Source organism: Macaca mulatta, chromosome 17, assembly GCF_049350105.2.
Source record: "Macaca mulatta isolate MMU2019108-1 chromosome 17, T2T-MMU8v2.0, whole genome shotgun sequence".
Taxonomy (NCBI): domain Eukaryota; kingdom Metazoa; phylum Chordata; class Mammalia; order Primates; family Cercopithecidae; genus Macaca; species Macaca mulatta.
This window is the reverse complement of record NC_133422.1, coordinates 17880128-17952216: the sequence shown is the minus strand read 5'-3', so window position 1 is coordinate 17952216 and position 72089 is coordinate 17880128. Positions and strand designations below refer to the sequence as shown.

Here is a 72089-nt window from a genome sequence, read left to right as displayed (position 1 = left end):
AAGCTCTCAGTAGTCAATAAAAAAGCTCATAAACGCTTATGGTGTTCATCAGAGAAATTAATTTTGATTTAATTGTAATCTAACACCAAAAAATTGGTCCCAGTAATTGAATATGTGAAACACTTGGCATTCATGTCCTGTGATTTACATCGCTGTGTTCAGTTAGATCACGAGGACATAATGTACTTGTTTGGAAAGAGGAAGAAGACTTTCAATGAGTTATGATCTAAGATTATACTCTATTTTTTATGAAGAAAGCTTTTATTTGATAATTGTGCATTTTGTTTTGACTGTATCATTTTTGAAGATACATGTATTGTTTTGTAGAGGATTTATAAGAGAATTTTGTTGAATTAAATGCTATAAAAAGTTTTTCTCAAGATGAGGATGCATATGTATTCAAGTGTATTTTATATCAAATATTATTCATATAAATTTTATTTTAAAAGGAATTTAGTTATTCAAGTTTCTTCTTTATTTTTAGCTGCCAGGAAACTCAGAATTTAGTTTTAATTCTAAACTGATAATTCATTTCAGGTTTCTAATAATATCAAATTTTCTCTTCCTTTAAATTGAATCTACTACCTTTTATCTTTATGGTATTGTTTCATACTTCAACTTTATATGCCTTCCAGATATAAATAGAGTGGTGATGAAAATTGTTTAAATGGCCAAAGTAGATTGAATAAAGATGCCATATGCTGACTATTGAATATTATGAAACATGAAAAAAATGTTGATAAGAAAAAGTCAGAGACCACTGAGATTTAGTTTTTTTCTGAGATTGAAAGGAATATAGATCTGAAAAAAAAAGAATTAAATTCCTAGAAGTATTCAAATGTAAGAGTGTTTTGGTCTTACATGGATAATTCAATACAATATATAATGCTCACCTTGGAGAAGGAAAAAGAGATCTGATAAATGCTGACATATTTTCAACTAATTGACTGACCCTAGGGAACCCAGTTAAACTATTGGGGCCCCTAGATGATTTATGATGAGTTCCTCACCATCAAAATTTTATAACTCTATGATCCTACACATTCTCTAACTCCATTACATTGTAAACTTATAATTCTATATTGTAACAAAATTCTAAAACACATGATATAGCAAATGAAAACTCCATGATACAATAAACTCCTATAATTCCATGATAGAATTCTAACTTATTATAGATATATTTTTTTAGGATGGAGTCTTGCTCTGTCATCCAGGCTGGAGAGCAGTTGGCAATATCTTGGCTCACTGTAGCCTCTGCCTCCTGGGTTCAAGCGATTCTCATGCCTCAGCCTCCTGAGTAACTGGGATTATAGATGCCTACCATCACACCTGGCTAATTTTTATTTTATTTTATTTTATTTTGTATTTTCAGTAGAGACAGGGTTTCACCATTTTGGCCAGGCTGGTCTTGAACTCTTGACAAGTGATCTGTCCACATGGGCCTCTCAAAGTACTGGGATTACAGGCATGAGCCACTGTGCCCAGTCTAGAAGTCTAACTTCTATAACTCCATGATACACCAAAATTTTAAAAGTCTGTGATATAATGGCACTTACATATGAGTCCAGCTAGAAGCAAATGTCAATATTTCATTCCTGAAAAGATTTTTTTGTCCTAATGAAGTTTACAGAATAAGCTGCTGCCTCACTAGTTTTTTTGATAATTTCTGTTCATTGCTTTCGCTCATGGAAAAATGAAAACTATTTTTCCATTTAGAAAAAACAATAATTGGATATGGTTATTCTCCAGTTTGATCGCTACTTGAAAATAATAGTTAATTAAATTGTCCAAAATTGAACAGCAGGAACAATTGTTAGTCAACTTGGACCAATCTAGTTTTCTATTTTTGTCTGCTGAAAGGTTGTACATATAGTCATTTTTACAACAGTTGCATAATAATCTTCTCTTTGGATAGTGGTAAATGAAATTTTACATGTAATAAATTTATGTTCATTTTTACAGGGCAGAAAAATGAAAAAAAAAATACACCAAAATAACCTGGCTATAATAGAGTTCATTTTAAACATTTAGGTTGAACTTTTAGGATGAAGGCTTAGACTCAAATTTAGGTTAACCTTCTCAATTTATTTCTCCCAATTGCTTCAACTCATACTCTTTCCTCCATTTTTTTTTTAAGTTTGTTTCCTTTAGAATTGAAATCTACTGTGTTTACCCTCTAATTACTCCCCCAAATGCATCTCAGGGTTTGTTCTAGTACCATAATTTAATGAAAAGGCTTTAAAAAATAAAATGGACCCTTGTTTTACGCATTCATTTATCATGAGCTGATTTGATAAGCATTTACTGAACCTTGCTAGCCATTCAGAATACGTGTGATGACAATATATGTGATAAAAATTGTGAGCACATTTTCCAATTTTATAATGCTAAAGGCTTTATACCTTAGAAAATATTTAATTAATATAAACAGCTTTATTTTTAACTTAGATATGAAAAACAAGAATACACATGTCATAGTCTCAAAAAATGACTTAGCAAATAGAAAATGTGTCTTAGTAGGGATGAAATATTGGTAGAAAAGAAGTGAGTTATATAATAATTGGGAAGAATTTTTTATCAACGAGATGAAGGTATAGAATAATCAACTAAAAGAAAAGTATAATAAAATATTATATAGATTTATATAAAAATGTTATTTGGCAAATTTCCCATCTAGGGGTTCCATATGTGAAGAAAAAAACATGAAGTCTTTAGTTCTTAGATGTCGTCTTTGTTCCTCCACATCCTTGTTAATAAAAAAAAAAAAGAAAAAAAGCTTAATTGTAATAAATAAACCTTTCTCATAGTATTGGGCTCAGCCTCAAAGCTGCAGTCCCCAAAAGGCAGACTCTCTGAGGCCTTTGCTTTGCCCAATACACTGCTTCTCCCTCCAACAGACCTTTTCTTAAGGTCCCATGACTCACCTTCAGTCAGGACAGCTCACTCATGCACAAGTCTAGACCTGAGTTGGGCACATTTAAACAGGCAAAAATCAGAGGTCGCATGTAAATTCTGTCTCTTTTCATTTACTTGCTCAATGGATTTGTGTCCTGGCTCCCTTATTTGTGAAATGTAAGTAGGAATAGTGTTGTTGTGAGGATTAAGTGAAATGAACTGTGATGAACTGTGGAAAGATACTTTGAAAGATCATAAGGAAGCCAATAAAACTTAAGATAGTGCTGCTATCAGATCATCAACTTCTAAAAGCCAGAGTCTATGTTTTGTTCAGTGTTTCTTTTATCCACCACAGTGTCAGTACAATGCCTGGCCCAACATAAACCATAGAAACTTCCTGAGGGAATTAATGACTTTCACAAATACCATGTATTTCTCCATCTAAACCTTTAGCCAAGATAGATGACATCTTGTTGTGGTGCCACAAAACCCCAAAGTCTCAATAGTTAACTCAATGTAAGTCTATTTAATCCTAAGGCAAAGCCTCAATGACTCAAAGCCTCAAACCCCAATGACTCAAAGGCAGGCGTTCTCCTTAGAGTTAAAAACCTATGCTGTTTACAGCTGATGAGGTTTCCATGTAACATAGGCCCCTCCATAAAAAAACAAAACAAAACAAAACAAAAAACTGGGAATCAGGAGGGCTTTTCCTGTGTGTCAGTTTGGAATAGACAGTGACATATCACTTCTACTCACATTCCACAAACTATAACTAAATGAACAGACCCACCAACTGGCTGGGAGTGAAGTCACTTACCTGCCAAGACAGAGCACTCACATGGGTGAATAATTAGAAATGCTGCCCTGTTAGACATGGTGTCCATGACAGTTCACTAGGAGTCTTTGAAAGAAAACACACAGAGATGTGAGTTCGGTCTCATTCTAATTAACCTTAGTTTACTACTGAATGACTGTTTTGTTGCTTATCATATTTATACCATAACTGATAGTGTATATTTTCTAGCATCTAAGAATAGGGGATAACATTCCCAAAAAATTCTAATAGGGGAAAGTAAAAGAAATCAAACATTTACTTAGCCAGAGACATTTTTTTTAATACCAAAAGTGTAATGTGTGATTTCAAGGTTTTATGGGAGTACAGATAATGAGGGAATGGAAGATGCTTATATGTCTTGGAATAAAAATATAAATGTCCAGTTTTTTACTGGTTTTACAAAGTAATAAAAATAAAATCCTCGATCATTTTATTGGGTTAAAGTGGGGCAGAGAGAGTCAATGACAGGGCAAAAACAAACTTAACTTCTACTGAGCACCTTTCCAGTTACTTCCATGTATACTGGTCCATGCTTAGTGCTATTTTTTTTTATTTTATTTTGCTAAGAAACAAACAAATAAAAATCCAGTGTTTAAATCTAAGTTTGTTTGTCTTTCAATTATGCAATATTCCTTCTCTATAGGAGGGTGAACGGTGACATCTTTAGCCTGTAAAAGGAGACTCATCTGGTTAAAAAAAAAATGCTCCCAGAGTTTTGAAGACAGCTGTGTCATAGCTGTCCAAAAATCAAGGATATAATCAAATACAGACATCTTGGATCAATAGTACTTAATAGAACTATAAAGAAGAAATCAATGTTTGGAAATGAAAGTCATTCTTTATAGAGGAAACTTGATTTTTATGTACACATAAAAATACATGTACAAATAATGGAAAGTCAAGGTAAACATATTTACCAACACACACAAAGCCCATAAATGCTCTGACAATCTTCCTTTAGTAAAAAGACAAATCTATCACATTCAATCAATAACATCTGTGAGAGGAATAAATGATTCACAGTAATACCAAATTGTGACTGCATCTGTCAGTCACCGCTGAATAAAAATGTGCCTTCATTCAAAGCTGGGGCTGCAATTAGATGTCCTCTCCTTTTATTACAAATCACTATTTGAGTGGGCCGAACTGGGTTATGTTTTACTTTCTACTTTTCTTAATAATTGTTTGCTTATTAGTCCCAAGATACAGTCTCTAATATAGTTGAATTCATTTGAGAATTAAATGTACAAAGAGAATATATAGCTAAAACTATTCAAAGACTTCCAATATGTTGATAGGAAGAAATATGTTCCTGATATGTATATGTATGCATGTGTACCTATATCTCACATCATAATATATCAATTACCTTTCAGAATCACAGATTCAATAGTTCCCAGAGTTATCTTCTGTCTGAAGTACTAAACAGCCTTGGCAGCATGAGATAATTTTAAAGGTTAAAGAAATAGACCTTAATTCTTCATTTAACACCATGGAAAACGTTTTCTAGGGACAAATAATTCCTAACTTCATAAATTCTCAACATATTTTCTTGAACTTTGGCCAGGACTAAAGTGATATTTTTACTCTTGTTGGCATTCTATAAGCAACTGGCAGAAGAAATATTTTTCTTACAAATATACAAAAATTAACTCAAGATAGATTAAAGACTTAAGTATAAAATCCAAAACTATAAAAACCCTGAAAGACAACCTAGGCAATACCATTCTGGACATAGGCATGGGCAAAGATTTCATAATGAAGATGCCAAAAGCAACAAAAGCAAAAATTGACAAACAGGATCTAATTAAACTAAAAAGCTTCTGGGAAAAGGTGATGGACAGAAGACAGGGCTGACATGCAGCTCCCACTTGGATGGACAGAACAGCATGTGGAGATTCATGCCATGGACTTTTGCTCCAGGAACCACTGCAGAAGTGTACCAGCTTCATAAATGAAGGAAAGATAAAATCTTTTTCTCAGAGAAACAAATTCTGAGAGAATTTACCGCTACCATGCCAGCATTACAAAAAATGCTCACAGGAGTTCTAAATCTTGAAACAAAACCTCAAAATACACCAAAATAGAGCCTCCTTAAAGCAGAAATCTCACAGGGCCTATAAAACAATAATACAGTGAAATAAAACACAAGGTATCCAGGCAACAACTAGCACAATGAATAAAACAGTACCTCACATCTTAATACTAATGTGAATTTAAATAGTCTAAGTACTGCACTTAAAAATACATGATGGCAGAATGGATAAAAATCCACCAACCAAGTATCTGTTGTCTTCAAGAGACTCACTTAAGGCATAAGAACTCACATAAACTTAAGGTAAAGGCATGGAAAAGGTATTCTATGATAAGTGAGCAGGAGTAGCTATTCTTATATCAGACAAAACAGACTTTAAAGCAACAACAGTTAAAAAAGACAAATAAGAAAATTATATAATAATAAAAGGCCTTGTCCAACAGAAAAATATCACAATCCTAAATATATCTATATATATATACACACACACCCCTAATATGGGAGCTCCCAAAATCATAAAACAATTACCACTAGCCATAAAAAATGAGACAGATGTCAACACAATAATGGTGGGGGACTTCAATATTCCACTGACAGCACTAGACAGGTCATCAAGACAGAAAGTCAACAAAGAAACCATGGACTTAAACTATGCCCTAGAACAAATGGACTTAAAGTTATTTGCAAAACATTCTACCCAACAACTGCAGAATATACATTATTTTCCTCAGCACATGGAACATTCTCAAACATAGATCATATGACAGGCCACAAAGCAAGTCTCAAAAAATATAAGAAAATCAAAATTATAGATCACAGTGGAATGATACTGGAAATAACTCCAAAAGGAACCCTCAAAACTATACAAATACATGGAAATTAAATAATCTGCTTCTGAATGGTCTTTGGGACAACAATTAAATCAAGATGGAAATTAAAAAAATTCTTTGAACTGAACAATAATAGTGACACTACTTATCAAAACCTCTGGGACACAGCAACAGTGGTGCTAAGAAGAAAGTTCATAGCATTAAATGCCTATGTCAAAAACTCTGAAAGAGCACAAATAGAAACTTTCTGTTTCTTAATTTTTTTTATCTGCAGACTGTGAAAAATATAATATCCACTCTACTAACATGAAGAGTTAGTGAAATGAGACACACTATAAATAATAAATCACAACCAGTATCAATTTTACTAGTAATTCAAAATGCAGAGGCAATATCAAGACTAGATAAGCACTCCTTCCATAAAGATGTCTGAGACTGTCAAGGCAGAATCTCAAATGTCCTTTGTCTTCTATGCAACAATGCCTTCTGGTTCAGACTAGACATATTAGTTGTTATATAAAACTTGAAGAAGAACATGTATTAAACAATAGGAGCCATTTGGTTATAAAATACCTCATTTTATGCCCTATGAATAAGATAGCTTATAAATACCAATACATCCTTAAAATAAGCAACCCAAACTGACCAAGTATACCCTGCTAAAAAACATTTCACAAATAAGGACTCATTTCTCTTTGCTGATAAATAGCATTTGTGTGTTTATCAGGATGTTTGGTTACTAACATGTTTGCAAGAAATTGTGGCTTGGTTAGTTTTTTCTTTCCTAGGCATCCCCACTGAGGGGAAAAATAGGTCACAATTTGGCTGATGGGGCTCTACTTCCTACTCCCCATTTGTGCTTTTAAAGATTAAATTAGTTAAAAACACATGATACATTTAAAGCAGCTTCTGCCACATAAGTACTCAAAGATATCATTTAATGTTAATATAATTATGGGTCTGATGTTTGTATTTGCATGTAATGGAAGGTAATTTAAAGTTTGAGCAGGGGTGTCATTTTTTACCTTGTGAATGTTGAGGAACAAGGAGAGGAATCTGATAACAAAAAGAAGAGAAAGAGAATTAAATAAACAGAAAAAGAAAGGAAGCCCATGTGGTCACCAGTAAGCAAAGGACAGAAAGGGAAACTGTTTTGAGTCTAAGATGCTTCTCAGTTATTAGCTGACGTTTACATGGGACTGCTATTGTCTTCAAGAGTAATCACTGGATCTCTTCATAAATCTTATTTGACTAATACAGATGGATTTCCATTCACTCCTTCAAACAAAAGAGACTTGAGTGAAAATCTGGTTGCCTTGTCCTGGACACTCAACAGCCTACAGTGATTCAATAACAGCACTAAAAACTCAGCTGAAGTGGAGAAAGAGTATCCTCTCCTACAGCTAACAAGCATGCTGAACTATCTCATACAAAGATAATCAGATGAGCCCTTTCACCTTGGTTGGGAGCACATTAAGTTTACGTATAAAGTACAAAGTAGTCAGTTTTCTGTAAAATTCAAACTATTCTCAGTTTGTTTAGTTGACTATTTAAGTAATACTTCTCATCCAACTGATTCAATCAATTTCTCCATGTAATTTCAATTAGACTTTTAGTCAAATCCTGTAATTACTTCATCAGTAAACAAAAAAAATGAAAAATGAAATGAGATCATTTAATGGAGAAAGGGCAATCTTTTCAACAAATGCTGTTCAGAAAACTGGATATTTACATGCAAGAGAATGAAATTGAGGCCAGGTGTGGTGGCTCATGCCTGTAATCCCAGCACTTTGGGAGGCTGAAGACGGTAGAACACCTGAGGTCGGTACTTCAAGACCAGCCTGGCCAACATGGTGAAACCCCATTTCTACTAAAAATGCAAAAATTAGCCAGGCGTGGTGGTACATGCCTGTAATCCCAGCTACTTGGGAGGCTAAGGCAGGCGAATCGCTTGAACCCAGGAGGTGGAGGTTGCAGGGAGCTAAGATTGTGCCATTGTACTCCAGCCTGGGCAACAGAGCGAAACTCTGCCTCAAAAAATAAATAAATAAATAAATAAAATAAAAAAGAATGAAGTTGGACCTTACTGATACCTTATGCCATATATAAAAACCAACTCAAAATGAATCAAAGACCTAAAGCTAAGACTTAAAACTATTACATTATCTTAGAACAAAACATGGGAAAAGCTTTATGACATTGGATTTGGCAATGATTTCTTGGATATGACATCAAAGCATAGGCCACAAAAGCAGAAATAAACAAAAGAGACTACATCAAAATTTAAAACTGTTGTGCATCAAGGGACACAATCAACAGAGTGAAAATATAACTTATAGGGTGGGAGAAAATAATTGCAAATCATTTCCCTGATAAGGGGTTAATATACAGAATGTATAAATAATTCCTACAACTCAGCAACAACAATAATGAATAACCTAATTTAACAATGGGCAAAAATCTTGAATAGACATTTCTCCAGATAATACATATAAGTGACCAAAAAGCATGTGAAAAGATGTTTGACATCACTAATCTCTAGGAAAATGAAGGTAACACAATAAGATATCATTTCACACCCATTAGGATAGCTAGTATTAAAAAAAAGAAAAGAAAAGAACAGATGTTCACAAGGGTATGAAGAAAGTGTGCACTGTTGGTGAACATGTAAAATGGTGTAGCCAATATGAAAAACGGTTGAGGGGCACCTCATACAATTAGAAATAGAATTACCATATGATCTAGTAATTCCACTTCTTAAATGTAAACAAACTAAAAGGAGTTTCAAGAGACATTTGCACACCCATAGTCACAGCAGGATTATTCACAATAGTCAATAGGTACAAGTAACCAAATGTTCATTGATAGATGAATAAATAAATAAAATGTGATATATACACAATAGAATATTGTTCAGCGTTAAAAGGGAAGGAAGTTGGACACGTGCTACAACATGGATAAACCTTGAAGACATTACACCAAGTGAAATAAACCAGTCACAGTAAAACAACACTGTATGATTCCATTTGTATGAGGTACCTAGAGTAATCCAATGGATACAGACAGAAAGTAGAATAGTGATTGTCACGCTACTCAAAGGAATTGATTGATGAGGAATTGTTTAATGGGTACACAGTTTCTGCTTTGCAAGATGAAAAAGTTCTGTAGATTGCACAACAGTGTGAGTGCCCTTAACACTACTGAACTGTAGACTTAAAAATGGCTGAGATGGCAAAATTTATGTTACGTATTTTATCACAATTACAAATAGACAATACTTTAAGTAAAATGAAATATTATCTAACCTATCAAATTATCAGTTTAAATTATAGCACTAAATATATTAAAACATCCTGACTGTAACTATAACGTTTTATATATATACTGTGTATTTTATTTATGTGACACACACAATGCATGAATATAATAGCAAATATCTTCAGAAGAATTGTCTGCATTACTATCTCCACTTCTTTCCCGTTTGTCCTTTCTGCAGTCTTTCCTAGTCAGCCTGTCAGTCCACACCTTCACTGAAACTACTCTTAAACTCGACATCAAATTGTATGCTGCTAAGTTCAATTTGAGTTCAATTTCTAATCTTTGTTCTAGATCTTGCAGAAGGATTTGACATAGCTGATCATTTCCTGACTGAAAAACGTCTTCAATTTTCTATTTGTATTCCACACTCTTTCTGTTTTCCTTCTACTAAATTGACAATATTTTCTCAGTGTCATTTTCTAGTTACTCTTCGCATTTTCCGCTTTGAAATGTTGGATTACTACAGGACGTGATTCTTGGAACATATTTTTTATTTTCTCCTCGTTCTCTTTCTAGGTGTATTTATTCCATTCTTTGGCTCTAAATCCCGTTTGTATGCATGTGATTTCTCCGTTTATATCTCCAGACCATATTTCCTCTCTGAACTCCAGACTTGTATATCTCACTGCCTACTCCACATCCCAATTTGGATGTCAAGTACGCAACTCAAGACCAACATGTCCAAAACAAAACTTTTGCTATCCACTTTCTTCAACCACTTACCTCGCTAAGAAATGAAAACACCATTCAGGCAGTTGCTTGAATCAAGAACCTAGAAGTCATCATTGATTCATCTGTTTTTCTCAGCAGATTCTGCTGGTTCTATATTTAAAATACATTTAGAGTTAAATTACTTCTCATCACATTTATTTCTGGTCCAAGCAACTTTATTTTGCCTGCACTGATCAAGACCCTCCAAAGTGGTATTATTTTCTTTCTTCTCTTTCCTGCCTACAGTTTTATCTTCACCCAGCAACCCACATACTCATTAACAATGGAAATCAGATCACGTTACTGTCTCACTAAATCCTCCCAGTAACCCCCCTGTAACACTAGAACAAAAGCCACAGAGGTCAGTAAATCTTCTGTGATACGCCTGGACCTAATTTTCTCTCGATCTTATCCTGGCGTCCTCCACTCCGATCTCAGTGTGCTTTTGCAGTTCTAGCATGCCAATGTTTTCTGTCTCCTGGGTTTTGAACCTGCGTTTCCCTCTGCCTGCCATGTTGTCCCTATGATGTAAATGGGTTGTTCCTTCATCTTATTGATGTTTCTGCTCAAATGACACCTCGTCAAGAGGTCATCTCTGACAACCTTAATTAATACCATCCTTGTCATCACTTATGAGCTTCCCGTCCTGCTGTACTGTGGGCTCGCAGCACCTATCACCTCCTGAGATGATTTTACGTAATTTTTTGTTATTTTTATTTGTTACGTGCTCTATTAAAATCCAAGGTCAGTGACATGTTTATTCACCAGTGTTTCCTCAATGCCAAGAACAGAACTCAGACTATAGAAGTGTTCAATAAATACTTGTTAAACAAATGAATAAACACCAATTTTATGCAAACAAGTATTAAAATTTGAAAAGAAAAACAAAACAACAAAAAAACTTTGTTCTATACACATTTCAACGCTTTTAAAAATTGCTATAAGAATGTGCTGGTTCTGGATATTAGCCCTTTGTCAGATGAGTAGATTGCAAAAATTTTCTCCCATCCCATTACTGCGTATATACCCAAAGGATTATAAATCATGCTGCTATAAAGACACATGCACACATATATTCATTGCGGCACTATTCACAAGAGCAAAGACTTGGAATCAACCCAAATGTCCATCAGTGACAGACTGGATTAAGAAAATGTGGCACATATACACCATGGAATACTATGCAGCCATAAAAAAGGATGAGTTTGTGTCCTTTGTAGGGACATGGATGCGGTTGGAAACCATCATTCTCAGCAAACTATCACAAGAACAGAAAACCAAACACCGCATATTCTCACTCATAGGTGGGAACTGAACAATGAGATCACTTGGACTCGGGAAGGGGAACATCACACACCGGGGCCTATTATGGGGAGGGGGGAGGAGGGAGGGATTGCATTGGGAGTTATACCTGATGTAAATGACGAGTTGATGGGTGCTGACGAGTTAATGGGTGCAGCACACCAACATGGCACAAGTATACATATGTAACAAACCTGCACGTTATGCACATGTACCCTAGAACTTAAAGTATAATAATAAAAAATAATAATAATAATAAAATAAAAAATAAATAAATAAAAACAATGTGCTGGTACATAATAAAAATAATCACTTGTTTAAAGACAAACACATCTAGAAGTAGCTTCTAACATAATGAAAAATACTGATTTGTTACCCAGCAAGCAACCAAAGCATTAGAAAACCTTCAAGGTAGTATAAAAAAGATCCTATGGCATTTTTCTTCTGAGTAAATACTTACAGGTAATATATTAAATATTTAGGATATCCAAAATCTTAATTTTTTTCTCAACAATCTTTATTCCTTCAGTTTTGAGTATTTGATAACAGTAACTTTTTTTTGAGCTAGCAAACATTTGCTTTTAATTAGTACACAATAAAACTCAAACCACAGTGTTTACATTTTTAACATATTTAACATTTCTTACTAAAGTTTGAACAGCTCTTTGCAGAGCAAAGTCTCTTTTTCTCATCTAGTTTTATAATGAGCACAGTAACTCTTTAAATTAAGGGTCAAACACACACACATACGTGGAATGCATTCTTTTTATAAAAAATTCGAATAATATTAAAATTAAAATCACTCTACCAGTGTTAAAACTAAAGTACTCACACACATATATAATATTTTTCATATAATATTTGCTTTCTGTCCTATTTTAACTTACTATTATAAATATCTTTCATCAAATTTTAAAATAATATGCTTTCATAACTGAATATCTATTACTAAACATTTTGATTATTTCCTTTGTGTTTTCTTCTTTGCTTTTGTAAATAATTGTGGGATAAATCTTACACAGAAACATTTGTGCACACCTCTGATTACTTCCACTGAATAAATTCCTAGAAATGGAGATAGTGCATAAAAGAAGATATTTAAGACTTTTGATAATATGGCCCTATAATCCTCCAGAATCACTTTACATTTACTTGGGTCCTATATGAGTGTATCTGTTTCTGGCATCTTTTGCCAACTCTGAGTATCATTTTTTAATTCTAATCTTTGATACTTCGATGGATAAAATAGCATCTCATTGTATTATTTTGTATCTCTAGTAAGTTTTGAATATTTAGTTTTAATGAAAACAAAATAAAATTTTATTTTATGAAAATGAAATAAAATTTCAGAACCTTCTTAATTTATTATGCCAAGGTGAAAAGTTAAGCCCTGGAAACTGAGTCACATAGCACCACTGTTTTCTTCTGTCATGCATGACTATTGCTTCTTAACCTTTGTGTTGAGATAGTATGTGTTAAAACGACTCCCTAGTCTTCATTCACATCTAGACTAAATGAAATTGGAGATAGAGCCCCTTGTGATTGTTACCTCTTTACCATTCAGTAACCACTTTTGTAGCCAATCAAATCTTATGTCTGTGTGTTAGCTTTTGTGTAAAAAATATGTTATAATAATATACATTCTTTGGGGTATATTGGTCCCAGATGGCTATCCTTATATTTTGCACTGGATCCTATGCCTTTTGATTATTTTAGGTTGACACTAGCGAGTTTGAAATTTTGAAAAAAGGGTTTAGATACTCTTCTATGCCATCTTAATTTCTTTTTTATGAATTCATACTTATCAATGAGTATTTTTCTTTTCTCATTGAATTTCAAAGACCTTTGTATATTAACACTGCATGTTAGGACTTAAAACAGTATCAGGCATATACATGCATTAAAAACAACCTTTTGTCTTTGCTTGAGAGAAATTTCTGGAGCAGCAAAGGAAGATGAGCAGAAATAGCTGCTTCAAATTAGTTATAAAAGTTGGGATTGATTTGATCAAAAACAATTCAACACATTTTAATCTCTTCCCGTGTGCCAAGCATCACATTGGAGACAAAGTGAAAATATATAAACCATGTGCTCTGGTCACACACAGTACACTGGGGGACGCAGGTGCATAACAGTTAAGCAGGAAAAAATGTGCTAAAGCATGACACAGTGACCTGCTGTATGGCTTCCATGGGGAGGTGAAGGGAACCTTTCTAATTCCTTTCTAATCCTTATTTTTCCCTGAATGTGGACACATATGCAGATATACACAGGTCACACAGACACACACAGAGTACACACATGCACACATAACCACACACTCCCCAATATATCCTTTTTACAGATGTATTTCTTCCCATTATCTACAGAAAAGGTTGCCTGGCAGGAGAAGGTGGAAACACAGGGTCAGACACGTCTGTTAGAGACATTATTTCCTTCATACATCCCCTTTCGAATTTAATTTTTGGAGACATTGCTCACGCAAATGCAGCACTTTACCTCCCAAGTTCTATCTGGCCCCCTGCCATATTAATCACACAGGAACACAGGCCAAACTCAACTGTTAGCTAATCATTCCACATCCCACTGACTTCCATGGAACTTCCAAGGAAGTGAACTAAGGGCACAGCTTGGCTGGCTAGCTTGCAGATTAAAAAATAATGAAAACAAAGCTTATTTCAAGCAACATAATAACACAGCAGTCTTTCTTTCAAAATAAGAAAGAAAACATTTAAATACTTTCTAGACATATAAGAAAATACTCATTTAGTGTCCAGAAAAAACAACAATTATCCCAAGAAAAGGTATAGATACCTTCTATTCTGACATTCTCTGGCCCTTTTAGTTCTCTTATTTGTACAGATAATGAAATATACAATAGAATTTAAGTAACACAGTAATATAAAGCAACACTGAGATTGAATCCAAATATTAAGATCCCTAGCCCAGCACTCATCTTGCATATGATGTTGCCACAGCATTCGAGTGTAGGAACTAAAGCCTTGATTTGCAATGTACTCATCCAAGACAAGGCACACGGACTTTATGGGGAATAATAAGGCCTTTATGAGAGAAGCTTCCCGCAGCATTTGATCCTCTTGCCCTCCTGCCTTCTGCCATGTGAGGGCACAGAAACAAGGTGCCATGTTGGAAGCATGGAGCAGCCCTCACCAGACAACAATGCCGGTGTCTTGATCTGGGACTTCCCAGGCTCCAACACTCTGAGAAACACATTTCTCAGCATCTATAAATGACCCAGGCTGTAGTATTTTGTTATAGTAGTGCCGACAGACTACATTATCATCGTCCTCAAAAACATCTGCCACTCTGGGCTACCACAGGCTTCTGACGGCTTTCACTGTCGTTGTCCTCATCCTCGGTTCTTCTTCAGCTAGTTCCCAAGGAAATTTTTTTAAAACCTCGTACTTGACTAAAACCTGCTACCTATGAGATAGAGTTCAAGCTATTTGATATGGCTCTTCTGATCTTTCTCCACCTACTATCCAGCCTCATTCTCCATCCCATCCTTGCCTCATCCTTGACACACCAGGTTTAGTTCCTCCTTTTAGGAGGCTCCACATATCCCCTTTAGCTGGGCTAGATACTCACCTAACCTACCTTTGGACTTCTATGTATGTTTCTCCATTACTATACTTAACAGATTTCACCATTATTTTCTAAAGAATCAAAGTTTTATTCATGTGCTTGATCTATAATAAACGCTTGAGACATGTTTGTTGGGTAAGGCCATTTCATTCAGTGGTTAAAAGCATCAGACCCTGGATCTAGACTCTCTGGGTTTGAGTCACAGCTCTGATACTTGGGAAAGTTATTCAGCTTCTCTGTTCCCCAGGTTTTCCATTTATTAAATAGGAATAATAATACTCTATAGGACAACTGCTAAGAAGATGGCCACCTGCAAACCAGGTGTGGGCCCTTACCAGAACCCAATCTGCTGCCTCCTGAACCACGAGAAACAAATGTTCGTTGTTTAAGCCACCCAGTCCATAGTATTTTGTTATAGCAGCCCAAGCTGACTAAGACATATGATTAGTTAAGAAACAAGTTGGGCGTGCTGTGAGCATTCTTTCCCTATGCCTCAGTTTCTGGAACTGAGAGGAAGAAATAGAAGCTTTGGAGTCAAACAAACATGGGTTTGAATCTACTTCTACCATTTATTTCTATTTAAGTCATTTCTTAACTCTCAATATCCACAAAATCACAATATTATATTAATAGATTATCATCAAGAATAAAATGGTATGTTCAATAAACAGCTTAGCAAAGTACCTAAAACATGTGACTTGCACCAAAAATGTGAGTTTGTGAAGTCCCACTCTGTTCTGCCATCACTGTAGGTTAACAGCTTGCACCTGGATAACTTTCCACTTGATTTTATTTTTAATTCTAACTAAACACATCTAATTATCAAGTTTAAAGGTTGGGAAAGAAATGTATTTTGCACAGAGTGTCTGGAACAAATTATAGTTTCGAGATTCAATGGCAGACTCCCAGGGGGCTGCTCTTAAGAGGGCCACCTGAGAGGGGTTTTGTTAGAATCCTTAAACAAAGCATCAGGAAGAGACAATTATCTTGTGCCTTCAATCAAGGAAGAGGAAGAAAGTACTTTGGTAGACAGAATGGGTATTCTTTTTTATATACGGCCTATGATACCTTTTCAAAATTTTTACTTTAAAAAAAGCTTTTGGAGATAGATTTTAAAATCTTCTATTTTGAGGTCTCTTCAACAAGCAGAAATGTACCTATAATTGGCTCTGCTGCTTCCATTTCCCATTTTCCTCTATGTTAATAGCTTCTTCCTGCTTACACTCTGTTCTTTTCGAAGGTATTTTGGGTGCCCACACTTTTCTGTATCAAAAGGTTTTTGAATGCCGGGTAGAATTATTTGTATCTGTGTTAAGTAGTGTAGGCGATGGAAAGCAATATGGCTACTAGAAACAAGGAAGCAAGCAACTTCATTTGTTTGAATGGTGTGTTTGTGTACAGTAGAACATACATGGCTAAGAAATCTCCACAGCACAACCTTTCAGCCTCTGTTGGAAGCTTGAGCTGATGACTGGGGACTAATCAATATGATGTATGCATTACTACCCCAAACTTTCATTCTTTTCAACTGTTTATCTTTAGGGTATTGCTTTACTCTTTAATGTTTCCAGGGAGTGATCTACAAAAAGTGAAATTCAGAGTGCCATTTGTGTTTAGCAACACTAGGCAATGGATTGTTTTGAGAGGCTAAGTGAAACTTGGGGATAAATGATGCATTTCGATTTCCCCTCTATTTATTCCAATCCATTCAATGAACCATTTTATAATTATGACACTTTATTCATGAATTTCTGATTGAATTTGTGGTTTTAATTATGCATGCAAAAATTTTGAGGACATACTTTTAAATCCGTGTATTTAATGTATAGCCTTATCTGGGAAAGCTACAATTGAGTTAGGCTGTTATAGGTTGAATTACACCTCTCTTCCCTCAAAAACAATGTAATCTTATTTGGAGATAGGGTCTTTATAGAGGTAATGAAGTTAAAATAAGGATTTTAGGGTGGCTTCCTAATCTGACTGATACCCTTATAAAAAGAGGAAATTTGGACACAGAGACAGACTTAGAGAAAATATAATGTCAGGAGATGCAGGGAAGATGACCATAAACCAAAAAGAGAGTCTGGAACAGATCCTTCCTTGACAGCCATTAGAAAGAACCAGCCTTGCTGACACCTTGATTTTGGATGTTCAGCCTCCAGAACTGTGAGACAATAAGATTCTGTTCCTTAAGGCACCCAGTTTCTGATAGCTTGTTATGGCAACCCCCGCCATACATCGGCTTACACTTTAAAATTATCTTTTTTCTTCAGACATTAAATTATTCCATTGATGCTAACTTTGTCACTCTAAATACTTATTGCAAAAGCAATATCAGTTGAAAAATTAATTCAGACGCTGTTATTCTACTTACAGCTTATTTTCAGTGAAGTCTCTACAAAGGATAATTATTTTGCCAGCATCTGTGTCTGTTACTACTGACACTATACTATACTATATTAAGTATCTCCCTAATGTGCTTCTTTAGTTTCCACCAGAAAGCACTGAACAAATCAGGTTCTTAATGTCAGATTTCTTCCTGCTTTTTGGATAAGGCAAAGCAGTTATGCCAAATAAAATTGATTTCTAAACACTCTCTGAAACATACCTACACCAATGTACGTACCTCTCTTGCCACTTCATACCCTAAAATATGTACCTTGACTTAACATTTCTATTACCCACAGGATTCTGATTCCTGACCAATTCTCCAATTTAGGGTTTTTAGTTCCATCTTAATTTCTGAATTCTAAGCTCTTCCTATTTTTTTTTCTCTCTCTGTAATAGTTTTCTCCTTTCCATCTGAGTGCCTGTTTTCTCTTTTTCTTGACTCATTGCACTGGCTAGAAATTACAGTATTATATTTAATAGGAATGGGGAAAGCAAACATCCTTCCTAGTATTAGGCAGAAAATATCTAGTTTCTTATTACTAAGTACAATGCCAACTGTAGAGTTTTTGTGGTTACTCCATATCAAGTTGACGAAGTTCTCCTTTATTCCTAGTTTGCTGGGAGTTTTTAACATGAATGGGTGTTGTATTTTGTCAAATATTTTCATGTGTCAATTGCTATGATTATATGATTTTTTTTTAGTCAGCTATGATTACATTGATTTTCAAATGTTGAACCAGTGGTACATACATGCAATAAATCCCACTTGGTCATGGCATGTAATTTTATTTATACGTTGCTGGATATAATTTGCTAAATTTTGTTGAGGAGTCTGTGCACCTAAGTTCCTAAGTGATATTGGTCTGTAGTTTTCCTTTGTTTGTGTGCCGTATTTGGTTTTGGTATCAGGGATAAGTTTCCTTTAAGATTTGTGTATCTCTATTTCCAAAAAATGTGTTAAGATGAGGGCCTGAATAATTCATTCATCTTTTTCCCCCTTCTTTGGAGACTAAAAACTACCCTCAGTCTCTTGCCTATACTCTTCAGAGATTCAGCCTTGACCCTTGCAACTTACCAGGTCTACCCAGTTAGAAGGCAATTTCATAATTAATTGGTACTTAAAAATGTCTCTTAAAAGTCTCATCCCCTTTCACCTAAGGAGTTTATCAGTACATTCTTTTCCATCATAAACAGTATTGTGTTGTGGTAGAGGCCCAGTAAGTACAATGTCCTCTGTCTGATTATATTATCCACACAAACTAACATCATTTTGTCAACATAAAAATATAGAGAAGACCAGGCATGGTGGCTCATGCCTGTGATCTCAGAACTTTGGAAGGCCAAGGCTAGAGGCCTGCTTGAGGCCAGGAGTTTGAGACCAGCCTGGGAAATGCAGTGAGACCTTTTCTCTACAGAGAAATAAAAACAAACAAATAGGAAATTAGCCCTTCTAGTCACTACAAATATAAAATTTTAAAAATAAAGAGATGAAGTACTGAATTTTTTAAGTTCCAGAAGTGCAAAAAACTAGCACAGTGCACACAAAAGAAACCTCATTTATTGAATGGTTGAATGAAAATCAGTAATCAAGTTTGGTAAACATAAACATACCTCTGTTCTAAATTAAGAAAATGCCAAAGTTGTTTTTCCTTTTTCCCCTCTAGTTTATGTAATCACCTGATGGCTTCTTCCCGCCTGCGGTGCAGACAAAATCAATTCACTGAGACCATGGCATTGCAGTAGAGAAAGAGTTTAACTGATGTGAGGCCACCCCATGTGCAAGAACTGGAGTTATAACTCAAATCAATCTCCCTAAAGGCTTGGAGCTTAGGGTTTTTATAGACAATTTGGTGGGCAGGAGGTTAGACGACAGATGCTGCTGATTGGTGGGCATGAAATTATAGGTGTGTAGAAAATGGTCCTCCTGTTCTGAGCCTGCCTCTGGAGGCGAGTAGGGGACAGGATCAGTTGAGTCATGAATCAGGAATCTGGGTGCAGGCATTCTGCAAGACAGCTCAAAACAACAACAACAACAACAAAAATACCAAGCAACCAAGCAACCAACCAACCAAACAAACAAACAAAAATCTTAGTTTCTACAATAGTGATGTCATCTACAGGAGCAATTAGGAAAGTCACAAGTCTTGTGACTTCTAGTCACATGAGCCCTGTATCTATCTTATTCAAATTCAGTCCCCTTTCATAATCCTAACCTTGTGGCCTTGCATTAGTCTTACAAAGGCAGTTTAGTTTTGAAAAGGGCTATTATCATCTTTGCTTTAAGGTTAAACTATAAGCTAAATTTCTCCCAAAGTTACTTTGACCTACATGAAGGATTGACCAAGGAGAGCATGGAGGTCAGAAGCAACATGGACTCAACTATTTTAGATTTCTCTTACTGCCATAATTTTGCAAAGGTGATTTCAATCCCACACACATTATATACATAGATCTACTATTTAGAAGAGCTAGAAATATGTTAAGTTTGTAATCAATAAAGAAGAATTTATTATTACTTTTTTTCCAGTAAGGTAAACATTTTTTTGTTTTTCTATGTTCTACAGCTATGTCATAGGTCATGCCCCTGGATCTTTAGGATTTTAATTCTGCTAAGGTTGCCCTTTGCTCTTGTCCTGTATCATGCTGGGAGAGACAGTGGAAAGCACTGACTTTGGTGTTAGAGAAACATGGATTAAAATCCTTGTGTCATTTTGTATTAGCTCTGGAACAAGAGCCAGATCATTTATCCTGTCTGAATCTCAATCCCTCATATATTAAACTGAAAAACAAATTTATACCTAGAGTCAGGTTTGTTGTGAAGATTAAATGAGATGATGCATTTAAAATGTAAGAGAATATTAACATGGCAGCTTTTCAAGACTCTAAGTACATAGATATTAATTATCAAGCTGCAAATCTTCAAAATGAACACTCCAAAACAAGTTTCATGAATGAGTTGGTCATTGAAGGCATTCAATGGTGATGACTGGAGTTGGTGATTCAAGGGATGGCATTTGTGAAGAGACTTTCTTTGGGAAGAGCTAGTCTAAGGGTCTCATTCTACCACCACCATCAAAAAAAGCTATAGAAGCTCTTCCCCTCACCTCCGTGTAGTGAACAGAGCTTTGGAACTACTCAGGAAGTCTAATCTGCGATTCCTTCAATGTGATGCACACAGTGAACATGTGTTTGGCTTCCGCATTGAGAAATCTAAATGGCTAAAGATAAACTGCTAGTTGCTGACAAGCTAAATATAAGGAGATTTTGTCAGGTGAAAGTATGTAATCAAATACTGTGAAATGAGTTTCCTAAATACTGAGATAATGACTTTCTCACCCTGAGTAACATAACGAGACTGCCCTCTACAAAAAAATAAGAAAATACCTGGGTGTGGTGGCACATGTCTGTAGTTTTAGCTGCTCAAGAGGCTAAGGCAGGAGGATCGCTTGAGCCCAGGAGTTTGAAGTTACAGTGAGCCATGATTGTGCCAATACACTCCATCCTGGGCGACAGAGTGAGACCCTGTCTCAAAAACTTAGAGGCAGAGTTACCTTAGATTATTTGAAGAGTATGCAGAAAGTTCAGGAAAAATGCATAGTTTGAAAAAACTATGCACGGACTTCAATTTTTTTGCACCAAAATAAAACTGTACTAACTTGTTATAACATGTCTGAACATAATTTAGTCTGAGGCATTAAGTCTTCTTAATAAGACATCAGTTTGAAAAGAGCCCCTATGAAAACATCATGAATTCTGCTAAAATGGAAGCAAGAAGAAACATCAAATTGATAGTGAAGCTTGGGTGGAAGAATGGTGAAATCACTGATACTTACAAAGAGTTTATGAAGACAATGCTCCAAAGAAATTGATAGTTTACAAATGGATAACCTGTTTTAAGAAGGGATGAGACGACGCTGAAGATGAAGCCAACAGTGGCAGACCATCCACATTAATTTGTGAGAAAAAAATTAATCTTGTTAATGCCCTAATTAAAAAAGGACTGACATTAACAGCAGAAACAAGAGCCAACACCAAAAACATCTCAATTAGTTCAGCTTACAAAATTCTGACTGGGAAATTAAAGCTGAGCAAACTTTCCACTCAATGGGTGCCAAAACAGTTGCTCCCAGACCAGCTGCAGATAAGGTCAGAGCTTTCAATAGAAACTTTAAGCAAGTTGGATAAAGATCCTGAAGCATTTCTTTGAAGAATTTTAACAGGAGAAGAAACATGGCTTTACCAGTACAATCCAGAATACAAAGCACAGTAAAAACAACGGCTACTTAGAGGTGGAAGTGGTCCAGTCAAAACACAAATGGACTGGACAATAGCAAAGGTCATGGCAACAGGTTTTCGTGATGCTTAAGGCATTTCACTTGTTGATTTTCTGAAGAGCTGAAGAATGATAACATCTACTTATTATGAGAGTTTTTTTTTAAGTTAGCCAAAGCATTAGCTATACACACACACACACACACACACACACACACACACACACACACCCCGGGGAAAGTTTATCCAGAGAGTCCTTCACCAGGACACTATTCCTGCCGATGACTCTTTATTATTATTATTATTATTTCATTTCCATAGGTTATTAGGGAACAGATGGTGTTCAGTTACATGAGTAAATTTTTTAGTGGTGATTTGTGAGATTTTCGTGCACCATCACTTAAGCAGTATACATTGCACCCAATTTGTAGTTTTTTAACTCTCACCCCCTTCCCACCCTTTCCCCTGAGTCTCCAAAGTCCACTGTGTTATTCTTATGTCTTTGCATCCTCATAGATTTGCATCCTCATAGCTTATCTCCCACTTAAGAGAAAGTACAATGTTTGGTTTTCCATTCCTGAGTTACTTCACTTAGAATAATAGTCTCCAGTTTCATTCAGGTTGCTGCAAATGCCATTAATTCATTCCCTTTTTGGCTGAGTAGTAATCCATTGTATACATATACCATAGTTTCTTTATCCAATCACGGATTGAAGGACATTTGGGTTAGTTCCATATTTTTGCAATTGCAATTTGTGCTGCTATAAACATGTGTGTGCAAGTATCTTTTTGTATAATGACATTTTTACCTCTGGGTAGATACCCCGTAGTAGGGTTGCTGGATCAAATGGTAGTTCTACTTTTAGTTCTTCAAGAAATCTCTACACTGTTTTCCATAGTGGTTGTACTTGTTTACATTCCCATCAGCAGTGTAGAAGTGTTTTCTGTGCATCACATCCATGCCATCACATCAATTATGTTTTTATTTTTATATTTTATTTATGTATTATATATTTTGATTATGGCCATTCTTGAAGGAGTAAGGTGGTATCACATTGTGGTTTTGATTTGAATTTCCCTGATCACCAGTGATGTTAAGCAATTTTTCATAGTTTGTTGGCCATTTGTATATCTTCTTTTGAGAACTGTCTATTCATGTCCTAGCCCAGGCTTTGATAGGATTTTTTTTCTTCCTAGTTTGAGTTCATCGTAGATTCTGGATGTCAGTCCTTTGTCAGATACTCTGCTCATTGTTTCTTTTGCCATGCAAAAGCTCTTTAGCTTAATTAAGTCCCAGCTATTTATCTTTGTTTTTATTGCATTTGCTTTTGGGTTCTTGGTCATGAAATCCTTGCCTAAGCCAATGTCTAGAAGGACTTTTCCAATGTTATCTTCTAGAATTTTTACAGTTTCAGGTCTTAGATTTAAGTCCTTCATCCATCTTCAGTTGATTTTTTAATAAGATGAGAGATGAGGATCCACCTTTATTTTCCTACATGTGGCTTGCCAATTATCCCAGCACCATTTGTTGAATAGGGTGTCCTTTTCCCACTTTATGTTTTTGTTTGCTTTGTCAAAGATCAGTTGGCTGTAAGTATTTGGGTTTATTTATGGGTTCTCTATTCTGTTCCATTGGTCTATGTGCCTATTTTTATGCTAGTATCATGCTGTTTTGATGACTGTGGCCTTAAAGGAAATAACCAAGATCAGAGCAGAACTAAATGAAATTAAAACAAACAAACAAACAAAACAATATAAAAGATAAACAAAAAGTTGATTCTTTGAAAAGATAAAAATTGATAGACCATTAGCAAGATTCACCAAGAAAAGAGCAGAGAAAACTCAAATAACCTCAATTAGAAACGAAATGGGAGATATTACAACTGACACCACAGAAATACAAAAGATTATTAAAGGCTACTATGAACACCTTTACACGAATAAACTAGAAAACAGAAGAGATGGATAAATTTCTGGAAAGATACAACCCTCCTAGTTTAAATCAGGAAGAATTAGATACCCAGAACAGAACAATAACAAGTAGCAAAATTGAAATGGTAATTAAAAAAATGTCCAGGACCAGATGGATTCACAGCTGAATTCTAACAGACATTCAAAGAAGAATTGGTACTAATCCTGTAGACACTATTCCACAAGTCAGAGAAAGAGGGAATCATCCCTAAATCATTCCATGAAGCCAGTATTACCCTAATACCAAAACTAGGAAAGGACAAAAACAAAAAAACAAAAAAACTATAGGCCAATATCCCTGATGAACATAGTTGCAAAAATCCTTAACAAAATACTAGCTAACCGAATCCAATGACATATCAAAAAGATAATCCACCATGATCAAGTGGGTTTCATACCAAGGATGCAGGGATGGTTTAACATACACAAGTCAATAAATTTGATAAACCACATAAACAGAATTAAAAAGAAAAATCACATTATTACCTCAATAGATGTAGAAAAAGCATTTGACAAAATCCAGCATCCCTTCACGATTAATACTCTCAGCAAAATTGGCATACAAGGGACATACCTCAATGTAATAAAAGCTGTCTATGACAAAGCTACAGCCAGCATAATATTGAACAGGGAAAAGTTGAAAGCATTCCCTCTGGGAACTGGAATAGGAAAAGGATGCCCACTCTCATCACTTCTCTTCAGCATAGCACTGGAAGTCCTGCCAGAACAATAAGACAAGAGAAAGAAATAAAGGGCATCCAAATTGGTAAAGGGGAAGCCAAACTGCCACTGTTTGTTGATGATGATTGTAAACCTAGGAAACCTTAAAGACTCCTCCAAAAAGCTCCTAGAACTCATAAAATAATTCAGCAAAAGTTTCCGGATACAAAATTAATGTACACAAATCAGTAGCTCTCCTATACACCAACAGTGACCAAGCTGAGAATCAAGTCAAGAACTCAACCCCTTTTATGATAGCTGCAAAAAAAAAAAAAAAAAAAAAAATATATATATATATATATATATATATATAGAGGAATATATCTAACTTATATTCACCCTCTTAGGAATATATCTAAGAGGGTGAAAGAGCTCTACAATAAAAAGTACAAAATACTGCTGAAAGAAATCACAGACAACACAAATGGAAACACATCCCATGCTCATGGATGGGTAGAATCAATATTGTGAAAATGACCACACTACCAAAAGCAATCTACAAATTCAATGCAATTCCCATCAAAATACCACCATCATTCTTCACAGAACTAGAAAAAACAATCCTAAAATTCCTGTGAAAGTTAAAAAGAGCCCACATAACCAAGCAAGACTAAGCAAAAAGAAGAAATTTGGCTGCTGATGACTCTCATCAAACAAGGGAAATTTTGCTTGAGTTTGGGTGGGATATCATTAGGCATTCACCTTACAGTCCTGATTGGGTCCTTCTTTTTGTTTCCCAATCTTAAAAAATCTTTAAAGAGCACTCTTTTTTTTTTTTTTTCTTTCAACCAATAAAAGACTATATTGACATGGCTACATTTCTAGGACCCTCAGTTCTTCAGGGATAAACTAAATGGCTGGTCTCATCACTTACAAACGTGTCTTGAACTTGACAGAGTTTACATTAAGAAATAGAATTTACTTTTAAAAAATCTTTTAATTTCATTTTTTTTCCACAAGCTTTTTGAAGTCTCCTCATATGTGCATGGGTCAACTGAAGTTTTTCTATAAGGCAGCTTACCTTTTCTCTTCCTACTATCTGGAATACTGTTCTTTCACACAATTATGTAAGGGTATTCCTTATCATCTTATCCAAAATAGCACTTACTCCTTATCACCTTAACTGAAATGCTGTGCTTCGAGTTAAAAAATAGCACTTGACATTATATTTGCTTATTGTCTTTCTCTCTTGTTATGCTATCAGCTCCATGCACTTTGTCTAGTTATCAATAAGAGCAGTGGATAAAAATAAAGTGCTTGCTCATTAAATTCATGCTTACTGACTAAATTCATGAATGTCTTCCCATGTCTTCCCTTCAAGTTCCTGCTAAAATCCGCCACCCTCCACTGTGAAGTCATCTATAACAGCACTGTAACAGTCATCTATTGCTATAGCACTGATTATCTGACACATTCATTAGGCACTAACTATATAATCCTCAAAACTTAATTATAACTCATTTTAACCCAAGATACAAAATATTTTAAAATGGTGATGTTGTTAATTACCCTGGAACATCACCCTATATATTTCATGGACGCATCAAATTCTGGCAACTGCTCCAGGACTATAATTGTATCTAGAGGAAAGATCTACTAATTATAGGTTTATTCAAGTCCTGTTGCATTTGACAATATGGAAAACATTCCTTTCTAATGTAGGATACTCTTCAATCCCTATGTTTGGAAGGGTTAATGTAAACTCACTATTAAATAGTATAGTCAAGTAAAATAGGAGATGAAGTTTGGGACACTAGCAAAAGCAGTAGTTAGGGTTAAAAAAATCTCACACGCAAAAAGGAAAGACATGCAAGGTCTGTCTAGGTAGACTGAGGACAAAGTGAGGCAACAAAGCTAAATGCTGACTTGGCCAATTGCAAAGAATCCTTCAAAATGGAGCAAAGAAACTGCATTTTAGGAAAATCTTTAGGGGACTCCCAGCTTTTCAGAACAAAGCCATGTTTTTTGGTGGGAGTGTGGGTGGAGATAGAAGGTATATAATGAAGGTAAAACGTACAGTTGACCCTTGAACAAAACAGGTTTGAACCACACGGGTCCATTTATACATGGATTTTCTTCTGCCTGTGCTAACCCGTCCTCTTCTTCAGACAACTCAACGTGAAGACAAGGATGAACAGTGTATAACCTACAAAATATGTGTTAAATCAATTGTTTATGTTATTGCTAAGGCTTCTGGTCAGCAGTAGGCTATTAGTAAAATTTTTGGAGAGTCAAAAGTTATATGTAGATTTTTGACTGTGCAAAGGGTCAATGCCTTGAATCTCCACATTCTTCAAGGGTCAACTCTAGAAAGTATAGAAGGTAAGGAATAATAGATTGGAATTTTACATTTATTTATTTGTTTACAGCAAGAGGATGGCATCCTTAGAATCTGGTTCATTTTATTGAAGTTCCTGTGAAATACTATTTTTTTTAATGGTTTCAAAAATATAACCGTACTAGGAAATAATAGGGAGATGAATTACACTTTAGAAAATATCTTCCCAAATCCAAGGTTCTATGAATACAGGTATTATTCTTTCCTAGGTAACAAGGTACTGGCTTAATTTAAAAATTAAATCAAAATATTTGGAACATAATTATTTTCATGTTGGGAAGCAACTACAATTGAGTCTTCAGCAATTTCTATTGAAGGGCGTCTGTCACTTCTTTTGCTCTCTATTCCAATCCATACAGCAGGATTATGAAAGTTCTAGATTAAATTTAGTATGTATATGGAATTGACAGAAATACACCCTGTCATAGTGACTACAGCTCCCTAAAGCCCTCATTTTTTATTGCTTTGAGAAACAAATATGGTATTTCCTTACTCAAGGATGTAGTTCCCCACAAGCACAACGTGACCTCGCTACAGTCCTTTTGGTTAATTTATCTATGTGACTCATTTATTTACTCATTCATTGTCTCTCATGTTTCATTCCTACATAATGTGCACACCTACAGATAATTCAGAAAGTCCTAATCTATCCATACATTTATCTAAAAAATCCGAGAAGCTAGTATCTCCACCAGAGACTTGTCAAAATGTTTGTGGCACTGACAACAAAAATTAGTTTATTTCTAAAACAGCTCATCAGTTGTAAATTGTGCATTTAAGAATTAATTTATTAAACGCAAGTGTTACTCAGCCAAACAAATATTGACATGATGTATCATCACAATATGCTCTCAATAACAGCTTCTACATTGCTAACAAGTTTTGCCAAAAAATGAGAGATCTATGCCAAAACTGGCTCTCTGAATTTGTCTGCCAGTCTTAGCCAGTGTTTTGCATCTAGTAACAAAATTATAACATCCTCTATACAGCAAAGCAGATAATAGGGCCATACATCTACTTTTAAAATGTTCACCATTCTTTTTATTGCTATAAATGTAGGTATTTACTAAAAAGGAGTCTATAAGTGCAGTGTTTATGTGGATTGCTGAATGTTAAATTTTTCAAGGAAAGTAAGATCACAGAAATATTAAATAGCAATCTCATTCCAGATGTGCTCATTTTATTCTGAAAAAGTATTTCAATACAATTCTAGGCAAATTGATGATAAATATATGATTCACATTGTGGACTTTATAATCATACAGACCTAGGAGTCAATTTCATTATAACCTTAAACATATTAACTGAAGTCTCAGCTTCCTGAACAGTAAAGTGAAGAAATTAACACTAGCATTTGTGAAGGGATTAAGGATTAAATGAGACAATGTCTGACAATGTCTGTAAAGTGCCTCACACTGTACCCAGTGTATAAACAATGATTCGTTATGCATCTTCATGTCCATGATTACTAGATCAGGTAATTTTGGTGTTTTTGAAATGTATAAATTTTGGAAAGTCCAAGAAATGGGAATGAATGGATGTCAATCATGCTTCATCTCCAGTATTTAACAATATGCAGCATATAGCTAATAACGTTTGTTTAAAAATAAGAGAATGTTTTGTAATTAAAAAAAGTTTATTTAAGATAGTAAATTTCTGCTACAAGAAACAGCGAGGAACATGGGTATATCGGCTAACCAAATAATCTGGTGAAAAGCAGTTACTTTATGTATGAGACACAGTTCCAATTTTCAAAATATTCTTTCATGTAGTTTTTCAATTATAAAGTACTTTTTGTTTATTATGGGCAAAACAATTTGGAAACTTAGTTCCAGTCACGGTCTTAGACTTTTATAGAATTTTTATTTTAGAGACAAATAATTCTGTATTTAGTAATTGCTAGAATGGAGGAATATAGAAAATGTGAAATCGTGTAGACAGTTAATACCTATTGCTTTGGAGGAGGGAGGAAAGGCTCAATGGCTTTTGATCTCAAAGAATAAGTCCTAGGTTTTCCAGGCAGACAAATGGGGTAAGTAAAGAAATGAAAGCATAAGAACATGGCACATCAGAGATAACATTATTTGTGGTTCGGTGTAGCTGCAGTGTAAACTGGGGAAGGAAACTGTAAGGGAGTAGTGGTAACAGATGACTCTAACACAGACCAGTTCATTAAGGGCCTCATATGTCATAGATAGTGTAGATTTTAGTGTAGATTTTTTATTCGGTAGGATTTCGACTAATGAAACACGGCATTAAAAAAATTCATTACAGCAACAGTATGAAAGAGAAAATGGAAAGACTAGAGGCTCTTAGTATAAATGAGAAGATGAGGGCTTTTGTTACAGCGGTGATGGCTGACATATTCTGTTAACAGCATCAAGAGAATTTTGTGATTGGCTTGATACATCAAGAAAGGCAAATCAGATGAGTAAGATTTGACGGTAAGAGAACCTTAGCCAATTTGAAGGATATGGCTAATAGATTGGATAGACTGAACTTTTCAAGAGCATTTATTTCAATTAATGGTTTAATAGCCTAGTTTGACTAATGATTTACCCATCTCCAGCACTAACCAATACAGGGCAGTTCCAGAATTTCTGTATTAAAGGAGTTTATGGGCAGTAATCTAGTAGAAAGAGTAGGTTATTAGAAGACTAATGTTGCAGCTGCACTTGCAAGATACACTAAAATTAAAAAACACAATGTCTGATAGGCTAATGAATATGGGCACAGTCCCTACTCCCACTACTGGTTTATAATTAATATCCTAGAATGTTATCATATTTATACCATATATACACCATGTATTAAAAAAGTAATACCACTCGTTATCATTACAGAGTCAGTATTCTAAAATGGAATTTAAGCCTTACATATTTTATTTTTAATCTGTGATTCAATACACATCTAGCATATCACAGAAAATATATACTAAAAATTTCTCCGTATAATGTGCAGAGTTTGGGTCAAATCATGGGTTCAAATTTCAAAACTCAATTTGAGCCCTTTCTTCTTCTATAAAAGGGGAAAATAAGCTGGAATTGTTATAAACAATGAGATAATAAAAGTGAAATTATCCATCAAAATATTTTGACACACAGTAGATGTTCAACAGATTTCTTTTGGATGAATTACATACATAAATCATTATTTTTGTGTGTGTGGTTTATAAATGGCCTCAGGAACACTATCAGTTAACTTAGAATCACTCCATTAAAGTATGACAGTGCTTCCAATTCACGAATAGTTCAAGGTCCTTGGGTAAAAAACATGGTAGTTTTAGTATCTTAATATTGGAGCAGAGGAATTAAATAGGATTGCATTTTCTTCCCACTGACTTTTCTTTTGAACAACTAGTTCTAAGAAAAACATATCTAAAAAATGTTTTACTTGAAAACCTTTAAAGGTTGTGTAGTGAGACTGTTAGCTAGTGAGTGAGACTGTTAGCTAGCACCTTTGCCTCAGACTACTTACCAAGCATTGGAAAGTGCACTGTCCAAGATTCCAGAACATATTCTACTTACTTTGACCCCTTAGACCTCATTCTGTTCTTCCACAAAGTGAAAAGGTGGCCTTCTCATTAATTCTCAAACCAACTGACCGCCAGACATCACCAGCACTCCCATTTACAGAGTTTCTTAGATACTATTACAGACTCAATACATCAGAATTCAAGGGGTGGTTTCCAAAAATCTGTATCTTTAATTTCCTAGGCAACTCTGTTATCACCCAGGTTTGAAACCTACTAACTTAGCCAGTTACGATAACCCCATTTTCTTCTCAACTTTTTTTTACATCTGTAAAATAGACAGGCATTTGGAAGTACTGTAATATATCACTTAATCACAGGAACAAATTCTGAGAAATGCTTCCTTACGCAATTTTGTCACCGTGTGAACATCAGAATGTACTCATACAAACCTAGATGATGTAGATGATGTTACCTACTACAAACTTAGGCTATTTGGTATGGCCTATTGCTCCTAGACTACAAACCTGTAGAGCATGTCACTGTACCTAATACTGTAAACAACTGTAAAATGATGGTAAGCACTTGTGTATCTAAACATAGATAAGGCACAGTAAAAATACAAAATATGGGACCAGGTCATATATGTGGTCTGTTGTTAGATGAAACATCACTACTGTGTCTGTGGCAGATGACTATAAACTAATTTCTGTGACTTATGGTCATTAATCATCTTTGCCCTTCTTTTCTTTACTACATGTATTATATACTGACTCCACAGGTGTGCTAAGAGCTCTAATAATAATAGACAATATCATGTACAATATAACAATATGTATTTCCATTAGATATTAATAATGAACCAATAATGCATGTAAACTAAATACTTCAAATCATTCTGCACAAAGAAATGACAGATCACATTTATTTAATAACAAAATGTCTAGTTAATAAAATGTTTTTAGGAACTTACAATGTTCAAAACCAAAGAATAAAAATATTAAATATATCACTTTATGGCACAGGACAATATAAATATATTTTTGTAACACAGCAGGCAAATTGTTGTGCTAGAAACAGAGTGGAGAAAAATCTAAATTAAAGCAAAAAGTCAGGAAATGGTTGTTCACAAATTCCTGCTTAACTGAGACTCAACATTTATTGTAAAAAACGGGGCCTCTGAACATCAGATTTTGTTTATAAAAATAAAAACTTCCTCCCTGTCTCTGCTAAAAATACAAAAATTAGCTGAGCGTGGTGGCACACGCCTGTAGTTCCAGCTACTCGGGAGGCTGAGGCAAGAGAAGCCTGGCGACAGAGTCCACCTCAAAAAGAAAATAAATAAAAAAAAATAAAAACTTCCTCAAATATCAGATTTTTTCACCTCAGCAAATATTTTTCCTTTGATAATTCATAATCCTGCTGTTCATCTGTCACATTTATGAATATCTGGTAATTTCATAAACAAGTACCAATGGCACACTTCAAATGCGGATTCTGTTGAATTTTCTTTTTTTTTTTTCCCCCTAATGAACTTAGGGTCTATGACAGAGAAGATACTGAAACATGCTAAGATGATAATTGGTCTTAGAAAGACTTTACAGCAAGTATTTAATGAAAGCCACTACATTTCCAGCTCTAAAAAGAGCCAGACAGACACAATCCCTGCTTCCAGAGTTCACCATTCAGAATACAGAAGGTCAAGCACTGATTCTGAATCATTATGAGCTTTGATTTCATCTTTCAAGATTTGCATAGATACTGATTTCTTCTGGAAGGGCAAATAAAATCTTCCCTTACACATCATTCTTTGGATTCTCATAAGGGATATCTTGAAGTCTGTATGTTGACAAGTCCAGTAGACACTTTGTTTTCTCTAATTGCCTTCTTCTGCTTAAGACTATCTCAAGTATTTTGCTTTCCCTTTCAGTTCTCCCCAACATACACCTTCTGCAGTTCTGTCTATCCAGTTGGCTTTTCTGTAACACTTTGCTACCCCTTTCTGTTCCCTTTCACTGTTTTCCTCTGTTGCTTTCCTCCTTCACAGAAGTCTGGTGATCTGGGCTTCTCCATCTTTCCTTTCCTGGCTTCTTATTCACATGGGTGACTGATCTTAGCACTTCCTTAAAAGTTGAGTTTTCAATAAATATAACTCATCAGCACTTCCGATCTGCATTTCCTTGAGCTGTTTTTTGATCTTCAGATCTGTGTAATAATACTCTCTTCCTGGATGCTATTTAGAAATATTATCCTCAAAACACCAATGGTTTCTTGAAGCTGCTTGTTTTAAATGTTGTATCAAAAGAGATTGATAAAGGAATGTATAACTCAGCAAAGGATGCTTCTACTGTATTGAAAATTCCCACCATTAAAAGTACTGGATTCTGTAAGTCCACCATTAAAAGCTGGTTTGGGACATCAATTTACACACATAAGGGTTACATTAAAATTTTAATTGTTTGGTTGATATTAAACTGAAATTTATATAACTGAGGTTGGAATCTTAAAAAAAGGAAATAAAATTTTAATATAGTTAACTGTTCACTGATATGTCTATTCACTTCATCATAACCTATGTATTTAATTAAAAATCAAATTATGTATCTGCAAATCAGATGCTATCAAGCAAATTGCCATCCAGGGTCCATAATTCTTTTTATATTTTTAACTCAGACGAATATATATGATTCAGTAAATTTTAATGTTCCAAATTGTTCTAAAAAAAAAACTTATCAAAAGCTTCCAGTTAACAGTTGGCTAATTCATTTGCCCCCAACGAACTACCTGTTTGTGTTGTGAGGTAGCATCAAAGACCACGATCTTCTGTGACCGTAGTAGCCTTAATTCATACGCATTCCCTCTTCATAGGAAGAGTATGGACAACAAAAAGGGACAGATGAGTCCCCTACTCTTGGTGTTTTCATAATATGTTATATGCTTGATTTCAATTTTACAACAACAAAAAATACCAGTATTTATTCTGAAAGGAAATCGTATGTTCCAAGTAGCAGATATTAACAACTTCCAACACGATCTCTAGGAATAATCCGCAGTTCTGAACCATGTTTTAGAAAAACATTTCCTATACAAACAAACAAAATATAAAGTTAGGTATCTAAAAATCAAGTTATCTTAATATTCTGACAATTATTAAATATAATAAATAATTTAGTAAACAGTAAAATAGGTACAAAAGCTCAAGCATCATGAGACCCCAATGCCATGCTTTTTAAGTCTTGCTCCTATTCTCGTATCTTCACAATCCAACACAGGCTTAAAATTTAAAATAACGCCAGACATGAAAATGCTGACAAATACTTTCAGCAAGTAACAATGTGAATAATTTAATCATGAATACTTCCTTCAATACACAATAATATATCTCAGGACAGGAAAAAAAATGTAAATTACTACAAGTGACAAAAATTTAGATACCCTGACATATTTGGGGTCCACTGCCTGCTGAGATTTTCTTCATATCAATGATATGCACATTCCATTTTTAAAGATAATATAACAAGCAGTATGTTAGAGTTAGCAGTAATTCAAACTACTGTAAAATACCGAAAGTTTCTCGAATAAGAAAAAAAGAAACCTTTCTCTACTCAGATTAAAGGCATCCATACAATAAAGTGCCTCATGATTTTCAATAAACCTTTTTAATAAAATTATATATTAAAAACTACTGAAGTAACAAAAATTTGCAATTTTAAATCACTTCATTTTCTCTATGGCTGAATTTCAACCGCAAGCCCTATGAAAACAACATAATTTTGTTACAATAAAGAAATACTTTAGAATATAATTTAAAAATGACTACTGCTCTAGAATGAGGTTACATTAAAGCATGCCTAATTTTAAAACTTTAGATTACAAGGCTAAGAGACTACATTTAAAAAATATAAAACTATTTTTTTTAAAGTTTTGGACTACTTTTTTATAAAGTATGAGACTACTTTTACCCTGCCTCCTGGTTAGGACACTGATATATCACCTGTATAAATTTAACAGTCTGAAAATCTGAGTGTAGAGTCAGCCCTTTGAAATGTAAATGACTATATTAAAAATAATAATAATAGCACTTAATGAATGCTTTCTATAAATTATCCAAGCTATTAAGCACTTTACATTTACTATCTGACAACTACCTTAAGAGGTAGGTCAAAAAATCCTTACTCCAATGAGAAAGCAATCTTATCTACAGACTTTTTGTTATATATAATAAATACTCTTAATGCTTAAGCCCACTATTAGGTTTTCTGTTACTTGTAGCCAAAAACATCTACAATCGATATACACAATGAAACAACTTATTACTCAGACACACAGGTAAAGACTGGTATATAATCCCTAAAAAAACAGCTCCATTAGGTTAAAATACTGTCAAGTATAATTAGAATAGCTTACATATTCTGTGTCAATTGACATATATAACCTCACCCACTGCTCTATGAGTTTTCAAATAGATACTCACCAGCAGTCTGTGCAGGATTTATTCCTATTCCATCTAGAAAACAAGTTGTAAAATCACATACATTATTTCTAAAGCTAAAATGGTTTAATACTAGCAAGAAAAGAGATTTGCCAAAATAGTGCTGCTGTGTATATAGACACAAGTCAAATAATTTAAATCTAGGAACACGAGTGACAATCTTTCAGGTAAATTATCTGTTAAAATCTATTATTCTGCATTCATACACATTGCTGGGTTAGTCCAAAGCATCTGTCAATGCAATGATCTTGGTAAGTTCTATGGAAAATAGGTTATTAACTTATTTTGCCACATAGAATTAAAAATAATGTTTGTCATTTCTTCCAAAAAACTAAAAAGCACCTTAGGTATGCCATGAATCATCTTCGTATTACTCTGGGTCATAATATCTTAAGGCTGGGAGAGCTCGCGAAGTCATTTAGTTCAACACACGTTACTAAGTTATGACCTAAAACTTTCCAGGTAGTAAGCCAGCTTTTTTCCAACAGAGAAACACTTCAATGTGACAGAATGCAGAATGTTTTACAGTGAGAAATTCTATCTTATCTAAGTTACATCATGCACATTAAACCCATCTCCAGTTAGTTTATCCAAACTGCACTTGGGCAACTCATCAGCACTCATCAACACTACACTGTATACTTGAAACACAGTTAAGCCCTCCCTGCAATCTTTACTCCTCATCTTATTTCACTATTTTCTCACAAGACTAATTGCATCATCATTGACTATCAGTGTTCCAAGATACTATGATTTTTAATTATATACCTAAAACTGAATAAAATTCTCATTATTACAAGCCTACAAGATACAATTTTCTATCAGGAAAGGTATAGCAAAGGTACATTCCTGCTTAACTTTCTATATTCTAAAGCATTTACCAAATCAACTTTACTTAATAAAAAAAAAAAACTTGCTAAATAAAGTTATTTTCAGTTATAATCTGGCATGAACTGGTAAGGACAAAAGATATTATAAAGTGCTATACTATATCAAAAGCACAAAGAAATGAGAGGAGCTAATTATGAACCATAACCCTGACTTAGTGTTTACCATTCAGTATATCATTTATGTGGATACACATACACTTGGGGCTTTCTGTATTTCATTTTAATTAATTTGGTTCTTTTTACATCATTTCTATAAATTTGAGGTAATACATAATTTTACAGTGAATTCTTACCATTGGTAATAATTGCACTTGTTGCAGCAGGAACTTTAAACTAAATAGAAGGAAAAAAATATATATATATATATACACACACACACACAAAACTATAATTAGCAAGAATGGGGTACAAATACTAATTCTATAATTCTAAAGTGGGATTAATCTTTTAGAATAAGTGAAACCATCAAGGAAAGTACAGCTGACCCTTGAATGACACATGCAGATTTTCTTCTGGCTCCGCTACTCCTAAGACAGCAAGACCAACGCTTCCTCTTCCTTCTCCTCAGTATATTCAACATGAGACAAGGATTAAGACCTTTCCCATGGTCCACTTCCAATTAATGAATAGTAAATATACTTTCTCTTATGGTTTTCTTAATATTTTCTTCTCTTTAACTTTCTTATAAGAATACAGTATAAAATACACATGACAAAATACATATTAATCTCCTGTTTGTGTTATCAGTAAGGCTTCCGGTCAACAGCAGGCTATTAGTAAAGTTTTTGATCAATAAAACAGTTTTATGCAGATTTTCAACTGCACACAGGGTTGGAACCCCTAACTCCCATGTTATTCAAGGGTCAACTGGACTGTATCATACGCTTTATCTGTAAAAAAAACCCCTGTACTATAAACAATGCTTTCGATTTTATTTAGGACACCATTAATTATAAAAGTGTACCTTATTTTTTGCATTACAAAAATGAAAAACCACTGTCAATTTATGCCCAGATCAATGTTTACTCTTTAGGACTTATCCACCACTTTTGTCATTTATAATTATCTTGACTAGCAAAAAGCATATGCAAAATAAATTGATGAGATTATTCCTAAAATTTCTGCATAGAAATTGCAAGATCTGAACAGATGCTCTCTGTGTTTAATGGCGGGTGCCTACATAACATTTTCAGGTAACAACCAAGGCTTGTATTCCTTACATTCTTCTTTAATGATTTGCTGATTTAAAGCTCAAGGATTGCAATAGTCCAATTATGTCATCAGGAAATAATAATTAAGTGTAGATGACGTTACCTAGACAATTATGAGAATGCCATTTGGCCAACAGTGATAGCAAGTCTCCCCTGATCTACTTCAGAGATGTTTAAAAAGATGTGTTTCTAAAATCAATGACATGTGGTATGGAATTTATTGGTAACTAAAAGGTAGATTCCATCTCTTAAAGAGACCAGCAGTTGCGAAAGTGTGTTTATGTCTTCATAGTTTATGCATTTATCCAACAAATACTTATGAAGCATGTCTGTGCTATGGACTAACTTTATAGATATTACAATTTTGTGATCAAGTAAGTTTGGAAAACATGTTTAACTAGTGGTCTCCTCAAAAGACTTTAATATACTCCTAACAGAAATGAACTGTTTATCATATTTTTTGACCAATAATTCCTGTTCTTCACGATCCCCCCCGACCCTTTTTTCTTTTTTGGTGGTACTACTTTGTGTGTGGTTCTAGTTGTCTGGGAGACACTACTCTAGGCATTTATAATCATTACATACACACAGTTGAGAAAAACTAAAAGCTTATTTTAAATTAGAAATTGAAGAATCAGCTTTTAAAATAAGGCCTTAAACATGCCTGAGAACAATTATTTGTTTTAGTATTATGTACAAATTAATAAACACATTTTAATCTCAATGTGGTACACTCGTGTCCTTTTAAAGATTTAAAAATTTTTAAAGAATTTCAAAGTGTACTTAAGTAAACTTAAAAGTGCATCACAGATATTTTGCACAGGCTGTAATCTCAATAAGAATTTGATCAAACGCTCAAATTAACTACAGGCCTCTCAGATTTCTAAAGCTAGAGTCCTACAAAGCTTTTAGTTATCCTACTGATTGAGTCTTTTACATCATGCTCATTTTATATAAGCTATGTATTTTCTTAGTCACATCCATGTAGCAGCAACCTATGATTTTAAAAACCAAAATCAATTGCTGACACAGTTTTTCCTTTAAGCAGAATGTGGAAGAAATGGTTAAACTATGAGGAAGCATCACTAGTGACGTAAAATGCAGAATCTATTCCTTTCTGTCCTATTGTACTGACAGGTTTTCTACTGAATGCAAAGTATTCTTTTGTGGTCTTGTGTTTTCATTTATTCTCCTCCTCAGATATCCCATAATTCTTATAATTTAGGGCTCTTTGCAGGTTTCAACAATTCATTACATACCCCAGTCATGTGCTGGGAAATTTTATTATCACTACTAAGGCAATTTTACCAGGGATTTAAATCCAGACTCTTGCTTTCTTGAGTCAACTTTTTTCTCACTGAATGATTCTACAATGCCATCTCATGAAAGTCCCTCTCACAACAATCTGAAAGTCATATCCTTTCTAAATATGTAACACCTATGATTCATAATAGTGATCCACTTCCACTTCATGAATAGTACATATACTTTCTCTTATGATTTTCTTAATATTTTCTTTTCTATAGCTTACTCTACTGTAAGCTTTACTTATAAACTACCTTAATCAATATATATGGTTGTGTGGTGTTTCTTAGTTTATTCACTACTGTATGTTAAGATTTTCTTCTACTTTTATTACAAAACCAGGCTCACAAAAATGCCTTTGCATTATAAAGGACACACAATAAAGTAACTACAAAATATAATAAAAAGGACACACAATAAAGTAACTACAAAATATAATAAATATTAATTAGAGCTTGTATAGATCTACTTCCTAAATCTGGAATTTGTGGATTCTGTTATGCCCCAGACTAGGAATATTTCTTGCAAGTAATCTGTGCAGTAAACAATAATGACAATGCTATATTCAGATTTGTGTCACATCTCATTTTACTTATTCTTTCTGCATGAAGAATATATCAACACGACACAAAACAAATGCTACTATTTGGCAGTTTAATTCTGAATGAGTGACAAATGATGTTAGTAATTCCTGACAATACAAGGAGCTTTGAGCACTGATTGGATTGGCTGACTTTCCATAAATCAGTTAAGTACAGGGCAGGATTCTGTGTTAAGCTATTTTTTTATTAATGTAGTTAAGAAAATTATTTTTCTGTGACTATAAACTTTTCAAAAGATTCTGAACCAAAACGTTTTGATTTGGGTTACAACGTACCTATTTAGCACTTTTAACTCAACAGAAAATTTCAGTAAATAATGTTTTTACTCGAAATCACTTGATCAGAGAGGAAGGACAGGTATTAACTACTTCCATTTTGCAGAATAAAAAAGAGGGATTTGCATTATGTCATACAACTAACTAATGACACACCTATAACAGGAACCCTAAGTCTCCCAAGTCACATTTGGGTGCCATTTCTACCAGATTAAGCTACTTTTCCAAGTGTCATGCCCAAAAAGTTGCATTATAGATATTTCTAATAATTTCGGATGAAAAAAATTATTTCTTATACAACAGAAAACTTAAACACGTTTAAAAAAACTAGGAGCTTTTCAAAACAACAAATTTTACTGACATGCTCATACAGAAAATCTGAAAACTATGATAAAGATTTCATGAAATTGTAATTTTGGAATCAAGACTAGTAAAATATCAGTATATAGAATATAATGTGATATAATGTTGCATTTTAAAAAAACATTTAAAAATCAGTACCTTTTTAATTTTCATAAAAAGCCTCATAAATTCTTATAATTTTCAATGGTTGCATTAATCAGATCTGTCAATTTGTTTAACTCATGCTTCTTATATCTGAAAGTAAGTCTTAACCATCATCCTACTTACAACTTTTTGATAACATAAACCTAGTAATGAAGCCACATGGAAATGATGGGTCAAAGTGCATGCAAATCTTAAAGACGTTTGAAGCATACTGCCAAATCGCATTCCATAAAGGCTGTTCCAACTTCTGTACTTACTTCTTCTGCTGCAAACTTTAAGACTGCTGTGAAAGGTGTACTTTCAGGAACACTGAGCCTGCAAGAAGAATTTTAAAACAGTTTCTTTTAAAGTCAGCATTTTCTAAAAAAGCCCCTTCGTTCCTTATTCCCGCTACTGTAGCCGATCTGGACAAAGCTGACTTTGCAGTTTCAAAGTTAGGGATTGTGATTGCATACTACATTCTTTAACTCAAAACAATAATAATCACAACCCAAACAGCAACTAGCCTTGGCGCTGGCAAGGTGCCCGAGCTCCACTTGAGAATTAACCTCTACAGGTGTAGATTTACATATTTCTAACACTTTGATACACATAAGTCTAGCATATGAACTGCTGTTTGTTTCTAGAGACGGATTGCAAAAAGGTGAAGCTCTCCTTGGTCTTCAGTCCACTTTACCTCCCATCTAAATACCTATGCACTTGGCCCATTAAAGTTACAATTTTCATTATAAGTAGAAGGTTATTTGGGAAGCATCACTGGATCATAAAGCTTTTGATGAACCTTCTGTGCACTCTTAATAATCATGTTCAAAATTAGTAGACCAAATTAATGAAAATGCATGAAGTTTATTATGGCAAAATGCCAATAATGAAGTGATTTTCCCACCATCATTTAAAATGGGCTAAGTAAAAATGTGAAATAACATTTTGGAGAGGGATGATTTTGTTAACTGACTCGTAAAATGGCAAGTATTTTAAAGATCATGAATAAATAGATTTTTTTTTTTTCTTAATGACTTAGTCCCAGGGTCAATCTGTATTAATTTTCCAATAAAAAAATTCCAAACAGAAATTTACTTTATACCTTAAGAAAACACTTAAAGACACAGTAAGAGGTTTTTAAAACTTCTTTTAAAAAACAAGATTCCTAAGGTAACATAAATTACAATGAGGGAAAACAGAAAACAATCTTTCAAAGCAGAGGAGACTGACAAGCTAACATTTCTCACTGAAACCGTCTCTATTTGTCACCACCGTATTATTGTATTATTCTTAAATGTCTTAATACCAGCTACCATTATTCTCATGTAATATGCCCAGGCTCCTCACTCAGTCTACAGATCTCTGACTACAAGAATTGTTGTATCAGGAACAGCATATGGTACCAGTTTTCAGTATTAGAAATGTGAATAGATTACTTGGCTGCCCTCATTCCACAACTCCAAAATACTAGTAAAGGATGAAAATGAGTATCATTTTTACCCTTTCTTCACGAATGTTTTTTGGGGGTACAAAAAATAAAAACATGTAAAGGATAGCTATTTGTTTAAAAACTAATCAATTGGCAATGTCGTAGTTTACAAACTAGGCAACAGTTTGTTACAAAGTATTTTTGCAGTATATATGTAGTTAAGAAGCTGAGATTCATTTTCCTAAAACTCTGCATCCATCGGAGAACTTCCAAACCCTCGGAGTTCAATTAACTTTTAAATTGGAGACTTGGAGATGTCCTTAAAATATACCTAGATGTCATATTGATGCTCATTAAAATAAGTTTCTATCTGTATATTAAGTTGGTGAGTGTCCACAGACAAGCCAATAAAAATAAAAAATGAAAACATCTTTTAGTGCAAGTTCTAACTGGCAGAAAATTAGAGAAAATGAGAGTTACAGTGACTGCACAGATCTTATCTAAAGTTATATTTGCCAGTCATTTCATAAAATAGGTACTTAAATTATCCCAGTGTTTTGAATAAATTTACATTAATGAGAATTTTTAAACTACATTCCTGGCATCTTTTTTAAAAATAAATATCTCATATAAACAAAATAATAAGATTAATTGGTAAGAATTATTATAAAGACTAAGTCCACAGGTAACGAAAGGGCCAGATTAACTCTGTGAACAATCAGAAAAATCTTCGGCCAGAAGTGGTGGCTCACGCCTGTAATCCCAGCACTTTGGGAGGCCGAGGTGGGAGGATCATGAGGTCAGGAGATGGAAACCATCCTGGCTAACACGGTGACACCCCGTCTCTACTAAAAACGCAAAAAATTAGCCGGGCATGGTGGTATGCGCCTGTGGTCCCAGCTACTCGGGAGGCTGAGGAAGGAGAAGAATCCAGAACGTGGACATTGCAGTGAACCAAGATCGCGCCACTGCACTCCAACCTGGGCAACAGAGCGAGACTTTCGCTCAAAAAAAAAAAAAAAAAAAATTCATAGAGGTGAGATTTTTATTATTATAAAATATGTTGTGGTCATGAGACGGCATTCTAAGCACAGAAAAGAACAAGTGTAAAGGAAGGAAAGATTAAAAGGGCAAGCTTGTCAAGTACCCAAGTACTAGTTACCATTTACTTTGAAAATACAGCGCAGATATCCTTGTACACACATTTACACGTTATGTGAATTTTACACACACACATCCTTACATACATACACACACAACTACACACACACACACATACTAAACAACAGTTGTACCTACTAAATTCATTCAGTCACCACACATTAACTGAACTGGTACAATGTTCCAGGCTCTTAATGTTACTGTCCTACGCTATCCTCTTCTTCCTTCCTTCTCACGCTCTCTTTCTAGAGTACATTTGCATATTGATGAGAATAATAATCCAGTATAGAGGAAAAAACCAATAATGAGAAGAGAAGGGGCACTGGACTCCATCTACTTTAACCTTGACAAGACTGAAATAGATGGGAACCAGAGCTCAAGTGGTTTTTCACAGGAGTGAAGTCATTTTTTCCATTCTAAAAGGATGGGAAATTAACGGATATATCAATGCAGTGGTAGGTTTATATTGGTGGAAAGATGATAGAATTTCCCTCTGATGGCATGAGAGCAAGGGAGAGAGCAGCTGCGGAAAGTTTGAAATTTTTAAACAATCCTTTCCGAGAATAAGCAGGAAAATGAGCAAACTTGAAGAATGTAGTAAAGTTCTAGGTACTATTAATTGTAGTCATGAACTTAACGTAAAACCCTCCAGTCTGTTATTTTCGCCAGGGGCAGTCAGTTATGTACAGATAATACAAATAGCTGGTTTCAGAGCTGGTGTTTCACTAACCAAAATATGCTGGGAGGAGAGACAGGGCCACCAGAATTGAGGTCGTTTGCATGAGAATGATTTAAAGATGCACCAATAGACTCTTAACTATATAAGGAATAAGGTAAGGAATAGAAGTTGGGATAGCTATAGATTAAAAACCACTGTGATTGATGGATTAAATGAACCGTTGTAGAAGAGAAATTACAGTAAATCAGGTAGGAGAGAATGTATTTATCCATAAGAGTGCCTGTAAACGACATCTTAGAGATGGAGCAATTATTGGACTCTTCAGTTCTAGGCTGCAACCATGAACACCTGAGATAAAGTGTAAAAAGGATATTTGGGAGATGAAAAGAATAAGGGTTCAAAAGGCTGAGAGGTTGTATGGATCATGGATTGGTAAATAACTGAACAGCTAGGTAGGCCACGTTACTAATTAATTATGCACAAAATCCTACTGTAATCCTGTTCTTTGATACATTTCACGCTACTTCCAACTGCAATAACCTCAAGAGTATTTACTTAAAATCTATCATTCAACTGCGAAGGCCCCACATGGATAAACTATCCTCCTCTTCTGCATTTCCCATTCCTACTAAATACTCTATTAAATCCCAACACAGGAAGGGTGTGAGCCGAGTCTCATTACTTTGTGATGCCCGATTGTTGAGTTACTCATACACAACAAAACTCAGAAGCCGCGGAATAACAAATGTTCAAGTAATTTCAAAGTCTTGACTATCAGGATGGAATATCTTCCTTAACTTCCTCAAACAGCTGGCTAAAGCGGTGAAACGTTTTTCTAATATCCAGCAGATGGGGGCTGTTTAAGAATCCCAGCAAATTACCAGAACCTGGTCCACCTGTCCTCCCGCTCCATCTGCCCACCAAATGAATTCCGAGGGGAGGTCACTAATGAGAAACACACCCACACCCTCGTGCTGGGGCCAAGCTGCCAAGCTGCTACTTAGCGAGCAAGTGCGGACCTCTCCTCGCAGGCTCCGGTGGGAGAGACTCCTGGAAGGGCGCGAGCCAGGAAGGTAGAGAAACTGAAGAGACGAAGACTGCACGGGGTAGTTGTTGGAAAGGCTCGGATCACCCTCAACCCAGCCCCGTCTTGTCCGGCCACAAAAGGCCCATCTCGGCCGAGCTACTCACACTTTGTACGGCAGCCGTGGGTCCGACGTCAGCGTGATCTTAAAGGAAACCTTCGACCTAAGGAAAGGAGCGGGAGAGAGTCAGGGTCGCGCAGCGGGACCAGGGATTAAGGCAGTCGGTAAGCAAACACTTACATGGTGGTGCCGGGATGAATCTAGAACAAACGCTAACTCCCCGGAGTAGCACGACTTCCTCTAGTGTGCTCAGGACTGCCAGGCTCCACTCACTTCCACGTCTCCCTTTGCAAGCTGGGGACCTCCGAAGTTGTTGCTATCCAACGCACTGCCTGAAAATTGGCCCTAAGAGCTCATGCTAGGTAGCGCTTTTAAATTACAAATGCCTTGTGCTTTTGCGTTTATATATCTGAGAAAAAAGTATGGATTATATTTATAAAACATCTTTCTAACTTTGGTAATTTGATACCATATTTTTAGTCAGGCAGGATAAGCGTGGGCATAGAGTGTAGGACCCTAGGTCCCAGCTGGCAGGTTGGGGCGGAAGTAAGGGTTTGGGGTAGTCGGATGAAGAGAGAGATGGACTTGGGGCGAGGCTGGAGGCGGGGTTGGGGCGAAAGCGCTCCAAAGTTGCTAAGGCAATCTGAGCGCAGAAAAGCTTAATTGGTGCACCAGAAGCAGGAATTGTAACACCGCTTTATTGTTAGTTTTCTTCCGTCTTTCCAGCAAACCAGTCCTGTTACAGCCTTTACATTTCTCATAGTTTCTCCTTCACGCTTTACTTTCCGATACTGATTTATAACTATTTAATTTCAATAAGTAAGAGAGCTAGCAAGAGGGAATTCTCTATGCCAAGACTCCCGCTGGGGTTGGTGAGAAAAAATGAGGTTTCTACGTTTGAGGAACGTGGCGTCTAGTTGGGAAGACCCATCTATGAACAGGAGATTTCAGTAATTTGTTATGTGGTCTAATAGAATTAAACCAGTGCGCTAAGTTGCTAATCACTGACCACATTTATTCAGTTTAACAACCAACTTTGAACCCTTTCTATTTGCCCGGCACTAAGCTAAACTCTGAGTAAGGCAGGTAAGTGTCAACTCTCTAGGATCTAACATCCTGTATAGTGATGACGGAAGAAAATTGTCCTCTAAACCTTACTAAAAATCTAAACCTCTGTGTTTGGAAAATATGCATCTGTCTCACAATGACTGAAATGCCCTTTTAAAATATGGGTATGAATAGACAAAGGAGGAAGCAGGTAGGCGTTAAAATAATGGGGCAATCTAGTTGATCTTTAGAATATGTGTCAGATTCTTAAGAAGAGATATTTGAGAGAGGAACCAGGAAGGAACTGTAGTGGGGATAATGGAGACCAAATTCATCTTTGCTATAATTTTGCAGCCAACTAATCTTCTATGGTGACATTTCCCAGTGAAGAGAGTTCTGGTTCTGACTGTAGGAGAGTAAGACTCCTACATTCTCATGACAGCCATCCTCACTTTTTAAAATGCTGGTGTTACCATATTTGTAGATGAAGACAAATATTGATTGACAGATATAGGGATCAACAGTTACAGCCTTAATAGCTGAAACTATTCAATTAGTGGGCATGACTAAAACTTGTGAGACTAGTAATAAGGATAAAACTATGACTGTGTCTACCTATTGTCAGCTAACCAAAAATAATGAAAGAGATTAGTGTACATATTTACAGTCTATATTTATAAGGCTACATATTACATATTTTGAAACAAAATTTGCATCCTGCTATTTATAGTTTGGTTTCTGCTCATGTATCAAAACATGGCAAAATTCTAAAGAGAAAAATGTATTTTAATCAGAGAACTTTTATTGTATACGGAAAAAGTGGTGAAAACAGAATTCAGTCCCAGGCAGTGTGACTTTAGTACTCAGATTCTGCTGCTTCAGAAAATACATTTGTATAATATATCAAAATAACATCTCTTGAGATATTAAAAAGCAGCTGTTTCTAAATGTTTAGAATTCTTTTTCACCTCAATCCCCCAACTCTGCTTCTCATATGTTTGTGTCCTCAGAGTCACAACATGATTTCTAGAGCCTGCTGAGTTTTATTTTGCTTAGGACAAGAAAGAAATTATAAATGGATTTATTTATACTCAATATATATTTTTAACTTTGTGAAGGGATTTGCAACTGGAAAATGTTCTAGCAAAACAAGGACCTTCTCTTTTACTGAAAAGTTAAAATGTTAAAGTACATTTAATGACTGTAATCAGAAGCAAACTCTGGAGCAAATTTTTGGAGATAATTGGCAATGGAACATTTTAAGACAACAAACAGCATAAATGGCCTAATGTGTTTTGGAAAAGATCCAATTAGTATCATGTAGAGGCAGAAATGATTGTAGAAGTGCACAGTGTGACTATATTAGAACTCATTAAATGTCAATGAAGCATACCAATATTCTATTTGCAAATGCATATAGATTTTCCATTATTAGAAGAAAGCCAGAAGGAAATTCATTTACATAAGGACTAAAAAGATTTGCTTCCATAGTCATAGAAATTCTTCTGACTAGTTATTTTTATAGCCAGCTTTATTTTTTGTATTCCTCGGGATGCCATAAAACAGTTATCTTTCATTTTCACCCTAATTTCATTGTATTTATGATTATAACTAAAACCATCTGATAGTCAAATTATGTAATCTGGAAACATCTGCACCTGAATAAATCTTAAGATATTCTGTTCTAAGTACTTTATATTACAGGGAACAAATATAGACTGATCAATTAATACTTGACAGATATTTTAATAGTAGTTTAATTTGTTCATTTTTTTTTCTATTGCCTTTTCTCCCCTCAAAATCCACTAAAAGGCATTGATATCATTGGGGCAATGATAATAATGACTCAAAATTCACCAAGGTATATTTTTTTGATAGTATTGACCGCTTTGTACAAATCAAATGACAAAATATAGACTTTAAACTCTGATGCCTTGGCTGTAAGTTATAATTTAGTGACAAGAAGCCTTATACAAAGAGGAGAGAGTTGATTTGGTTACAGAAGTACCTGGGAATATGTAAATGCTGTGTTGTTTTTCAAGGTGAGGACTAGAAGGTTAGAGAATGTTTACAACCCTTTGAGTCAAAAAGAACAATGAGATACAGGTGAGATTGGAGCTTAGCAAGTCCAGGCAAGCCCTTGCAGAGGACTGTAGCTCTAAATGTGCTACATTTAGTTGTTACAGTTACATATTTTTTCAAAATATTTCCTAAAATTCAATAAGAAAAAATGACTTTTCTACGAAGCTCATTGACTATAATGTTTCTAAATTTGAGGCTTAATCACAAAAGTTGGAATATTTTAACCACAGAATTTGTAAAATACCTTTATTACAAAATGGCATTTTTGAACTGTGAAAAACAGGAATTTAACACTCTAGTATAATTAAATTTTCGCTCTAAATATTGTGTGAATTCTTCATTTAATGGAAACATTACTTTTAGAAAAACTAAAGTAGCCTCTGACAAATCCATTTCAACCACGAGTTTTTTTTCCCACATTTATACATTTTTATCCTTCTACCAGCTAAATGAGGTAAATATTAATACTCTTTTACTTTATTAACTCAAGGTTTTCTTATTGAAGTTGAGATTTTTGGATCCATTCATAGTTTCTCCCCACATGACTCTTCTTGCAGTTGTATGTAGAACACAGGCTTCAGAGGACTGTGACATCTGCTCCTTTGTCATCATTTGCCCATATTCTCAGTGATATCTGTATCCACTCCAAACATCTGAGACATGAGACATCTCATTTTGTCTGGTGATATCACTCCTTTTTGTGTGCTGGCAAGACCACTTTAGGACTGTTGGTTGTCTCTAAGGGATATAAGAAAAGTGCCCTCTTGTTTCACCCTGTGGCTACAGGGAACCCAGAAGGGCTCAGACATCTTTGACTAAAGATAACATGCTTTTCTCCCTAGAATGGAGGGAACCTTGTTGTCTTCCTGGGTTTCAATGAGAGCAAGAACTGGGCGTCTTTTCTCTGATTCTGAAATTCCCTAGAGGTTGTTTGCCTAGAGATGAAGGAATAAGGCCATCTTTCGGGGAGACCTTACAATGTCTATCATTTTCTTCTCCTCCTTTCTCCAGCCAAGAGTATTTTTATTTAATAGACTTTATTTTTTAGAGCAGTTTTAGGTTCACAGCAAAATTGAGCAGATAAAGATACTCCCTACTCCTATATATTCATAGTCTCTCACATTTTCAACATCCTCCAGCAGAGTGGTACAGATGATGAGCCCACATTGACACATCGTTATCCCCCAGAGCTCATAGTTCACATTAGGGTTAACTCTTGGTGGTGTATATTCTATGGGTTTAGACAAATATACATTGACATGTATCTACCATTATAATATCATACAGAGTAGTCTACTACCCTAAAAATTCTGTGCTCCACCTATTCACCCTCCCTCCTGCTTAGCCCCTGACTACCACTGATTGTTTTACTGTCTCTGTAGTTATGCCTTTTCCAGAATGTTGTAGAATCATACAGTATGTAGTCTTTTCAGATTGGCGTCTTTCACTCAGTAATATGCATTTAGGCTCCTGCATGTTTTTTCATGGCTTGATCACTTATTTTCAGTGCTGAATAATAGTTAATTGTCTAGATGAACCATAGTTTATTGACCCATTTACCCACTAAAGGACATCTTTGCTGCTTCCAAGTTTAGGCAATTATGAATAAAACTACCACAGGGAAGTTAGTCTATCTTTATTGGTGAGATGGGCTCAGGGATAATCGCATGCTTTCTTAAGGCATAATTTAAAACTATATGCAGTCAGGTTTTTTCCCATTAGTTTCTTGCTATATTCTTCACTGGTATAGGAAGAATAAAACATTTGTGATTTGTAAGTGAACTTTGGCAAAATTTTGGCAAAACTTTGGCAAAAATAGTTCTCACTTCAGAAGTGTCCTGTAATTAATCCCCTGAAGAATGGCAACTTATACATTGAGGACATGTGCTACTTTGGGGATGAGGATGGTAGTGGAAGTTCTCATTTCTGTCTAAAGTTCTTAGAGCCTTAATTTATGGATTTATTTTCCCATCTACCTATGGAAGAGTTATTTTATAAGTAAAACATTTTGTAGCAGACATTGAATTGTCCGCTACGGAAGTAAATGACATATAAATCCACATAGTGAAACCTTCTCTCTTTTAAAGTTCTCTTCTTAATAAAGTCAAATAATGATTAAGGATGTTTAAGATATAGAATTACACTGACATAAGAAAATAAAAATGGCAGTTAAAATAATTAAAAAAACAAAAAATGCAAATGTGGATAAACATGTTATTATTCAGAAAAGAAACCAGTTTATTTTAAAAATAAATTATGCTTATAAAATAAGATGAAAAGAATGGTGACATAATTGATATAAATATAGAGTTAAAAAATAGAGGAGTGGAAAATATTCTTCAAACTGAAGCATGTTGCCTCCAAATGATAATAAAAATGCTTACTGGCTAAAAAAAGTCATTTATACACTTACTGAAAAATTTTCACTTAAATTTTTTGTGAACCGAATGAACTTAGTAGTCACATCAGGGTAAAACATGTAATTTAAAGAGAATAAAAATATCTTCTTAGCTTCTTATTTTACTGTTCTGTAGTAAAATTTTCTATTTTGTGAATTCTTGTATAAGATTTGTATCTAAGTAATATTTTACTTTTTTTGTTAGTTTCCCTAATGGAATTATGCAATGCTCATTTTCCCTATAACTTTTTTATTATTTTTTTTTGAGGAGGCATCTAGATCCCTACAGTGTTTAATTTTTTATGTTTTGCCCTAAGAGTTAACAAGGTCATCAGAAGTCATTGTTCTTTGAGGCACTTAGAATGTATTAAAGCCAATGTGACAATTAATTATTTAAAAATTACATCGTAACTTGCCACGTTATGAATTGGGATATATTCTAGATTACCATTTAAATATTATATTATTTTCAACTTGATACTTCTGTTCTTAGATATACAAAACATTTTTTATATTTCTTCATCATGACTAACCACAGTAGAAACATCCATGAAAACATGGCTGTTGCTTGTCTCTAAGGGATGTAAGAAATTTATATAGGATTTTCTTCCATTTGAAGTGCTATTACATTCACTAACTTACTTTTTTTCCTACAATAAAACATGCAAAGGATTCAGGATGGGTACTGTTATTTCTTTGAAAAATCAGAAAATGAACAAAAGGAGATTATGTTTTGTAGGTCTAAGGTTTTACAAATGGTTTGTGAGAGAATAATGAAGAAACACAGTTGCTGATGATTCTTTACAAAACTTATCTAATTTGATTGCATATGAGCTTATTTTTACTAGTATTTTTTACAAACAAAGAGTTGAATTTATAAACTCATTCAGTGTGCTGCTCAATGAATTCTTATTCAATTTTGATTTTGCAGTACTTGGAACAAGTATCTGGCATATAGCAGGTGCTAAAATAGTATTTATTGAATGAATTAATGTTAGCTTAAAACTGCTGTAGATTGGTAATGCTTTCCAATTGCAGTAATGTTTTTACATTTCATTAACTGCAGTCTTAAATGCTTTTAATGCAGTAGATTATATTTTTCGATTCTTGCATTGTTCTTATTTTAAGGCTTATCTATTCAAAGGATAATATGACTCACTCAGTTCACTGCTACTGGTGAAAGCAGAGGTTTGAAAAGGCTAATTAAAGATTCTTATCAAATATGGTTAAATAAAGAAGCCAATCAAATAAAAATAAGTGAATATCCTCACACGTTCCTTCACCATTACTTTATGTGACATGTGACTTTCTGAATCAGAGACCCTAAATTAGAAATCTCATTATTGACTCTTTCAGATTGTATATGTCTTGGGGATGTAGGATTGCTTATTGACATCAACCTTCCTTGTAGCTTCTATGGTGGTGGTGGCTTGCAAAGCGGAGGTTGTGAGCTGATGGCCAGTGGTCCTGGGAGTTTTGGGGTTGGGCTGTGTAGTGCAGCCAGGTGAATGTTAGGTTTGGTAGATACAAATGGTTCAGCAGCTTTTGTCCTAGTCATACTTTTTTGTTTTCTGTTGGTCCTCTGCAGTCATTTCAGTTTATATTCTTTGGTGTAAATGATGTGATTTGGGGATAGTACTTTTATTGCAATTCCGTTAGCCAAAAGAACCACATGAATATTTATATTGTTTAGTAGGCTTTACAGTTATAATTCAGAAAGTAGAGACTTTGAAGATCTAAATACTTCTGTGATAACCTTACCCATGGCTTAAGAGGTATATCATGAAAGAGAATTGATAGAAAGGTTTGGCTTGAAAGAACTATTTTTAGATATTAACACGATCTACTCTAGATCATTCTAAAATTACTAATTGGTACAGAATTTAAATGTTTCCAGTAACAACTTGGAAACCTTACAAAGGGAATCAACTGTCTGCTGTGACCACAGTCCCTGCAATTCTGGGTGCCTTTTTAACAGCTCTGTTCACCTCAGTTTGGTTAATTCTGTCCAAAATCTCTAGCAATTCCTTTAAATTCTTCCTCTTTTTCCTGCACTCACAGCCATTTTTGTCTTGATTTTTGAAATGCTGAAATAGATTCTGTCCTACACAAGGTTTTAATTTTTTTCCTTAGTTGTTTAAAGGTGAACTTATGGTGATAAGCAAACGGGTCTCAAACTTGGAATTGGTAAGAATTTCTTCGCAAAGCTATCAGAGTATTAACAGAGAGGTGGAACTTTTTTCCTCTTCCTTAAACAATAAGTAGGAATATAATCTACTTCATTTATAGGAGAATAAAATGTTGGTTCTTATATGAGCTACTTATTTTGCAGTTTACTAAATATTCTTTACTAATGAAGTTTTACTTTTACTGCCATTGAAAAGTATCATAATCTCCTGAGAGATTTAGTATATCCTGGCCTTTTATTTAACAATTATTTATTATCTTTGGGCCTTATATTATATTATAAGAAATATATGCTTTTCTAAGAAATATTTGCATAATTTAATGTTTCTCCTGCTCATTTCCGGGTCTCTTCAACTGGAATGCTCATGAGTATAATCATGCTAGCTTTCCATTTTACTTTTCTCTAGTGTTAATATTAAGTCAAATATTTAATTTATATCTAGTATATCTTTATCATAGCATAAAATTCAAACTGTTCTTAGTATATTAAAACATTTTCTTATGGGAAGCATAGTAAATAGTGTTTTGCTGATAACCCAATAATGTTAGAGAAAAAAGTATTAACTTAGATGCTAATTATTATAATTATCTAAGCTTACTGCTGTTTTCCATCTTTTTGGAATATTTCTTAATCACCAAGTTATGTCTTGAGAGCTAAAAAACACACTTTTCTATTTCTACTCGTCTTAATCATATTTTCTATTTTCTATGTTGTGTGATATTTGGGTATCTTAAAAAGTTTGCTGGCCTTGGGAAGGCTTATTCTCCCAGGGCTAGCCAATTCTGAGACAGCAAAGGGCTCAGCTGGGAGAATGTCTTTCATATACAAACTACCCAATCTCCAGGAGTCTATATCCCCAACCACATCCTTATCTAATCTCACACACCAAACCAACACATTTTCTCTGCCCTAAATCAATCCTGGCACGAAGCAACTAGAGTCCCCATTCTAGCCCAAAGCACACCAGAGTTACTCAAACTAGCCAGCCCTAAACAGTCTGCCCTGCCCTGCCCCCCAGTTGCCTTCCTGTAGAAATTCCAATATAGGCTCTTGCCTAAGCTTTCTCCTAGACTAGCTTCTGCCTCTGCTTCTGCCTCCTGTCTCAAACCTGGTGTTTTCCATGTGCACAGCATGCCCCTTGTCTTGGGAAATGTAATTAATAAAACTCTTCTTTCAATAACATTAGCTCCTCTGTGTCATCGCTGTCACCACTATACATTAAAATCCTCAGGGTGCAGTAATTGGGACACTATTTGCTAAATGAGTAAACTTATATTTTTTTTAGTAAAGGAATAACATAAGCGATTATATGGTAAGATTTTAAAAATGGATTTCTGGGTTATTGTACGATGCTAGCAGTTTCTAATGCAGCCTCTCTAAATTCCCTCTTAAAATACTGATGGAGGCAATAAAAGCATGAGCAATGACTACATAGAAGTTCTACTGGACACCAGTTTAACAGTCAACGCCTTACACCCTACTTAAGATAGTTTCTTTGATGACAGAGCTGGTGGGACTGCAGTGATAAACATAATCTACTACATCTGCATGTTGTACATCTAAGCCAAGACACATAAAAAGAATCAGTAGGATGAGTGCTTAGCTTACTCCTCTCACTCTCTCTTAGTTGGTTAAGAAATAAAGTTGGTCCTCTGCTCTTAGTTGGTCAAGACTTGTGCCAACTGGAAACATGGGCATCTGTCCACTCTGCTGCAAAGGTACTGTGCTTTCTAAGATGGGATTTTCTTTCCGAAAGCACAGAACCCACACATTTCCTCTCCCATCCCCAGCCTTAGGCTAGTCTCTCTTAGATCTCTCTCCTTTCTGACTTGAAAGATACTGGCCTCTTTTTCTCACTTCTCTAAAATTGTTAGCCTGATCCTAGAATGGATTTAGACTTTCACAGAGGATGTTGATTCATTGTTTCTGGCAGATTCTGTTTTCAGTCCTGTAGTATAAACCACTCCTAGGGCAAAAGAACAGAATTTCTTATTTAACTTCTTAGGAAGGAGGGAAATTACAGGGGAAAAAAGGAAAAAACTTAAAAACAACCAATAACCTATCCTGTTCCAGGTTAGAAGCATAATTAAAATTTATAAATACTGGGACACATTTCCCACTTAAGAAAGTCTAACTGCCCAAGTCACCAGAGTCGTTTGAATATCTTTTGGTAGAAAATTATTGTTGGAAGACTGTATCAAGATCTTGGATTGTGGCTGGGTTCAGTGGCTCATGCCTGGAATCCCAGCACTTTGGGAGGTTGAGGAGGATGATCACTTGAGGTCAGGATTTTGGGAGCAGCCTGGCCAACATGGTGAAACCCCATCTCCACTAAAAAAAAATACAAAAATTAGCCAGGCGTGGTGGCATGCACCTGTAATCACAGCTACTTGGGAGGCTGAGGCAGGAGCATTGCTTGAACCTGGAAGGCAGAGGTTGCAGTGAGCTGAAATCATGCCACTGCACTCCAGCCTGGGCAGCAAAGCAAGACTCTGTGTCAAAGAAAAATATATGTATATCTTGGATTGAGTATATGCTCAAAGCTTTGTTTTTCAACATGCCTATTAAATAACAAATTACATATTAAAACATAAATATTTGTAAATATATATTTATACCTATCATATATAAAAATATGTGTAAATATATATAAATATATGTGTTTAAATATACATATATTTATATAGCTATATATGCACATGCATACACATATATTACATATACATTTTGCAACCTTTGCACATTATTATATAACTTTTTAATATGTTTATGTGTTTAAACATACAAACACATAAACACCATCCTGGAAAACAAGCAGTGCTGTCCTCAAAGTACAATTAAAATCTCAAAGTCTCTGAATGGGAGAAAGGATCAAAGCCTTGACAGAATCCATGGTTCAAAATGTGCCCATTGAAATACTGTTGTGAAAGGGGATGCTTTAAAGGTATTCCCAGGCTGAGGCGTGCAATAAGCATAAGTGGAGTGGAGTCCTGGGGTAAGTGATAGAGTCAGATGGGAGAACTACTAAAGGAGCATCAGATAGTAACACCTCCCTCTTCCTAAGGAGAACTGAATATGGGCTGCTAGGATAAACAGAGGTCATTGACTTAAGGACTAGGAATACCAAGCAATAACGTAGACACCCCATATTCAGAAGACCTGTTCTAAGTGCACCTAATCTGTTACATCCCATTGCAACCTGCAAATCACTGGAGAAAGGCGATAGTAAATAGATAAAGTACACACAAACACCCAAAAAAAGAAAGAAATCCTAATACATACAACCAAGAATCACCAAAGACCTAAAAGAGAGTCATCAAACTCAACAACCAAAGAAACGGAACTTGAATTTTAAAAATTTACATTACTCACATGGTCCAGAATTCTCTTCTAGATCACAGGACTCCTAAGTTAGGTAAAAACAAATCTGGTTTGGAAAAATGATTATTAATTCAGGACACAATCAAAATTGTAAGGAAGCAAGCTACCATGAGCGAAAGTCAATAGTACCAAGCAAACCTAGTTACCAAAGAATTTGAAAAGTTAGACTAAACAAAAATCATTCTAACTCTAAATAAAAGAGCAATACATTATGAAAAATTATAAATTCTGAAAATAAAAAGCATTGCGATTAAATTAAAACTTTAAATGACAAAAAGAAGCAAAGTGAGTTGGAAAGGTAATTAGTAAACAAACTTTTATTTCTGAGCATAATGCATAACAGGAACCAGATCTACTCCCCGAATTGAACAACCATAAAACTTAGATAAAATATATGAAGCAAAGACTTTCAGATATTGGGACACAGGAAAAACTGAGAGAAGAAAAACCTGTGAGTTCTATAATTGCTGCAGCTTATAGCTTATAGGCCATAGCATGTGGAGAGTAGCCTGAGCACAGCCCAGCAGTCTCAATGAGCTCTGAAGATGAGTCTCTAAGATCTGCATAAGGTCTTTCAGTGAGTACTGATCTGCACGTGCCTGAGAGGAAATTCCTCAAGGCTGGGAGGTGGGAACTAGACAGCAGTAAGCCTAAGCAATGGCCAGCCGTCACAGAGAGCTGGAAATAATGTGTGTTCCCAGCCACCAAGTGGAAAGACCTCATACACAGGCCATCAGGTTGAATCTTCTGAAGGATTAGGCCTTAGTAGTTTTAAATTAACTATAGACTAACTAGTGTGCTTTACCCACATCATCAAGTCTTAAGAGCAAAGTTCAAAAGGAACAAACTGATGCCAAGTTACTTAACTTGAAATGTCATGACAGCATCCAACAGTATCTCAAGGCATAAACAAAGTTCAGCACCGAAAACGTTCAGCATCCAGTAAAAACATATTAGGCATTCAAGAAATAGGTGAAAAATCAGTCAATAAAAACAGAACAAAATGACAGACAATAGAAATGTCAGACGATGATCTTAAAAAGCTGCTGAAATTATGTTCCTAAGTACAAGATAGAAGAAAACATGAACATGATAAGAGAAATGGAATATTTAAGACCAAAGTGAAATGTCTAGATGAAAACAATATCTAAAAAATCTTATTGGTTGTGATTAATTGATTACACATTGTAGAATATTTAGCAGTAAAAGTATCCAGAATGAAGTACTCCCCAAAATGATACAACATCAATGACCTATGGGAAAATATTCATATATATATATATATATACATACACACATATACATACATATATATGATAAATAGGGGACTATCAGAAACACATTTGAAGAAATAATGGCTGAAAAACTTCCTAATTTGATAAAAATTAGAACTCCATAAATCCAAGAAATTCAACCACCCAAGTAAAAGAAATAATTAAAAAACCTTCAGATACATAAAAATTAAATTGCTCAAAACCACTAATGAAGAAGAAAAATCTTAAAGGTAGTCATAATAAAAAAAAAAAAAAAAAAAAAAAAAAACAGCAGATAGTATCTACAAAATAACAAGAAGAATGAAACAGTCAACTTCTTGTCAGAAAGTTTGCTGGTCAAAAAATAATCGAGGGCCGGGTGTGGTGGCTCACACCTGTAATCCCAGCACTTTGGGAGACCGAGGCGGTGGATCATGAGGTCAGGAGATCAACACTATCCTGGCTAACACGGTGAAACTCCGTCTCTACTAAAAATATAAAAAATTAGCCGGTGTGGTTCCAGGCACCTATAGTCCCCTCCTACTCGGGAGGCTGAAGCAGGAGAATGGCGTGAACCCAGGAGGCTGAGTTTGCAGTGAGCGGAGATTGTGCCACTGCACTCCGGCCTGGGCGACTGAGTGAGACTCCGTCTCAAAATAATAATAATAATAATATAAATGAGTGGCAAGTTTAATATACTAAAAGAAAAAAGTATCTAGAATTCTACACCAAGAAAAATTTGTCTTTCAAAAATAAAGATTTTTTCAGAAAAAGCTGGGAAAATTTATGGCCTATAGTACTGCATTACAAGAAATATTAAAGGAGATTATTAATATCAAATACTAGAATGAAATATGCCTCTACACATACGAATAAAAAGTGCCAAACATAGTGGCTACATGACTAAATATAGAAGATAGGTTTGTCTAATTTTTAAAAACACTTAAAAGGTAATTTACTGTTTAAAGATAAAAGAGTAATAAAAATGTGTGGTGTTTATAATAGGCGTAGAAACAGACATCAATAGGACAGAAGACAGCAGATCAGAAATGGGATTATAAGGTTGTACGGCTCTTTCAATGTGAGTGAATGATACAATATTTGAAATTACCTTGTGATAAGTTAAAGAGATATAACCTCTATAGCAGTCACTAAAACAAAGAATAATAGCTAATAAAAAATGGAGAAAAAAATGTAATGTAAAAAATTCAATCTGTCCCAAAAGAGGCAGAAAAAGAACAAAAAAAGAAAGGATACATGGAAAGCCAATAATAACGTGGTAGATTTAAGCTCAAATGTGTTGATACTTAACATTGAATGTGAATGTTCTACACACATCAATAACAATGCAGAGATTAAGATAGGCCTCCACTTAGAATAAAATGGGAAAACATTAGATAACTGTAGGGAAATCTGCTTAAGAGAGTATGTGTTTCTTCATGAAAGAAATTCATATGTAAGTCTATATACTTCTAACATAATGCCATTTAACTCATGAATATAGTTTAAGCTTTAATTCCAGAGGAATTTATACAAATGCTAGATAATGAGAAGTCTGAAAATTTGGAAAGAGTGCAGTTGTTGTTTTGTTTTGTTTTGATTTTCAGCATCATAATCTGTTAAGGTTTGGGTGATGATTATTTTTATAATTTTAGATTTTGCCTGTAGCTAAGCAGGAGAAAAAAGACAGTTCATCTGTTCCATTATTGGGAAACTTTCCAGATACGTTGAATTCTCAAGTCCAGTCTCTTAACTGAAAATAGCTTCTGAAATTGGTTTTTTTTTTTTTTGACTATTGAGCTTCTCTTGACCAGCAGCTTGGCAACTAGTGGGTGATAAAGACTTTCCAAAAGGCTTTTCTTTTTTTTTTTTTTGGTAGCAAAATAAGCAAATTGGGCAAACAGGATAGTTTACACTGAATATAATGACACAAAATGAATTTTAACTGATTTTATGTCCTAGGAGCTATGGAAGGATGGTCTAGCAGTCTGAGATTAGGAATGTAAGCCAAAACTATTAAAATTCTCTGGCTATGAATACATTGATTACTTTGCCTTCTAATATTTTCTTATTTGCATTTTTAACTTTTTGTCTTTCCTGAATGTCACAAAATTTATTATAATTCTAGATTTTCTTTTCTCAAAATTTTAATATAATTTCTCTCCATTTTGGAATTTAAAAATAACTCCCAGTATTCAGAGAAATAAGACCACAGTCACAATTTGTTCATAACCTTTAGTAAACTAACTTTAATTAGGAACTATCATATTGACCTTTTACATATTTTTAAGTATATTTAATATTCCCTGCCAGCCATTAAATAGGTACTGGTAATCACACATTAAAGGAGCTTGGTTTCTGCTATCATAGATAATATACATCAGTAACTTCCGTAGGCCAAAATAACCTACCATTGTCATAGGCAAATGATTGCAGTTTTTAAAATGCTTTTGTTTGAGTCATTTTTTGACATGGACATTTTACCAGAAGGATACTGTTCCCACACCAAACTTAAGGTCGGGGTGCTTATTCTAGCAGCCCAATAACAAGATGCAGATTAACTGAGGAGAAAAGAGAGTTTTTATTTCTATAACCGATTACAGGGAGAAGGCCTGGAAATGACTGCCAGACCAACTCAAAATTAAAAGTTTCCCCAAGCTCATATACCTTCTAAGCTATGTGTCTGTGTGTAAGTATGCATTCATCTACAGACATAACTGATTAACTTCCTTTAATCTGTAACTAAGATCTGAGTCCTAAAGCCCTTCCTCTGGAGCCTCAGTAAATGTACTTAATCTAAATGGGTCCGGGTACTGGGGTGATTACCCTTATCTTGTCTGCTGAGAAACCATGGAGGTTTGGGGAGTTTCTTCAGACCCCCAGTAAAATTTGTCTAATCCTAAATGGGTCCTAACAAGAAGTCCTTCTTTATCTTGTCATGCTTTAAGACCCAAAAAAGACCTGGGCCAAACTCTTGGTGGGCTTTTGTTACATTTCAACCTTTGTAAAAGGGCACTGGCTCTATCAGCTTTTAATATTTAACTTAACCACCAAGTCAGTGCTGAAACACTTGGAGGCCTGTGTTAGTGAGACCTGGCCTGCTACAATACCTTTAACTATGCTTTTAATTTTAAGAAACTATATTATTCGCTTATTCATACTTGAGTTATTTAGAGCAAGATCATACTGAGTTAATTATCACAAGCTTTTTGGATAAAACAACCTCTAAAAATATATGTGCTATTCAACTTTGGGTGAGCAAATAATTTTCTGCACCAAATATCCTAACACAATTATTTCCTGTAATAAATATTTTTAGTTACAAGTTTTAAGTGGCAATGCTTGGAATTTTTATTACAAACTATATTACAAGAAGCATTTTGGATTTTTTAGTAAGCAGACTTACACTTGTGGGCTTCCAACATATATTTATATATGTATATTATATCTCTCTCTTTTTCTCTCTCTCTGTTTCTATATATATATATGTATTTCTCTACTTTGCTAAGAGAAAAATGTTTAAAAATTAATTCTGTAAGCAAGTCAGTTTTCATAGCATTGATTTAAAGAAATCTCAGAGTTTCGAAAGCTAATTAATCAAGTGAAGTCAAGTTGGTGGGAGAGTAAGTTTATCTTTTTAAAATATTTCAGCGGTGAAGCTTTCCATTCTGTGTGAATTATTTGTATTCAATGCAAAATGATAACAATGAAAGATAATATTTATATTATTAAAAGTTTTCACTCAGTTGTTTATGGACACCTGACATGTAACCTTTTAATCTCCAAATTTGAACAAACTGTTTGGAATAATAAAATATAAATAAATAAATAGTCACAGTTCATAAAACCCATGCCTGATTATGTTTCGTCATATTATAAATAATATCAGTGTAGTTATTTCTTTTTTTGTTCATCAAAAAACTACAAGAAGCTAGAAAACCTAATGTTTTTAAGATGGCTTCTGTGGGTTTTCATGTGTCTCCTCGGCAATTTACTTAAAATGTTTCTGATAAATTCAGATTACCAAAGGAAAAAATAAACTTAACAGTGGGTGTTGATTATTCTTTACCTGAGAGAGAGTAATCATTGAGAATAAGATACAAAAATACAGATTTAACATAACATTTACGATAACTGATATGGAATGATGAACTAGCCCTTTTTTCCAACTGCTAACAAGGCATAATGCTTAACTTCTCATAACACTATTTTTATTTTCTTAGTAAATGGGAAATTGTGACTTGCCGTTTCTGGCTTCCGTTTAATGCCTAGCTAAGACTGAACTAGAGACTAGAGAGTTTATAAATTTCTTTTCCACACTTTAGTAAACAAGACTACAGCTTCCAGAACCAGGCAACTAGTTTTCAAGTCCTGCCATTAGCCTGGAGGCCTTTAAAACTTACTGGCAATTGCATAAAACCTGCCTAAGAATAATGTTTTTAAATGTTTCAATAAAGTACCTAGATTACAAAAGGAATAAAGATATAGAATATTTCCATCACTCCAGAAACTTCCCTTGTGTTCTTTTCCAGGCAGTTCTTCTCACCTATGAGCAACCATTTACTTGATTACTTTCACCATGACTTAGCTTTGTCTATTGTAAAGCTTCATATAATTGAAATAATACAGTAAACTATCTTTTGTGTCTGGCTTTTATTCAGTGTGATGATTAATCTATGTTGTTGCATTTTAGGAACATATTGCTGAGTAGTATTCCACTGTGTAAATATACGTCATTTGTTTATTCTCTTGTTCATGGAAATTTGGGTTACTTCTAGTTTATTTATAGCCTTATCAATAAGGCTGATACTAACATTTTTGTAGAAGTAATTTTGGTGACATGTATTTTCTATATCCTAAATAAATGCTTTATTTTTATTTTATTTTTTTGAGACAGAGTCTCCCTGTGTCACCCACGCTGGAGTACGGTGGTACCATCTTGGCTCACTGCAACCTCCGCCTCCCAGGTTCAAGTGATCCTCCCACCTCAGCCTCCCAAGTAGCTGGGATTACAGGCATGTGCCACCATGCCTGGCTAACTTTTGCATTTTTAGTAGAAATGGTGTTTCCTCATGTTGGCCAGGCTGGTCTCAAACTTCTGGCCTCAAGTGATCTGCCCGTCTCGGCCTCCCAAAGTGCTAGGATTACAGATATGAGCCACTGTGCCTGTCCTGAATAAATTGTTAGTAGATGAATTGCTGGGTAGTTGTACATTTAACTTTAAAAGAAACTGTGATGGAGATTTCCAAAGTTGTGGTACTATTTTTCAGTCCCATCAGCAATGTCTGAAGTTCTAATTGTTCCCTTCCTTTGTAAACAATGTTGTCATTTAAAAAGTAGCCATTCTATGGGTTGTGTAGTGGTTAACTCATGGTGGTTTTATTTATTTATTTATTTATTTTTTGAGACAGAGTCTCGCTCTGTCACCCAGGCTGGAGTGCAGTGGCCGGATCTCAGCTCACTGCAAGCTCCGCCTCCCGGGTTCACGCCATTCTCCTGCCTCAGCCTCCCGAGTAGCTGGGACTACAGGCGCCCGCCACCTCGCCCGGCTAGTTTTTTGTATTTTTTAGTAGAGACGGGGTTTCACCGTGTTAACCAGGATGGTCTCGATCTCCTGACCTCGTGATCCGCCCGTCTCGGCCTCCCAAAGTGCTGGGATTACAGGCTTGAGCCACCGCGCCCGGCCACATGGTGGTTTTAATTTGCATTTCCAGGATGACTTATAATATTGAACTATTTTTTCATGTGCTTGTTGGTCAATTACATATCCACTTTTGTGACATGTCTGTTCAAATCTTTTGCCTATTTTCTTATTGTGTTATTTGTATTTTTATTATTGAGTTATAAGAATTCCACAGATATATGTCTTACAAATATTTTCTCATACTTTCAGCTTGCTTATTCCTTTAAGTCTTTAAGAGCATATATTTTTCATTTTGTAAAGTGCATTTTTTTCTTTTCTTATGGTTAGTCCTTTTTTAAAATCTAGTATAAGAAATCTTTACATAATCCAAGGTCACAAATATGCTCTTATATTTCCTCTTAGAAATCTAATAGTTTTAGCTTTTACATTTTGGCCTATAATCAATCTCCAAGTCATTTTTGTGGGTGGTGTAAGGCTAGGGTTGAGGTTTTTTTCCAAAGAGGGATCTAATTGCTCTAGCACCATTTGTGAAAAACAAACAAAATAAACAAAAAGAAAAAAAAAATTCTTCCCCATTGTATTATGTTGGCAACATGGCCGAAGACTAGTTTACTGTACATGTGTAGTTCTACTTGTAGACTATCCTATTCCTTTTTGCTATATCCCTATCCCAGTGATACACTGGCTTGATTATTATAGTCTTGATTATTATAGCTTTAGAGTAATTCCAAATATCAGGTGTTATAAGTACCACAACTTTCTTATTTTTATTTTTCAAGATTGCTTGGCCTGTTCTAAATCTTGGTTCTGCCCATGTACATTTTAAAATCAACTTGGAAATTTCAACAAACATCCAACTGGCATTTCAGTGGGATTGTGTAGTCCTTAGAGGGATGTAGGAGAAGAAATTGTATCTTAATAATACTGAGTTAGGTCAGGAATAGTGACTCGAACCTTTAATCCCAGCATTTTGGGAGGCTGAGGCAGGAGAATCACTTGAGTCCAGGAGTTCGAGACCAGCCTGGGTGAGATGGTGAGGCCCTGTCTTTACAAAAAATTTAAAAGTTAGCCAGGTATGATGGTGTGTGCCTGTAGTCCCAGTTATTTGGGTGGCTGAGGCAGGAGAATTCTTTTAGCCCAGGAATTTGAGGCTGCTGTGAGTCATGAGGATGCCACTGCACTGCAGCGGTGACAGAGTGATACCCTGCCTCAAAATAATTAATTAATAAATAATACTGAGTCTTCCAGTCCATGAACATGGTACATTTATCCATGTATTATATTTAAGTATTTGAGTTTCAGAATATTTTATAGTTTTTATTATGACGATCTTTCATCTTTTTGTTAAATTTATTTCTAAATATTTTGCTTTTGATATTATTTTATATTTTATTATTTAAATTTAATTTTCAATTGTTTGTTGCTAGAATATAAGAATATAATTGCTTTTTGTATATTGAGTCTGTATACCATGATTTAGCTGAATTTAGATATTAGTTTTATGGGGGTTTTTTTGATAGATTCTTTGGGATTTTTATATAAACACTATGTTCTTGGGGAACAAATATAATTTTACTTCTTTCTTTATGATCTATGTGCCTTTTATTTCTTTTTTGCTATTTTTCTTTCCTGAAATTCCTGAAAGTCAATCTTTTTCTTTATTGTACTAAAACCTCCTATTAATAAAAGTATCAGTGGTGGACCTTATCGCCTTGTTCTCAGTTGTTGGGGAAAAACATTCAATATTTCACGATTGATTTTGATATTAATTATAAATATTTTGCAAATACATTTTATCAGATTGATAACACTCCCTTCTATTCTCATTTAAAAATTTCTAGTTTGTTGAGTGTTTTTTCCTGAATAGATGTTGATTTTAGTCAAATGTTTTTTCTTCCTCCATTGAACTGATTATATAATTTTTAATTTTTATTCTATAAACATAGTGAATTATATTAATTTTTAAATATTAAATCGGTATCTAATTCCGGAGAAAACCTACACTTGTGCATGACATAACATTCCTTTTGTGTTTTGCTGAATTCAATTTAGTAGCATTTTCTAGAGGATAATTGTGTCTTTGTTCAGAAAGTTTACTGGTCAGTGACATCTCTTTCTTAGGAAGTTCTTGTTAGGTTTTGGTAGCACGGTTATTCTGGCAACATAAAACAAGTTGAGAAGTGAGTATAAACATAAACACCGAGGTGATTTTGACAGAGCATCATATTGGACATCTAATTCGATTTTGCGTTTTAATGGTTACATTGAATATCTTAATATTCTGTGGTGTATATACACAACGGAATACTATTCACCCATAAAAATAAAAAAATCATGTCTTTTGCAGCAACAGGCATTGGAGTTCATTCCATTGGAGTGAAACTCATTATCTTAAGTGAAATAAGCCAGATACAGGAAGACAAATATTCCATGTTTTCACTCATACGTGAGTTTCTACAAATGTGTACACACGGACATAGAGAATGGAATGATAGATACTGGAGACTCAGAAGGGTGGGAGGGATGGCTGATGAGAAATTACTTAATGTGTACAATGTAATGGAGACCCTAAATCCCTGACTTGACCGATACATATGTAACAAAATTGCCCTCATACTCCATAAATTTATATAAACAATAGAGAAAGAATATCCCAATTTTCAAAAGTATGTTAAGATTGTTTTGTGTTAGGGAATGAAGACTTTATAGTTAGAAAGTAACATGTTTTCTAATAAAAATATACTTGAAATCTGTCTGAAACATGGTGATTTACCTAAAAGCATGCCATGGATTGCTTTTTAATATGCAAGCCCTAATATGTAAGCTTTCTGAAAAGAATAATATTTGATTGATAGGAGGATAGACAGTGAGAGGATTTGATGACACAGGAGATCGTGGACTTTGCTACTGTGAACCCAGAACCCATCCCAGTGTACTTTCCATTCCAGCACCTGCGCTACCAAGTAGATCAGGAGCTAGCATTTTTTTTTTTTTTTTTTTTTTTTTTTTTTTTTTTTGAGACGGAGTCTCGCTCTGTCGCCCAGGCTGGAGTGCAGTGGCCGGATCTCAGCTCACTGCAAGCTCCGCCTCCCGGGTTTACGCCATTCTCCTGCCCCAGCCTCCCGAGTAGCTGGGACTACAGGCGCCCGCCACCGCGCCCGGCTAGTTTTTTGTATATTTTAGTAGAGACGGGGTTTCACCGGGTTAGCCAGGATGGTCTCGATCTCCTGACCTCGTGATCCGCCCGTCTCGGCCTCCCAAAGTTCTGGGATTATAGGCTTGAGCCACCGCGCCCGGCCCCAGGAGCTAGCATTTTAGGTTCCCTAATTCACGTTGTCTTGTGGCAAATGTATATCTAGACCTTTTTTGATCCAAAATGGATATTTAGGAGCCTGGAAATCAGAATATTTATTAAGGGGTAAATAAATAGGGGATATATAAAACTATAATATATATATAAATATTCTTCTGAAATATATATATATATACACACACACATATCAGAAGTGTAGACAGTGTAGAAGCAAGCCAATTGGAATTTTTGAATGAAGACAGCATAGTGAGATTCTGTATCACTTAATGATGGAAAATGTTTCATTCTTCTTTACTGCACTCTGAATAAATCATACATGATTCATGAATAGGACCAGTATTTGAAGTTTTCAAAAACTGTGAAAAAGGGAACAAGAGAAATGATCATGTAATTTAATCACTTATATTCCATATTTTAATTATTTTATTCATAAAATAGATCATATTTGAACACCTGCTATGAGCCAGTTTCTGTGCTGGTATTTTTAAGACACACACACATATACAAACAGAAACAAAAACAAAATTCCATTTTAGGTTTCTGTGAAGGAAGCTCTTGAGCAAACTTGCTATGTATCATTTCTACATTCATAATAGGATCCAATAAAAGAGCTTTATAAGAGATAAGGGTGGACAGAACTATAAAGGTTTGATGTGGAGGCATATGTCCATAAGCTTTAATCACTTTATCATTACACTAAAATGTAGGACTTTTATTAACTATTCAATTTAATATAATTGTATTTTATGTAGTACAAACTTAAAAATATATATACATATAATTTTCAGTCTTTCAGATCATACACAAACAAAAGTTAAAACAAACACCTGTTTGTAGCATTGTGCTAGGCAGTGGAGTGAAAACTATGACATATTAAATAAAAATTTCTAGCGTTAAAGCACTAAAGACTCAAAAAATACACATTGAACATACACTAGAATACGACTCCTTAAGTGATGTACTAGTTGTCATAGTTTGATAATATAAAGTATCTCACACCTTTTCCCTCTTCCTGAATTTTGTTTGTTCTTTTCTATTCACATTTACCTGTGTATTTGTTTCCATGAATCAGATTGAGAGGTGACTGTCACTCTGAAAAGAGTTCTAGTACTTTCTATCAGAAGTTACTACCTTGAGATACAGCATTTCAAAATAATATAAATGTGAGAAAATAGATCTTTACATTCTTGCACTTACATTCTCTTTTCTTTCTATTCTCTATCCCTGGCCTTAAAATGTGCTCAGATCATTTTAGTTCTTGAAATTACTTTCTTCTTAGGAAAACAAAGAGTGTTCTTTAAAAAATCTCCAGAACATGCTGGCACTTGCTTTCTCCTTACAATTTATTCCACTTACTGCCCCAAATCTTTAGAGTACTGTATATTTAATGCTTTCATTTTTCTACCCTCATTCATTCATTGACACGTGTGAATTTTGTTCTAGCCATTTTGTTGAAACTCTTCTCTTGAAGTACAATGATCTATTTTATTTATGACATCAGTAACAAGTGGCATAAATCATATTCACCCTGTAGAAAGTAGATTAAAAGGAAAAAATGAAAGAAAGAGATTAGGAAAGAAGGAAGGAAAGAGAAAGAAAGAAAAAGAAGGAGAGAAGGAGAGAAAGAGAGAGAGAGAGAGAAAGCTAGCCAGTTGCAAAACTGAAGAGTAGATTGGGATTAAAATGTATTCTCACATGATCTTTCTTCATGCTGTGGCAGAGTGTCTCCTAACATATTACAATTTCCTTGCAACTTTCAAATAGAAGAGAATAAAAAACTATCATTCCTGATAGCTACTGCAATAATATGCAGTATATATGGTTCAACTCAGATTGTGTACGTGTTTCTGAATAAATCACTGTGGACAGGGTCACAACTTTAGGACTGAAGACCAAGATGAAGTAATTCCTTCTTTAATCGCATGAACTGATCAGAATTACTGTAGAATGTGAGAGCTGTAGGTCACCAAAGAAGCCAATTTATAATGGAAAATTTGATGTCTCATATTCCTAAGAGCCAAGCTAATAGCCTCCTCATAGCCTCATCTCCTCTCTCTGTCCAATATTCACACCATTGACCAAATTTACCTTTTCCTAAACATCTTCTTGTTGTTTTCTGTGAGAAACTGATTTTTAGGGTTGTTGCTGTCTTGACTGCTCCATTTTTTTTTCTTTTTCGAAGAGTTTTTCCTTGTATGCTGTATATATTGTTTTGACCTATGTTTTCTCTCTTGTTTCTTTTACCTTTTTTTTTTTTTTTGAGATGGAGTCTCTCTCTGTCGCCCAGGATGGAGTGCAGTGGTGCAATCTCGGCAACTTCTGCTTCCAGGGTTCAAGCAATCCTCCTGCCTCAGTCTCCGTATTAGCTGGGATTACAGGCACCTGCCACAACTCCCGTCTAATTTCTGTAGTTTTAGTAGAGATGGGGTTTCACCATGTTGGTCAGGCTGGTCTGAAACTCCTGACTTCAAGTGATCTGCCCGTCTCAGCCTCCCAAAGTTCTGGGATTACAGGCATGAGCCACTGCACCAGGTCTTTTGTCTCTTTATCTAGTCCCAGCTATTCAGGAGGCTGAGGCAGGAGAATCGCTTGAACCTCAGAGGTGGAGGCTGCAGTGAGCTGAGACTGCATGACTTCACTCCAACTTGGGTGACAGAGCGAGACTCCATCTCAAAAATAAATAAATAAATAAAGATCTTATCTACCCCACATTTCTGTTATCAACTCAATGCAACTTCACTGGCAAATTTTAGCACATTTTAGTCTTTATTTACCAAGAACTAGACCTCTTCATTTAAAAGTCTAGTAGGCTCTTCAAACCTAGAATGACTAAAGGAAAATTCAGTGTCTTCCTCGCCTAATGTCTTCCTGTCTCTTCTCGTTTTCTTATTTCATTGAGTAACATTTCCTAACACTCAGTAAGAAATTTTCAAGCCATTTTAGGAATGTTCCTCCTTTATTTTGTAGGCATTAGCATTCACTTCCACATCTGGTACAGTGGAGAAAGATTAATTTTGTCTGGGAAAGATATATGAGCTTTGTCATAGAATAATAAATAGTTCTTAAAACATACGAAAGTCAAATGTGACAAGCAGACTGGGAAGGTGCGAGATATTCTAAGAAAACTAATCAGCATGAATAAAGATGTTGAATTATTTGTTATGTTAAAAAAATCACTTCATGTGACAGGCATAGGCTGCATGTGGTTGAGGAGACTTGCAGGTAATAATTTCTCTCAGTTTTTGTTTTTCTGAGAAAGCGTGTCTTCTTCATTTCACTGAATTCTAGATGGTTGAATTGTATAGAATTCTAGATTGTTGGTCTTTTTCAACACTTAAAAAATTTTTAATACAATATTCTTTTGTGAAAAATAAACAGGGTTTGTTTGTTTGTTTGTTTTGCAACTGGGCAACTAGCCTATGTTGCCCAGGCTAGTCTTGAACTGCTGGACTCAAGCAATCTTTCTGCCTCAGCCTTCCAAAGTGCTGAGATTACATGTGTGGGCTACCATGCCTGGCCAATTTTAACACTTTCAGTATTTCACTCCATTTCCTTCCAACTTCTCAGATCCCTTTTGTTCTTGAAATGGCTTTGCTGGTATGGTTTATAAGGAGAAGTTGGTAGTAATTCTTATCTTGTTCTTCCACAGGTGAAGTATTTTTTGCCCTTTGGTTTCTGTCAAGATTTTACCTTGCCTTTGGCTTTCTGCAGTTTAAATATGATATCTGTGTGTGTTGTTTTTAATTTGTTTTGTGTTTATCCAGATTGCTGTTTTCTGAGTTTCTTAGACCTGTGGTTTGATGTCTGTCATTAATGTTGGAAAATTCATGGCCATCATTACTTCAAGTATTTTCAGTGCTTTATGTTCTCTTTCTTCTTCTGGTATCCTGGTATTCTAGTATACCTTTTGAAATAGTCCCACATATCTTTGATGATCAGGTTTTCGTTTTGGTTTTCATTATTTTTCCCCCATCTTTGCATTTCAGCATGGAAAGTTTCTATTGATCTGTCTTCAACTTTATGGATTCTTTCATCTGTGTCGAATCTACTATGAAGCCCATCAAAAACATTTCTTATATCTGTTACAATGTTTTTTATTTTGGCCATTTCTTTTTTGCATTATTTTGTTTGCTTGCTTTTTAGAGTTTCCATCTCTTTGCTTATTTTACCCATCTGTTCTTATAGGTTGTCTACTTTCTTTACTATATTTCTTAACATATTAATCGCAGTTATTTTACATTGTCTGTTTGAGAATTCCAATATCCGTGCTATATCTGAGTCTTGGTGTGATTTTTGTTTGTTTGTTTCTTCAGCTTGTGTTTTGTGTTGACTTTTGACATGTCTTGTATTTTTTTGTGGAATGGTGGATATGTGGTGTTGAATATTAAGAACTGAGATAAACAGGTCTTTCAGTGTGAGGATTTATGTTACTCTTGTTAAGAGTTGGCTGTTCGTTTTTCATGTTTGCTGTAAATAGGTGCTGTAATGTGACTGTAGTTGCCGTAGGTTTCAAATTCCTCTGTTCTTGTTTTTGTCTTCTATCCTGACTGGGCTTCCCTAAGCACTCCTTCTCAGAGAGAGTCTCTCATACAGGTCTTTCAGCTGTTATCCACTGTTATTATACTGGATCCCTGGTGGCCTGATCGTAAGATGTGGGGAATAGAAGTAATCTGTAATCTTACAATCAAATATAAGTCTTTTAATGGGTCTTTTTGTCAGGGCCAACCAAACCCTGTGATGTTCATAAGTGTTTCTCTGGTGGTATAGGTGTTTCCGGCTGCAGTGCTCCTAATGTATTTCCTTGAAACCCTGACCCTAGACTGTGTCTCTCACTTAGGTGAGACAGAAAAGCTAGAAGGAGGTGGAATGTGATGATTTTTCTTTCCTCCAGTTAGAACAGGGTCTGGCAAAGTGTTTTCCCCTTGAGAGTAGGTGTTTGTTATGAAGTAGGTACTGGGAGTGTATATAACAATGATTATACGTCTCCTCCCCTTGCCCGAGATAATCATGGATTTTGTATCAGTTATTCATCATGAAATTTTGATTCCTAGAAGTAAAACCTATAAAATTATAGGAGACCCCTAAGAATGTGTCCCCCAGAAGTTTCTCACTCTCAAGCTAGTCTATACCCAGTCTCCAGCAATTCATCTAAATTAACACTTAAGGAACTCTATCAGTTTATTGTGCCAGCAGCTTCTGCTCTAGTAGGCATTATGTATGATTCTCTGGATGTGTTTGTCTTTCTTAAATTTTGGTGGAGCAATTTGTCCTGCAATTTCGGTTCTCTGATGGGTCAAAAAAGATGGCTGATTTTAAGCTTGTCCAGCCTTTTCTTGTTGTATGGATGGGAATTGTGCTTTCAAGCCTTTTTTATGTAGAAGATGAAACTGGAAGTCAGCAATTTAATTTGACATTTTCAATGATCAAGGCCAAGAGAAGCACTTTCTAACTCCTTTGCACCATTTTAGTACCTATAATATATTATTAAAAGAGGACCTGTCTTAGATCTCCTATGCCTAGAGTAGTAGTTGACCTACGTTTTAGTGATTTATATGTGCTGTATTTTTTTCTTTTAGATATTTTCGAAGAAAATGAAACTAAGGGAAAAATTTATCACAGGATGCTCATAAAAGGATAAATGAAAAGTGTTTTTAGGAGATATTTCCTAAATCTACACGATTTATAAAATAAACCTACATAATAAATTACTACTAAGTTGATACCATTTCTGTAGAATTAATATAATCTGAGTATTACTTTCTATAAATCCTAATACCATATAAAAAGAAAATACCAGAAACTTAGAGTGGGTGCATGTGCATCAGAATCACCTATAGATCTTGTTCATTCCAGAGTGGATTCTCAGCCCAAGTTCCCAGAGATTCTGACTTAGTAAATTGGGATAAACTAGAGAATCTACCGCTTTATTTAAGAAGCTCTCTATATGAGTATAATACAGGTGACCCACTCTTTAAGAAATTGTACCTTAGAGAAAGGGATTCCTATATGTTTCTGTCGGTTGTCTCATTTGGGTTTTAGACATATGTTGGATTAGGGCTAATTCATACTTGAGTTTTATAACAGGAATGTGAATTTCCAATATTCTATGCTGTTGGTTACATAACCATATACTTTTGAGACAAGAAATATGGAAGGCAGAGCAGTGTTCTTGTCGTGAATGTTGCAGAGCCTGAATGTGTGAGCAACTGGAGGATCCTCCCCCTTCTGCAAGGGGGTGGATCAAAAGAAGGCTTGATATAGTCAGGGCACATTTTTTCCCTTTAACATTTCCCTTATATTTGTATTTGTGAACTCATTTAAAATATCCAATATCTGCACTATCTTACATGTTTCCTAAGATAAATGACTTTGTCCTGAAACATCATAAGGGTAAATGTTACTTTTG

The 72089-nt window shown here is 34.9% G+C and overlaps 1 protein-coding gene across 3 annotated transcripts; it reads right to left on the bottom strand.

Moving 5' to 3' along the window:
- Positions 1-31610: 31610 nt before the first annotated feature.
- On the bottom strand, positions 31611-44672 carry UFM1 (ubiquitin fold modifier 1). 3 transcript variants are annotated; one of them, NM_001257925.2, is given in 6 exon segments: positions 31611-33781; positions 35174-35206; positions 36375-36414; positions 40239-40296; positions 44424-44480; positions 44558-44672. In NM_001257925.2, coding segments are annotated over 6 exon segments (258 nt in total). In that variant the 5' UTR covers positions 44560-44672; the 3' UTR covers positions 31611-33713.
- Positions 44673-72089: the final 27417 nt, after the last annotated feature.

Bases quoted from the DNA above. Each gene is read 5' to 3' on its own strand.
- UFM1 (XM_028837096.2), bottom strand. The intron at 36,415-40,238 runs GTAAGTACAGAA...CCTTCTATTTAG, and splicing joins TAAAGTTTGCAGCAGAAGAA to TTTAAAGTTCCTGCTGCAAC. The intron at 35,207-36,374 runs GTAAGAATTCAC...CTTGTTTTCTAG, and splicing joins AAGTGCAATTATTACCAATG to ATGGAATAGGAATAAATCCT.